A 52,610-nucleotide genomic window follows, 5' to 3' on the forward strand; every position below is an offset into this window, starting at 1 on the left:
TTATGCAATTCACCGATGGGCAATAATATGATTATTGGATGACAATAATATGATTATTAGGGGAAATAATATGATTATTAGGGGGCAATAATATGAGTATTGGGATGCAATAATATGTATATAAATTGATCAATTGTGCCTGTAGTGTATTCATTTTGGTTTTGGGAGTTTATGCAATTCATTGGAGGGCAATAATATGATTGTTGGAGGCAATAATATGATTACTGTGGGGCAATAATATGATTACTGGAGGGTAATAATATGGTTACTGGGTATTATTAGGGGGCAATAAATTCAGATGTCGGAATCCGGTCAACAATCAGGTGGCCGGATTCCGGATTCCGGTCATCGGTCGCTGGAGTCCGCGGCTGGCGTGGGTCATAGGAGCACAGTAAGGTGGAGGATGACTTTTCTCTCTTAAGTGAAAAAGAAGGAGAGGAAAAAAAATCCCAAAAATAAATAAAAAGAATAAAAAAAGAATTAATTGGGTAAAGAGGAAATAATCTCTTAGAGTGTTTTGGGTAAATAGGGTTAAAAAACTGTTAGTAGAGCAAGTAGGCAAATTTTAAGCTGAAATTGGGTAAATGATCATTTTTGAATCACTATTTGCATGGAGATGTAACGGGTGACGATAAAAATCAAAATGATGAAAGGGGATAGTTATTCATATTTTTCTATGGAATAAATATATTGACCTTGACAAAAACATACATATGGGTCAAAACCTTGACTAAACAAACATGAATGTCCGATTTCCTACATTACACAACGGCTGTCTTTAGTGTTGTGTTGGGTTGCGCTCTTAGATTTTGCTGCCAACTGCCATGGCTGCTGCGATGAAGATTGTGTTTGGACTCCTTACGTTTGTCACTGTTGGAATGATTATAGGTAACGCCCATCTCAAAGTTTCAATCTTTGCTCCTATTTATCTTCCTTTTACTACATTTGTTTTTCCCGATCGAGAACCAAACAAAGATCCTGTCTTTTCATTGAAGTGAATATTAGGATCATAATAGAATCACTTGTCCTCAGATTCACTTGTACTCAACACTATGCAGTGTCATATTTTGGGTCTGAAATGGTGGGTGATTTCTAGCTCGATGTTACCTCTGAAATGTGAAATGTGAAATTTGAAAGCAGAAAGTTGTGTTTTATATATGAAACATTGAGACTCAATTGTTAGTAAGAAAGCATCGTCATACCCAAATGCGTTTTGTAGAAGTAGAGCTTTTTATCTGAAAACCCAATATAGTGTTATGTTATGGATAAACTTGGCATTCGATGATCATTCAAATCACGAATCCTGTCCCTTGAATGGTGTTAAATTGATAATACTATTTGTTTTTCAATGAATCACCATCTTTAAATTGCAGGTGCTTTGTTCCAGTTGGCATTTATACGAAGATTGGAGGAGTCATATGGTATGTTTCTGTTGACTTCTTAGACAGAGTTATTATCTTGCAGTTGCTCTTGCCGTTTTGTGTTAAGCTCATGGTGATGACTTTGTTATACCTTTTTGACATATCTTGCCTGTATACAAAGTAGAAGAGCTATTGATGAATGGATCTGCTGTAGCTCTTAATACATATATGCTGGATCTTGCTTGCTCCTTGTTCTTTTTCTTGCAAACATTGTAATTGATCATTTTGAAAGAGAGTCTTTTCAGCTGAACGATGGGAATCCCTTTGCATTTATTTATATTGTTTATTTGCCAAACCAAAATTTCAAACTAGGCAAGCCTTTACTCTTAGAATTGGTCCCTTGGATGACAGATTATTGATGCAGTCTTAAAACAATTGAGCCATGGAATTATAAATTTAGTTTTCCAAAATGAAGATTAATAGAATTAAAGGAGATCCAGGAAAATTGAGATAATCCGGTATTCACTGGTTTTATGGGCATTCATTGAAATCAAACTAAAGCGTTCAGATTCCCACCGCATGCTTTTGAGTGAAATTACGCTTTTCCATTGATTAGTAATCCAGATTCTAGACATAAAACTACCATATGAGAGCTTGCAAGAGTATAAAATTTGTTTCTGGAGAAAGTGGGGCTTGGCCTTGACTGTTTGGAATTATACAATCTCTGTAGGAAATTCGTGCATCTTTAGCTTCTTTTGTTTTTTCTTAAAGACGAGCTTTGAATTTTGTCTTGATTCTATGGACTCGAATGTCTTATTCTGTTTGTAAATCTTCATTTTTCCACCTCCATTGCTCAGTTTCTTTGTTAATGTGCTTATTGTGTGCATATCCTATTGGAAGAATGCTTTCTTTCAACTACTGAATACCTTAGTTTCTCATGGTCCAGGGGAAAGTAGTTATATAAATATGTTTGGTTAAGTATTCGTGGGCAATCTTTCATCAGTTACGATTTTATTTATTTATTATTGTTGAGATCATCAAATTCTTATAATCTTTTTGCAATTTTTATTCTATTAGATGATTCTTCTCTTTAAATGTATCCCCTTCAGGATCTGAGTTTCCAGCTTCAAGGAGACTGGGCAGAAGTCTAAATGATGGCTATCTTAAATTCCCCAGAGGTTAGTATGGTTGTTGACAAGTTACATTGAGTGTACAGTTATAGCAGATTATTATTATTTTTTTCCCTTTCTTTGGAATTTTGCTTTAGAAAATGCTAATGTTATATTCAATCTATTGTTTCATCTGCCATATATGTTATAAGTAGGTTGTATTTGGGATAAGAAATCTAAGTATGATTATTACAATATGGATTTAAGTGAAAAGTTGTTGAGATCCCTACACCCAGTGGCTAACCAGAAGCAGGCCACTACCCACTGCAAGTCATCAACCACTTAAATCTGTCTTGTCCCTTTTCTGTAATAAATCCCTCTGAAGTTGCTCTGACCATTTAACTACTAGATCCTAAATGTGGAAAAGGGAGAGGATGTAATTTGGAAGGTTCTATGCAGTCTTTTTATGAGCATGAGCGTGCCACCTTAAGGAAAGTGAGAACGTGTATGAAACCAGACCTGTCCTAAATGGGTTCCAAATAGACTTCACTGCTGAAGGAGTTATCAAGTGTAAAGGAAATAGAATTGAGTGGTGGCCTACTTTACAAACCAACAAGTAGGTCAGAGCATGAGTATTTGTTGCCAGAGTCGTCTCACTTTTTCTAAGGACAACTCAAGATTGTTATGAGATGCAAAGGTGCCTGGCACGAGCATGACAAACAATGGTTTCATTCCCAAAGAAAAGATAGAGATGCCGCAAGATGTCCCTGCATTTTCGTTCAAGAGTAATGATCACCTTTTCCTTCACTGTCCAATGGTGTTAAGATTAAGGTATAAACTTCTTCAGGTTGCTAGAGTGAGTTGGGTGCCATCTCAGCTGGTTCTTCTTCTGCTGAGAGGTTTCTTCCTTCTGGAGGTGGAAGATAAAGTGTTGTTGGAGGAACTCGTGTTAGCCAATTTTTCGAGTGGTTTCATCACTAAGGAAAAATGTAATTTTTGAAGGCAAGGCAGCGAGGAGGTTGATTCCTTTTGGGTCAAGACTAGACTTTGAACCTTGCTTTGGGGTAATTGCCCCGTTGTGTTCACAGACTATATTCTAAAGTTGGTTAGGTGGCTGCTAGCTCTTACTTATGCTTGTTCGTACCTTGATCTTGCTATGAGTTTTTTTTCCTAATTTTATTCCAGTCTTTTCAATTAGTTCTTTAACTATCTACAGAGGATAATTTGATGCCCTTGGAAGGATATTTCTGCTGTGACGAGTCAATTTTCCAAGTGCTTTCAGCTAGAAGTCGGTAAAGGGGGAAGGGGCAAGATTTTGGTTGGGGACCAACAGTTGAACTGATCTTTTCTAAGGCTTTCAGACAATCTAGATTCCATATCAAAAATTTAAAAAGTTTAGCTATTCCAAACACTTTCCCGGTTGATTGAGGTTTAGGTTTTTGAAGAAACTTAATGGATGAAGAAGTAAAGGAGGTATCTTCATTGTTGCTGTTGTTAGAAATAGTCAGATTGGTGGGCTCTGAAGTGATTGATAGGAGATAAATGGTGGAGTCATCTTGGACTTTCTCTTGCTATTCCTTTTACAGATTAACAATTAAGGTTACCTCGGATCAAGTTTTATCTGCTGCAATATTTATCTACAAAGCTAAGTGCTACCCAAGGTCAAGGTTTCAAGCTTGTTGGTGGCACATGGGAGGGTAAACACCTGTGGTTTGCTTCAAGGAGGACAAAGTCTTCAAAGCCTCCTGTAGCTTTCAAAGACTACAATTTCTCTTTTCTTCTGCTAGATTGGAAGGCAGCTGTAGTTTGAGGGATCTGGATAATAGCTGCCTTTTTACTGTAGTTTTATTATTTATCCTATAGTCCTTCTCCATTGTGAACCTCTTGCCCACATGTGTGGTATCATTGTTTGTGATCATGTGTTACCTTCTCCATTATTATTTGCTAAATTGAATATAATATTTCTCTCCTATCCATTATTATAAAGTTCTTGAAGAGCTTGAATCAAGTAGCTGGTATTTGACAGGGTTTTTAACTCATTGTATTGTGGTTGTATGTGCAGTTGCATTTTTTCTCTTCTTATTTTGATGCTCGAATCAGATTCATTGTGTCCACTATAATTATAACCCTATATGACATGCATGAATAATAGAAGACAGAGATTTAGAGATGATAGAGCACATTGCGGTGTGTTCATTTGGTGCAGGTTGAAACATTTTTTCAATTTTGTTTCCTTCTGTTTTGAAATTTCAGGTGTTCCTCATTGGACCAATGACAAAGAAGCAGAAATTTTACGCCTTGGATATGTATGTTTTCCATTTCCATTTAGTTTTGTTTTCTAGTTCTTTAAGATAGTTACATGCCTATTTTAAAAAGAAAATAAAAAGTTAATGCCATGAATCATTTAGCGGAGAGGACAATGAAATTTGACACTTGGGTAGAGAATAGAAATTATTGATTAGGCACCTTCGGTCCACGATGATTGAAACTTCTGGACAGTTTTGAACTATGCTACTTCAACATCTTAACGTACTTCATATATAACATACCTTTTTATTATACAAACACTTCATATATATATATATATAATATATATATATATATATATATTTCTTGTTGCTTGGTTTAATTATACAGTAACCTTCTCCTGAATTGTTTGGTGTTGTCTTTCTTTAATATTTGTTGGCATGGAAACGATTGTCGCAATTTAACACAGAGATGGGTGTTAAAGATAGTTACTGAAGTAATCTTGATCTAAGATCCAAGAACATTGCTATATATGTGTGATTGTTCTATTAATCTTCCATAATTTGTACGTTAGCTAAGGTTGCCACTTTTTAAAGCTTTAAACTAGATGACATTGGGTTGATGGCTGCTTCAACATCTTAACGTACTTCATATACAACATACCTTTTTATTATACAAACACTTCATATATATATATAATATATATTTCTTGTTGCTTGGTTTAATTATACAGTAATCTTTTCCTGAATTGTTTGGTGTTGTATTTCTTTAATATTTGTGGGCATGGAAACGATTGAATTTAACACAAAGATGGGTGTTAAAGATAGTTACTGAAATAATCTTGATATAAGATCCAAGAACATCGTTATATATGTGTGATTGTCCTATTAATCTTCAGTAATTTGTATGTTAGCTAAGGTTGCCACTTTTTTAAAGCTTTAAACTAGACGACGTTGGGTTGATGGCTGCGCCATATCCCCATTGTTCAACATGGTGTATTTCTCAATGGCAGTGTGCTGCAAAACAATTGGACAGTTTGCAAATGATGCAAGTGATATATGTTACTTTACACCTAATAAAATTTGTTAAAGAGGCAACACCAAAAATCTAGAGAGATAGGAAGTCCAATAAATAATTCATAAAAGATTAGAATGAAACTCAATTCTGAAAAAGAGGATTATAAATAATTTAGCTTTAGAACACTTGTCTTGTATCCTCGGATGACTTTTTGTTTTTGGTTGAGGGAAGGAGGGATGTTATTTTAAATGGGTTTTCGCTGTACATTGCTTATAGTGAGATTTTGATTTTCTTTCTCTATACCGTCAATGTAGGTCAAGCCAGAAGTGATAAGCTGGTTACCTCGAATAATTGTGCTTCATAACTTCTTGAGCACGGAGGTATGCTGTTCGCATATCTAAAAGCATCAACTATTCTAGTGTGCATGATTATTTTTAACTCTTATTGTAATTTCTATTGGCTTCAGTGATTGGGCACTAGTTTTTTGTTTACCTGGGAATACTACTACTGATAATTGCAACAGTAAAAAAATAGCTCAAAGAGTGTCAAGTACTTAAGTTTTCAAGCTAGAATACTGGTCAGTATATTCAAAGTTTCATAAATTGATTTAGATAAATACAAATGTTGAAGTAGGAACAATGAGTTTATGTATTTGCAGTGGATTTGAATTTGGAGCTTTAGGATATCTTTCATAGGGAAGATGATAGAATTAATAAACTTCTCTAAAATACATAAATGAGAAACAGGTCAGTTTCACTAATTTAAGTTGGTCTGTACTACTAGATTTTGTAAAATGATTTATTGGCTTCCGGATTTTGGGTATTCAGTTCTAATTCAATTTAGTAGACAATTGGCCAATCTTTAACCTTGAATAGAAAAGTATGATTTGTTCTCCCTTGATAGAAACTTTTGTGTTTGTTGATTAATCTTAAGCTGCCAAATGCAAGGGTGTCAATGTTGTTTGGCAGCACATGTTAAATGAAACTTCGAGTGGAACTATTGAGGTTTTTGATTGATTCTTGAGGATCTTTAGTTTCCTAATCTAAAAAAGGAAGCTGTAGAACATAGCTTCTAAATTGAAAGGTTTACACCCATTACAGGAATGCGACTATCTTAGAGCTATTGCCTCTCCTCGCCTTGAAGTATCCACTGTAGTGGACATCAAAACAGGAAAGGTATGCACCCTCTTTTTCCCAAATTGGAGGATCTTATGTCATGCTTTGGCGGTCTTGCCTGTCCTTAGAAGTTGGGATATAATTCTGCATGATATCATGCTAATAAAGTATTTAATGCTTTCAAGTCTCTTTTTTTTTTTTTGGGTCTGAAAATACTTTGCAACTCCGTAAGTGAAATATGTTAGCTGTTCGTTAGGCTGCTTATATAAATTGTTAGTGGTCCATTTGTATCCTTATGTTTGCCTACTGTCTTGAGTGTATAAGTTTAGGTGTACATGGGGTGGTAAGGCTGCGTATACCAATTGTTAGCGGTGGAATTACTGTGGCTGTTGTTGTCTTAGTTTTGGTAGTTCTTGTTCTCTAAGTTCAGTCCATTAGTTATACACTTCTAGGTACATTCTTTCTCTTTGCAATAAAATTCTGTCTCCTATCAAAAATTTTAAAAAGATAAGAGAAAATACTCGGCTGATAGATGGGAGCCTATGCCAATTGATTGGCACTGCTGTGGAACAAGTTCTTCGATTGGCAAGATCGACACATGCCTTTGGAGGGGCCAAAAGTCATAAACCACCCAAATTTAATTCATGATAATTAAAAATCACAGCAAAAGCATGTTGATTAGCCAGTAGATTGTAAAAATGTAAAAGCATAATCTCTCTTTTTATTTCAAGTCACAGTACTTCTATCTTTCTTTTATAACTTTTTTTCCCTGTATATGGTCAGTTGCTCGAGTTAGCTCTTATTGTGGTCAATGGGTTTCTTTGATGGGCTGTTATAACTTTAAAGCTAATATGTTTTCCTTTCCAGTTAAGTGCATAATCGTTCATACTGAGTATCCATTTTTTCAGGGGATAAAGAGTAAGGTTCGTACCAGCTCTGGTATGTTCTTGAGTCCTCAAGAGAAAAAGTTCCCAATGATACAGGTAGGTGGTTTAAGTTCAATTCTTTTCTTTTCTACATTAATCAAGGCTTATTACTTATTGGATGTGAATTTACAATGTCAGATTTGTAGGCTATTTTTTAATTTATGCCCCCATCCTGGAAACTAGTGGCTCATACCTGTGTCAGTCCTCATAAGGAAAAGCAACCAGAAATGCAACTTTATCTTTTTAAATTTAGTGATATGTGTACAACCTTATCCACATGTGATTTCTGTATAACACAGTAAGATTCGTTATCTTGCAAAGGCCTTGAATCTTCTAGGAGTATTCTTTCGTCTTGAGTCATCATTAGACGGTACTTTGTTTTAGTGATACTGAGAGAATAGTCAGAGTACTTGAGACAAAATATTGGACGAGGCTACTTTGGCTGAGTGATCTTTAATAGTCTACTGTCAGCGATTGATATGTACTTGAGAAAGCTTGCATATCTGTTAAACTATTTGTTTCCTTGTATGCACATGAGTACATGTGTATGTGTGTATGGATGGAGAGGAATGAGGTAGGAGTAGAGGGATATCCTGAGCGCAATGTCCACTTTTAAGCTTTGTATCTGATGTCTACTTGTATTTCCAATCTTTATTTATTTAGTGTTAGCATAGTCCTTTGTGGTTGAAGAGCAAACCAAACTCTATCTAACTGTGCTCCTCTTTCTTTTACTCAATTAGGCAATTGAAAAACGTATTTCTGTCTATTCTCAAGTACCAATAGAAAATGGGGAACTGATTCAAGTTTTGAGGTACGTGACTTATTTGAGTATAAAGTCAATTCATGAACATGCAGAGCAATATATTCAGTACCAAGGCTAACATCTGCAGCAGCACAGGTATGAAAAGGACCAGTATTATAAACCTCATCATGACTACTTCTCTGACACTGTAAGTTTCTTTACTCCACATTATACTTGCCCCTTCACTTGCAGTCATCCTTAATTCCTTTGCCGTAAATTTGTAATATTAACTTATTAAGATTCTTTCTTTCTATGCTGACAGTTTAACTTGAAACGTGGTGGTCAGCGAGTAGCAACAATTCTGATGTATCTGAGTGACAATGTTGAGGGTGGAGAAACTTATTTTCCTATGGTACTTTCTTTTCCTAATTGGATGCTTCATTGCATGTTACTATTCTTGTTAGCCTGCTACCTAATGGCGTCATGTACCCAGAACTGAATAACGGGGACATGGTTAAGGAGGGGGAAATGGGTTGGGATGGGCAATAGGTGGAAGAAATAACTAAGGTGGTTTCCTAGGATTGGATCCCGGCCATCCATACGTATTCTTTTAACCTTTTCAGACAAAAGCGAAGTAAACTTATTTTATTTATCTAGTTATTTTCATTTCTTTTCCTTTTTGGCTGGTTATATGGACCATTTTACCAAGTCGGGCATTTCTTATCTTCATTTATTCTGAAAGCAGATATTTTTTGTCTTCTTTCTATCTTATTTAAAAAGGTTTTATCTTCCTGTCAAAACACAAGTGAGGCTTGAAAGATAGGCCCCAAGGTGCTACAGACACGGACCCTTAGGTGAATTTCAGCACAGTACTATCTCATATATAACTCGGTGATAGGAGAGCTGCCCCTCTAATCTGTGGAGAGAAAACACCATTGAGCTGAGGGGGCAATATAGGTTCTTATATTAATGTGTTTAATTTCTAATATAGCTCTAAATCAGAAACTTCTCAAATTCTAGGACTTCATATCCCATTTCTAAAATTTCAATCATTTAAAGTTCCTTGGTACTTCCAAAGTTTTCATTCCAATGACCATTAAAATTCTGAAATCTGTTTCAAGTAGGAGATTTTGTGATTCATGAAATTACATGGTGCTTATCGATGCCAAGGATTTTCCTCAGGCAGAGAGTTGAGGTTGTCAAACATGCTGTTTTGAACATAAGATAGTATTTTAATTTCTCAGTTGTAAATTCTCTTTCCATCCTCACTTGTGCATGTATTATTCGTTGAGAGTACTGCAAGTCTGTGTTTTAACTTGTGTGGGATTTTAGGCTGGCTCAGGTGAATGTAGCTGTGGTGGAAAAGTTGTAAAGGGTATGTCTGTCAAGCCAACTAAAGGAGATGCTGTCCTTTTCTGGAGCATGGTTAGTTTCCCTTTCAAGTGATGCATTAATAGTTGCATTTTTCAAAAAACCAAATGATGATTTGCCTTCTATGGTGATGACTTGATTCGTTTTTGATATTTTTTTGCTTTTTAGTGGAGTAAAGGTTGGTGTGACCACAAACATATGTGATATTTTTTTTTTCCAGGGTCTGGATGGCCAATCAGATCCAAATAGCATACATGCAGGGTGCGAGGTGCTAGCTGGGGAAAAGTGGTCAGCCACAAAATGGATGAGGCAAAGAGCTACCTCTTGATTTTTCTAGCTTGCACCTCTTAAATTATATGAATTTTGGGGCTTTTACCTGGTTCATGAAATAGATAGATACGTACAGTCAGATATCTCTAAGCCATGATGGACATCAAGTTTGGCATTCCAAATATGATGAGCATCAAGAGTAGTGTCATACCGCCTCAGTTTAGGTAGTAGTGGGATTAAACAGAACAACATACTCAATAATCATGATAGAAAGTGAAGAGTGCATATGATCACGGAGAATAGTATGGGATAAGGTGCATCTTGTAATGAAATTCTGTTGCCGAGAAAGGCAAAATGCAAATGCTTTCTTGATGGCAAAATTTAGGCCTCTTATGAAACCTTTTCTTGAAATCCTTGGTGGAACACTTGCCCTTGTTGATTTTCCTTCCAAAGACAACATTGCAAGCTTAAAGCCATATTAACAGATTCTTTATGTTGTGTTTTACTCGAAAGGAAGAGAGAACATTGTGTCATCTACAAACTGCAAATGAGAGATCTCCACCTATTTTTCTACCAACTACAGACCTTCAACTAGCTGCATCTTCTTATCAATCATCATGTTCAAGAGTTGAACTTAGCTTACAACAGGGGAAGTATTCATGCCACTAGACTAAATGGAACTATTGGAGCAGACTGAAACAAATTTTTGTTATTAAACAGATTCTGAGTTAGGTCGATCTTCCCCAATTTCAATTAATTAACGTGTGTGTGTGTGTGTGTATCATACGCCACAGAACCACAATTATTACTGAAGTACCAGTAATGCACATGGGGAAAGCCTTAAGTGTACTTCAAAATCTTATTGCTGATAGACCTAGCCACAGATATGGCACCTCATTTCCTTACTACAAGCTGACAACTCTAACCGTCAAACATTGGTACGGGGAAAGCACTGCCACTACATAAAAGTCCCGATTCAAATCCCATTTTAGGTGGCTATTCCTCAACAACTTTCATAAGCCCAAATAAGCTCGAGTAATTAGAAGCAACCAATTCCCGTGTATCCTTCTTTTTGCCCTTTCGTGGATCATTAGCATCTTGTTGTTGCTGTTCAGCCTTTTTCTGAGCTCGGACAATGGCTCGTCTTGTACGGGGCCGCATTTCCCTTACTCTCCTAGGGGGCATCACATATGGTTCAAGGGGCCGATCACCAAAGGGGTGTTCACTACCAGGAAATATCCTCAGCTTTCTATCCCTATCCTGCAATATGAAGCAGCATTCCACAATATTTTGATACAAGATACTCTGTGTTAGAACTTAACAGACAAGAAAATGGTACTGTAATGAAACTCACATCGCGCAATTTGTTCTTTGGAAGCATACGTAACACAGCTTTGCGAATGACCTCTGCAGGATCTTTGACCATCTGATCTTTTAACGTCCTCTCCTTCAGATGACCCACATACCTACAAGCCATATATGATTCGACATTGAGACCAAAGGGATATGCCTATATCTAGAAGATATTATAAAACATAAAAAATAAAAGTTCCTTTATTCATCAGTAGATAAATGAGTAAACTTGATGATTCTCAGAACTCTATTAGAACGCTAATTTGTCAATTTCAGTGTTCTTGAAGGTCTACAACTAAATGAAAATGAAAAAATAAACTTTATGGAACTGGAACTAGTAGTGACACAACAACTGAATGACTTTATATCCATTAAGCCCACCACAATAGCAGCAATATATGACAACTTTCAGTAATAAGTACTTACCCAGTATGCCAATGATAAACTTTATCAGTCAGTTTACTACCCGTGACGCAAATATCCTTCGCGTTCAGCACAATGCACATATCTCCATCATCTCGATTTGGAGTGTATGTTGGTTTATCCTTTCCTTGAATCACAGTAGATATTTGAGATGCTAGCCTTCCAAGAACCTAAAAATGGGTTCATTTTTATCATTTACTTTTAAGAATTGATATGCAGACAACTGAATATTGTTGATATGCAGACAACTGAATATTGTGATTACACCTAGTTCAGAATTTATCGTAAATGCATTAAGAAGCCAATTGCTTCAGCATCCACCTTGCACTATAATGTACTGATTCATCCTGTTACTTTTCTTCCAAAAAGGTATCAGAAATTCAAGCATCATAATTCATACTAATGTTGAAATCAAGAATGCAAAAAGGTCTTCTATTCCTAAGTTCCTAACAGCTAGATGTTACCAGAAATGTTATGAAATTCACAAACAAGAACCTGGCCTTTCGCATCAAATACTCTCCATCTCAGACCATCAAGATTAATACGTCTGAGGCCGGCAACAGCTTTCTGTACAAAAATCAAAGCACAAGCTTTTTTAAACACAAATTGTCCATTCACACACCACAAAGATTGGACTTTTTACAATACTGGGTGCAATGTGAAACTCCCAGGCTATAAATTAAAACCTACAAGAAGCAAAACCTTTGTCTTGGTACATTTCACTAAATGTGCTAGCTTTTTGGTTAATATACAAATTTATAGTTTGTCTTGCTTTAAAATCTACAAAGGATAATTTCTATGAGCACTGGTTTGGACCAGACAATCAACCACTAAAACCATGAAAATAAGATTAGTCAGTATATCAACAAGGCAACATCACCTTCATGTTACCGTTAAAAGACCTAGCTGCCTGGCTTGCCATTTCTCTCTTCTTTTTCTTCTTCCAACTTTACCTTCAGTGACTTTCAACTTCTTCAAATGCAAATCAACCAGCTGTCAAAACAGAATCAAAGGTTTAGCAAAGAAACATAAAGCTCAAGAAGATCTAGCAAATTTTATCATAAGAAAAAATAAATAAATACAAAACAAAAAATTACTTATATTATGTAATTGTTAACCAAACTTGGCTTACCAGAGAAAAGAATCAATTCCTTATTTTATGAAATTTATACCAGATTTTGTATCAGCTTCAAAATCTAACTTTATAAAAACACTCAAACTTGGGTCCCTTGGATGTACTCACAGATGCAGTAGAACATTTTGGATATAACTATAAAAAAGATTTCAGCTTCAAATACAATAAATCCAACTTCTAAAGAAACCAATAGAACCATGACAATAGATAAATTCTAATTGAGACTAGCCTGTTGTGACGGGCATCTAAGGAGGTTTATATTTGCTAGATAACATAATGATCCATTTCAAAGAAACAATAAGTCAAACAAATAATATGCATAAATTCTGTGTTAAACAAACAAGAGATAGATTGCAAATCTACTTCAAGTCTCTTCCTTTGATTCCTGTATTCTGTATTCTGGGTATTAGTATTGAAACCATAATATAATACTAATACTAATACTAATACTCTAATATGTTTTTCAAGTTGTATCCTTTTCTCCAGAGGCACGCATTAACTCTCAAAAATCAAACTCACACCACCTCAACACTCGAAATCTTCTCATAATTTTTGTCTCAACTACACAGATAAGAGTGTAAATTACTGATAAAGGTCACTACAACATTAAATATCAAAGAAACGACGATTCCTACGTACACTATTCATCAAACCAAGTTTTTAAAAAAAAAAAAAAAAACGGTAACACCATGGAAACAAACTTGAGTATTTGAGTAGTTCAATTTGTTATCCCAGTAATCTGACAAGTTGAGGAAGAAGCCTAGATGAATTGAAGTGCTATCCATCAAAAGTTGAAAAACACAAGATAGTACCGTACAAAATTCCGCAGAATCATCATTATCAATCAAGCAAAAGCAAGAACAGAAAAGAATTCCATATAGGAAAGCTAACAATTTTGATTAAAAGAGAAATGAGATATCACCTGCAAATGCGATCGGGTGGCTCAGCCTTGGCGTTCCCAGCAATTTGGATCGTGAAAAATGAACCTTTTGGTTTTTAACTCAAGGCTTAAACCCTTATGATCAAGTGATCATGGCCCTTCGGTCACTCAACTGGTTTTTTTTGGTTTTTTCTTTTCTTTTTCCTTTTTTCTTCTTCGATCATGGGCCTAAATTTTAAACAACAAACTACAAAGACCCTCCTAGTAGAAGTCCAAAACACAAAAAACTCCTCAACTTTTGGTTTTATACATCTAAGGACAAAAGTTTACACTTAAGGACATTTTGTCTTTAGCAAGTTTCACTTTCTCTCTAAGTTTTAATCTTTCCCTTCAGTAAAAAGAAAATTGACGGAGCGTAGTGGGCCCATGCTTTTGAATTTGTTTGTTTAACCATATTGCAGGTATAAATCCATCCTCTATACTCGAAGGTAAACGGTTATTTTTACCATTCATAATTTCGATTGTTGATAGACTTGAGTTGATTGCTATCTGCAAAATTACTACTAAGGAACTGCAAAAAGAGAGAGAGAAATTGAGAAAATTAAAAACCTATAGAGATAATCTTAGTAGAGATTCTCCCAATTACTGGGATATTATCTATAGACTACAGACTAGAATCTATAGAATAGAAGAGGAGATAGATAATCTCTTAGATGTTCTGGAAGAGGAACAAAAACCTCTTGATTATTTGAGCATTGGTTAGATCCGCACATCACTGGTATCAGAGCTTGTAAAATAGCTCAAAGGAGAACCCCTCCTTAATGGAGACAATGTCAGAATTGTTATTAGAGAAAATAAATTCTCTACTAAAAACTTCTGATGAGAAATATCAGAAGCTGTTACTAGAAATATCTAGATGTCAAACTCATCTAGAAAAATTACCTGCTATAATCCACCAATTGGAAAGATTGGAAAACAAACTGGATTATATCAAGGGACTTCCAAAAGCGGAAGAAAAAAAGCTGACAGTTGTCAGTAGAAAAATCAATGAACAGCAAAAAACGCTAGATTCTATGAAAAATATACTGAAGGACAAGAAAGTGCCTACAGTAAAAAAGAAAACTAATGGATTCAAACCATTAGAAAAACCAGACACAAATCGTGTTCCAAACATGATTTTTCTGGAACCATCTACTAGTCAGACTAGTATCCGGTATGAAAACCCAGAAAAAAAAAAAGAGAAATGAAGATGTTAAGCATCTTTAGAAAAAAGAAAGGAGTACAGCTCCTTAATGCTGAAGAGTTCGAATTCAACGAAATTGAACAAGAGGTAAAAAACTCCTCCATTCCAAAATTAGATTTTAAACAAATCTACAGAAAAGGAAAATTTGATCTGATGGATAGCCATCATTTTAAACTACTGGAGATTACAACCCCAGCAACAGCAGGTGGAGAGACTGATCTTCTACTGATCACTCCAGCAGAAGTAGCCAGAGCTCAAGCAAAAAAGTATCAATTTATGCATATTGGAGAAGTCCAAGTAGGCATAAATCTGCTTGCTCGTGAAAGAATAAACTGTTCAGTCCTATGTATTCTACAGGACAATAGGTTAACAGACTTCCAAGCTAGCTTGTTTGGGACACTGGAAGCATCCTTGTGCGACCAGATAGCATATTTCAACTGCTTCCCCAACTTTACCACCAGCCTGAAAGATGCAGCTCACTGTCTCCGACTGAGAGTCAAGACAGATGGCACATCAATGAAAGAAGAAATGCAAGAACTTGCAGTAGTATATAGAATATACTATAAATTGATGAGTACTACAGTAGCCCCTAAGACAAGGATAACAAATATTACAGGTCTTACTACTGGATTCCTCACCAATCAGAAGAACCATTCACAGCAAATCCATAAAGTTACTTGGAATGAAGTAACTTTTCCTCTTGAATGGAAATTATCCGGTCCAAAAAGGCAACCGGAAAGAGCAAAAGCAAAAATCTACGAGAGTAGAAAGGCTGGAGAAATTAGTCTTAATTTTGACAATCACAGAAAAAGTGATGTCTGTCCTGAGAATCTCAGGATAAACAAGAATAATCTTCTGAGAAGAAGCTACAACACTAGAGAAGCTAGTGTCAGTAGTACAAAACCCACTATTGAAGAATCAATTTCTGAAGAAGAATTGGAAGCTGATCTGAACAGACCAGTCCATATGTTCAGAACTAAGAAGCTCTATGATCTTTATGAAGAAGCTGAGAATTGCGAAAATCCTGAACGATTAGAAAAACTACTCGAAGAGATGAAAGAATACAAATCCAGAGAGACAAGAAAAGTCTTTCCTTATCAAGATATTGAAATGGAAGAAGGAGAAAGCTCTAGAACTTTCATTAGCAGAGGAAAAAAAGAAACAAAACTCCCATTTCAGAAAGCCCCCATGGGTAAAAAAGGAGAAAGAAATTCCCAAAGATTTGTCCCAGAGGATAATCTGCCTAGAGTTCCTATCACGAACTATGGAATATGGTTAAATCTAGACAAGAGTCTAGACAAAAGAAAAACCATTGACCAATGGGTAGACAGCCTGATGATGGCTTCTGCACTCACCCTTGGCAAATTTGAAGCACCAGATCTGTAGGTGTACTATGAAACTACTCTCACTGGAGTAGCAAAAAAGTATTACCTATCCTTCAAAGAAACTGCCAGAGGAAGAGACTGGCTTGAAGAAATCAAAAATTCAAAATCTCCGTATGATTTTGCAGTACCACTGTACGATCAGTTCTGTGGAGATCTTTCAAATTTGAGTGAAAAATCCAAAGAAATGGCAAAATTGAATATCTATGCTCTCAAAATCTGTGACATGAGATATTTCGAAGAATACTTGAATGAGTTTCAAGAATATTACTGTACAATTGGTGAACTAGAGAATACTGATCTAGTTAATCTGCTGCACAGAAAACTCCCTGAACCATGGAAAACAGCTGTGAGCTCAAGAAAGCATAGCTGAAAAACCAATTGAAAGATTTTCAGTTGGAGGAATTGCCGACAGAATCCGGCAATTACTAAAAGAGCAATGCAAAGCCAATCTTAGAGCTAAGATGGCCAAGAAACAACTCAAAGGAGTTGAAAATTTCTGTTATGGAATATTAGATATGCCCACAAACTTGGGATGTCATGAATCCAAATTCCACAAAAATAAGAAAGAAAAATATTACTCTAAAAGATTCAAAAAGAGTAATCAAAAAAGGGATTGGAAATTCAAGAAGAGTTCCAATTACAAGAAACAAAATGATGAAGATCCTAAAAAGAAATTCTTCAAGAAAAAGAAGAATACTCATCAGCATAAACAACCAAGCAAGAAAGCTTGCAGATGTTGGTTATGTAAAGTTGAAGGGCACTATGCCAATGAATGCCCTGAAAAGGGTAAAAGATCTACTAAAGCTCTCTTCGAAGAATATGAGCAAATAGTAGAAATAGCTAACATGAAAGGCTACGAAATAGCCTATTCTGATGATGAAGATGACGACAGGTCAGTTTATTCTGCCTGGTCTGAGGAAGAAGAGTCATCTGAGTCTGAGACAGATTCTGAAGTAGAGTACTTCAAATCAATGAATGTCTTGAGAATCAAAAATTGGGAAGAAAGCAAAACGGAAGCTTTAATGTCTTCTTATCAGGTGAACCCTGGTACATTCGTTTGTGACTACTGCTTTTGTCACGAAAAGAATGGTCTCCCCATGTTTTGTGAAGAGTCAAAAAAGACTTATCACAAAGAATGCTTCATAGCTGAAGCAAGAAGAAAAACTAAGAATGGCTTTGTCAGCCAGTTGGTTGAACAAGAATATGAAGAATATTTCTCTGAGCAAAAGGCGAAAGAGGTAGAAACTCTATTCCAAGAAGTCATGAAACCATCTTCCTCAAAACCAAAAGAAAAAATCATCGATGAAGAAATCGATGCAGAAATTGAACTAGTTGAAACACCAGAAATTATTCCAAAAGAAGAATGTAAACCATTCATTCCAAAGGAACAAACAGCTCAAGAAAATGAGCTTCAACAATCGAAGGTCGTCTCTACAAGTAGATACAACAACTACATAGAGATTGGATTGAAATTCCCTGATCATAAAAAATATCATCTACATGCCTTTGTGGATAATGGATCAGGCTTTACTGTGGCAAAAAGATTTGCAATTCTAGATGAACTCTGGAGAGAAGATAAGAATAAATCTGCTACTGGTGTTACATTTGATGGAAGCCATCTCACCATGAAAAAAGTAGCAAAAAATGTTCATATCACCATTGGTGGAGGAACATTTATCATCCAGAATGTTTGGCAATCTGAAGGCCAAGGATCTGATTTCTTGTTGGGAAATGATTTTATTCTCCAACAGAGATTCATTCAGGATGAAGAAGCGATAGGCTTCAGAAAAGGGGAACGAGTGTTCTGGGCAGACCGCCTCACACAAGCCAAAACTGTGGTAGGTCCCGGTTTCACTACTCAATATCAGAGATCGCACCAGAATAGTGGTGATCTTACCCCCTACAAACCCAAATTTGAAACCATACTTCAAATCAAGCAACAAGAAGAAGTACTTGTTGAAGAATCTGCTGAAGAAGAAGAAGAAGAAACAGAAGAAGAAACAACTAGTGAAGAAGAAGAAGCTAGTTTCATCTATGAGCATAACCTCAAGCACCTTCAGAATAAGCTTGAGTCTCAAAGAATTCCCACTCTTGAAGGAATCAAGAATCTACTCAAACAGAATATCGACGTAGATCCTCAGAAGTTTTGGGAAAAAGACCCAGTGGTCTGTGAATTGAAATTGCATGACATGAATGCTATCTGCCATGTCAAAGCCATTCCTCATTACAAAGAGGAAGATCAAAAAGAATTCAGAAAAGATATTGAAGATCTCCTGAACAAGAGATTAATTCAACCTTCCACTAGCCCTCATCATGCTCCAGCATTCTACGTGAGAAATCATGCAGAAAACCTACGAGGAAAAGCTAGAATGGTTATTGACTACAGAGATGTCAATAAAAAGACTGTCAAAGACGGTTATCAAATTGCTCAAGTAAGAGTATTGATTAACCAGCTCAGAGGAGCCAAAGTCTTTTCGAAATTCAATGCAAAGTCGGGTTTCTGGCAAGTCAAGATGCATCCTGAGAGCATACCTCTCACTGCATTTGGAACACCACAAGGCCATTACGAATGGTTAGTAATGCCTTTTGGTCTAAAGCAAGCTTCCTCAATCTTCCAAAGAAAGATGGACAACATCTTCAAGCATGTGGCGGAGTTCTGTGTCGTCTACATAGATGACATTCTGGTCTCCAAAAACAAAGAAGAACACATGAAACACCTCCATGAGGTAGTAAAGCTGATAGTTCAGCATGGAATTATCCTAGGAGAAAAGAAAATCTTATTTATCCTCGATGAAGTTGATTTCCTAGGAATAAACATCAAAAATGGAGTCATAAAACTCCAACCTCATATCCTTGAGAAGATCTGAAAATTCCCAGATAGAATTCCTGATGCTAAGAGTCTAGAGAGATTCCTTGGTGTCATAAATTATGGAAGAGACTTCATCCCTAAAATCTCGGGGTTAACAGCGATGTTATCTCCTAAGACAAGTTCCAAAAGAAAATGGAACTTCACAGAAGATGATGAAAAAATCGTGAAGCAGATAAAAAATCTCTGCCAAAACCTCCCTCCTCTTCAACAACCAGAAGAGAATGATGAAATTATCCTCCAGACAGATGCGAGCGATAATTATTGGTCCGGTGTGGTTCTGGAAAAGACGCCTGGAACTAACATTGAAAAATCTGTAAATTTTGTAGTGGCAAGTTTAGCCCTACAGAACTGAATTATCCCATAGGGGAAAAGGAAATTTTGGCTGTCAAGAAAACGATTTTAAATTCTCCAGCTTTTCTTAGAAAACCCTTTACTGTCCGCACCGATTGTGCCAGAGTAAAGAATTTCAAAAATTTCAAACTTGATAAATCTGCTGATAGAGGAAGATTAGCAAACTGGCAATTATTTCTTAACCAATATGATTATAATGTTGAATTAATTGCAGGAAACAAGAATTATCTTCCAGACGCATTGACCAGGGAAATGGCAATGTTCAGCCAAAGAGAAGACGACGAAGGTCGTAATCCCAGAAGCAGAAGGACTGGGAAAGAACATGAGCTTCAAGAAGATCCTATGGAAACCAAAGAAAAGGTTCTTAAAAGGTTTCTGCTAAGTCCTAAAGGACTAGCCTCAACTGATCAATCCCAGGGTAAAGGATTGGCTAGCCCGTCTCAAACGGCAGACGGTAAAGGCTGATCAAGACCGTTGACGGCTGCTGCTTTGCCAAAAAGCAGACCAACTCCAACTGGAGTCATAAATGTTTTTAATTATGAATTAAGAACTTTTGACACTCCTGTGTTCAGAACTGGCATGAGACTAGCTTATCACCAGAAAGCAATTCTGGATAATCTCTTATTTGCTTTTCAAGAAAGAAGCAGTGGTCTAATGTTTCCGGCACTCTTTGCACTAGCTGAAGAACTATATGAGAACGCCAGACCACAATTTGAAGAAAGTCATATACAGCAGAGTGCTGTAAGAAAAGAAAAAACTCTCTTCCTTGAAAGTCCAGAAAGTGCTAGAGTTCCTGTCATGACACTTAATGAATCAAACTGGCATGAATTCCATAGTCTGATAGGAAGACATAATCCAGAAGACCTAGTTCCTCCAACTCTCTTTATTGTTTCAGGTCCTTATGTTGGAAGATACCTGGTTAATGTTCAGAGTGAACATCCTCAAGAACACAAGCTCTGGCTTGTTGAAAATGGTTTTGTCCATAATCTGTGGACTAAAACAAATGATGATCTAAAAGGTTTGCCGCCTATCATTGTTAATACAGTCAAAAATGTAAGAAAAAATGACTGTATGCTTCGACTGAAGTTCAGATCCACTCCTCCAGAATGGATCCAAAAGGCAAACGGTGAAGTTGAATATATTCCTCCTTATCATTATGTAAGAATTATTCAAAGGAAATATCTTCAACCATCCTATGTAGGGTACAATGGCCAACCAAACTCAAGCATCTCGTGGATGAAGGCCATGACTCTAGAATATATCAAAAAGATTATCTCTGAGGATACCTAAAATACCTTCCTGGCAGCAGGAGAGAAAATTATCATCACTGCTTACGATCATCCTGACGTAGTCAGCAGTGACTTATTCCTATCTCTTACCAGAAAGGAGATAGATTCGACACTGGCATGCTTACGATTGGTGGAGAAGCTTGAAACTGACAACCACTACAAGATGTATGTTGGTACAGATGTCGAAGACAATGCAACAACAGTAAGGATGGCCCAGGCAGATAACGACTCGTTTGTCCTTGGTCACAATTTAGAAACTGACGAGAACATGTGAAGCAGCAGGTGTAGAAAACACCTAAAGTTCTTTTGTATTTTTCAAAAAAGTGACTTTTGCTTTTCAAAAAGCAGGTGAAAAACATTTCACCTAAAAGAATCTGCTTTTTCCCCGGCCGACCTCCACCAGCAGGAGCACTAAGGAAAGCAGGAAATCATGGAGTCGTTCTGTACATTTTGTTGTTTTGAATTGTAATTTGAGTTCCGCTCCCTATATAAGGAGCTTTAGCTTCTCTTAGAAGGCATTCGAAGTGAAAAACATCAGTCTGATATTCGAAAATTGAGCAGAATCAGATTCTCTCAAAAATAAGAAAGCCATAGTAGCAGCAGTAGCAGGTTTTCTATAAGTCTCTTGATGCAAGTGTGCATCTGATTCCAAGTAAGTATTTGTAATCAAGTTATGAGTAGCTAAGCAACTTCTAGCTGTTTGCCCAAGAGTGAGGCTCTGGGTTCTGTATCTGTATTTATGTTTGAATAAATAAATTCAGTTTGTGCCCAGTACCCTGTCACAAAAATATTTTGCTGTTTCTGCATTTATGTTTTGGTAACAGTAGCAGTTAGTAAGCAGTAGCAGTCTTTCTGTTTTGCTATAAAGACTGACCCTTATCATACTAAGACAGCAGTGATTCCGCCCTGGTAGTAGCCCCTTAGACAGGAAGTCGTTAGGTGAAGTTGTGGCATGTTGAAGGCTAGTCCTTAGGCTGATACTGTGTTTAGTCTGGAAAAGTAAAATATAAGCTGATACTGTGTAAAGAACAAAAAGAGGTAAAAGGAGAATAGTGTGTGTCCTTAATTGTATAAGGGAAAAGGTTGTGGACTTTGTTGTCAAAAAACTTGTTGTCTGGTAGTGCTTTGTAGTTAACCCAATTTTAAATACGCTTATCTATTTTATCAATGCACACCCTTTAATTTTTTATTTATTTTTCCATATCTTTCCTTGTTTACCCCTCCTCTCTTATCCTTCTCGTCCTCTGAGTCCTCTCTCTTCCCACGTTAATTCACTAGTGATGCCGCTCTTTTGATTAACTCTTCCTGCAAATTCTTAAGGTCCTGCTTTAGTAATGCTTTTTTCTTTGTCTCGTATGTCGATTTTGAGTTAGTATTTGGGATTGAAGTGATGAGGGATTTATACATCTTTGGTGGGAGAAAGACTGCAAGAGTGAGAATCTGAAGTTGATGATGGTATGAGGCCAAAAGTGATATTTCATTGATAAAAAATAAAAGGGTTTTTGTCCATTTACCCCATTTTTAAGGGTTTTTTTTCACATTTACCCCATTAAGTTTTTTTTTGTTTGGTTTTTGTTTACTTTTGAGACTATTTTATCCTCACCCCTTTGTTACTTAGAGAGAGAGAGACAATGGAAGATAGAGAAACCATAGGAGAATTTGCCGAAGCCCCGTCAAAAGCTGCCAGATTCCGACCAAGTTTTGCCAGAATCCCTTCATCGGCAACCGCCTTCCGAACTTTTCTAAAAAACCGCGACGGAGGTCCTCAAAGAGGTCGATAGAGATTTCATAGGTCGCCAGAAAGGTTTATTGTCTCCCATTGCTTTCCAATAAACGTCTATTGCCCTCCCTCTCCCCCCTATTGCCCCTCAATAGAACTTTTGGTCGCCGGAATGGGAACACATTTTTTCAAAAATAGAAAAATAAAACTTTGATTAAAGAAAAAAAAACTAAAAAATTATATCAATTAAAAACTTCTATTGCCCCTCAATGGACATTAATTTTTTTTCCCCTCAATGGACATTAATTTTTTTTTTTTCCTTTCCTTCCTTCTGTCCCATTACTAAAAAAAAAAAATCTGATTTGGGCACCTAGAAAATGCTCTGGCCACCCAAGTCAAGAGTTGGACCAAAAATAACCGGATCGAATCACCTCCAAAGGTCACCACCGACCTCTCTCACCTCTCTAAACCTCCAGTCCTCATCGAAGTAGCCACTGACCTTTTTCTCTTCCTCGCCGACTTCACCCTCTACATCCACCTCATCGGGTCAAATTATACGGCTCCAGCACCGAAGCTCGACGTCGATTTCTTCTGACTTGAAGCTCGACGTCAACGGCCGGCACGTTTTCCTGGTATGGCGAGTCACCTGATCTCAATACGTAGCGAGAGAGAGAGAGAGAGAGAGAGAGAGAGAGAGAGAGAGACAATGCTATAATTTATTAATTAGGCTTAAGGAAAAATGGTCATTTAGTGTTAAATTGTGTAGGTGGGAACAAAAATTTGTTGCTAAGGTAAATAGGCTTATCTTCTCTAATTTTGGTGCTTAGGGTTAAAGGCCGAAAGTAAAAACACATATGGGGGGTGCAGTTTGTTAGAATGAGGGTTTGGATTTTCACTCCCTTTAATTTTTCGTGCAAATAGGAAAGACGCGCCAAATGCAAAAAACATTGTAACTTATTTGTGACAATTTTATTTAACATGCATGCCGTTTGTCTCTACACTCTCGTATTATTGTGCTCTTATTTTAAAAGCCAAAGAAATAATTTTTGAAAATTTCTAAAGATAATCTTCCCATAAAGAAGCCTAATTTTGACGTAAGAGGAATAATAGTCTAAATGCAGTATACAAGGCTTTTGGTAAGGTGAACACCACTACCAATACCAAAAGCTATCCCAAGATGATTCTTGAAGGTATCATTTTGGCACAGCAAAGTTTTAGGGGTAGAGACAAAGACATTATCTTGGCCGCTTTTCCAAAATGTGGCACCACATGGACTAAGGCTCCCATGCTTGCTATCCAAAATCAAAACCGTTATGGTCAAGATCACTCATCCCAATCCTTTCATCCATTGCTCACAAAAAACCCTCATAATGTCGTACCTTTTCTAGAGTTACACGTTGATAAAGATAATCCAATTGCCTATCTAGACCCTCTTCTCTCACCTAGATTGCTCTCAACCTACAGTTCATACCTACCACTACCAAACTCGGTTTTGAATTATCCTAATGCTTGGATTGTGTGCAATGCAAGAAACCCTAAAGTTGTTCTTGTTTCTCTATGGGCCTTTCATCTCAAAACAAGACCACCAAATTCAAATAACAAACTTTGGCAACGTACGTGATGTTCCTATAGAAGAGCAGAAGAGGCATTTCAGTTGTTTTGTAAAGGGGTAACAGTTGGAGTACCGTTTTGAGATCATGTACTAGGTTATTGGAAAGCAAGCATTGAAAACCCAAATAAGGTGTTGTTTTTGAAGTATGAGGACATGAAAAGGGACACAAAATCCTTATGGGATTGTGTAAAAAGGTTGGCTGAATTCATGCGTCATCCATTTTCAGTAGAGGAAGAGAGACAAGGTGTTGTGCAAGAAGTAATAAACTAATGCAGTTTCGAAAATTTGAGTAATTTGGAGGTGAACAAAAGTGGGACTTTCAGTATAAGGCCTGAAGAAGCAATTAGCTACACTGTCTTCTTCCGACGAGGCCAAGTCGGTGACTCAACCAACCACCTAACACCTGAGATGCTTCAACGTCTCGATCAAATCACGGAACAAAAGTTGGAAAGTGTTGGTTTGAAGTTTTATAGTTTTTTTTTTTTTGGTGATGCTATAAAATCCAGGATAAGATCAGTTGGAGCATCTCCTAGACTATGTTTCAGAACCTCTACCAATTACCTCATGATATGATGATGGAAATGAATGCTTTTACTTTCTTGTTGTCTATTCTCCAAAATTGGCTCAGTGCAGTACAATCTTACACTGCATCTATTATCCTTTTCTGCAGCTTGTAAATAATTTTTCTTTTTTGGTACAACTGCAACTTGTAAATATTCTTCAGTCGCACAGTTGGAAAAGCACACAGCAAGAAAAGGAGAGTTGATTGTTGTTCCATTTCATACTGAAAATATGAAAATTAAGTTTCCATTCTTCCTATCCCAGAGAGAGGGAAAAGGCAAAAAGAAAAGAAAAGAAAAAAAAAACAACTTTGTCTGCAAAATGAAAGAAAGTGATCCACTGTATGCAGTAACAAAAGAATTGATAATATTTATTTGTTCAGAATGAAATCTGTCACTCCCAAAAAAGAAATTTGGAGGAATTTAGATTTGCTTATGCTCTCAGTAATGAACTGCATTGAATTGATCATACTAAAATAATATACTACGAAATTTCCTGGCAGTGAATCACAAAACCCAGGGAAGTTGAGATGGCACATGAAAATAAATATGACACAACATCCATCGGTTAAGATCAGAGGTTTATGTAAAGAACTAAATAAGGGATTGAATTCCAAATTGTTGCATCTCTCTTACTCTCCATATCGGGAAAAGAGCACCTTCAGGAAGTTCTTCGGGATCCCAAGGTTGCATGGCCCAGGCGTAATACACTGTTTGGATTGTATCCTAATGAAACGAACATGAGTTAGTACGTAAAGTTTCCAACAAGTAGGATACTGAAGAAAGAATACATGTTTTTACAGAGAAGAATGTTTCAAGATGCACCCACACAGAATCACTTAAGGTCAAACTCATTAACTAAACCCAAACTAAATCCTTTAGGACGTTATATAACTTTACTGTTCTCAATAGAGATTAAATTAAATCATCAAACATCTTCACCAACAAAGGGATAGACTGAAGATTCAGATTCATTCTGGGGCTTGCTTTTAGACATTTCACCATTACTCAAAAGTAAGAAAAAATAGCACATTTAAATGTATGAATATTAATTTTTACCTGGCTGCCTTCTGTTATTGCACCATTTTTATCACGTACACAATAGACTTGCTGTGTTTGGAACTGCAACAAGTAAGTGGAAAAGAGTCGTTACTATCAGACTATCAGTTTCTGTACAAAACTTGCAATTGAGGAAAAAATAGAAAATACCTACCGCTACAATGATTATGGGAGAGTCTCCCATCAGTTTGGTATCTCTTACTTCCACCTCAGATATATGTAGAATCTGCACTCCCAAAAGACAACCATCTATTAGTAACATGATGTATATCCATGCCAAATATAGCATGACCAGAAAAGGCTTCCCTCACTCATTTCAACCAAAAAAACAAAAAGGTAGATAAAATCTGCTCCTTAACCTTAATCAACTAAGTCAAACATGCAAAAGCTGTTAATTAGCAACCTTAATTAGCTCTACACATCATGCAAACAGCATGATATAAATGATATGGCTACCATTGTGAGTGTTTATTGCCATTTAAAATAGAATGATATGGCTACCATATCTCAGTGTCTCAAACTGGAAAGGATAAGTCCCCTCACCAAATCACACACATTGATTAATTATTATTTATAGTCTAGCTTGAGCAGAGATTTCAATGGATAACAATTTTGTAACATATGTTGAATATCAACTCCCTAAGTTAATGCCTCCAACTTCACTTCTCATTCTTTTATTGAAGGCTAGCCTTCAGACTAAAATATCATTATGTTATATGATTAACACTGAAAGACATACAACAAGCATGTGTTCTTACAATTTTGTCAACACTGAATGCAACAAATTACTAATCTCTTCAACGGAGAAGCAAACTTTCCTACCTTGTTATCAAAAAAGATGCCATGGCTTTGAAAAGCCTGACGCTCGGCTTTACACCGCTCAATCACCTCATTAGCACAGTACTTCTTCAATGTTTCAATATCTCCCTGTTGATACAATGCTTTTGTTATTCCAATTAAGGTGAGAAACTCTATCATTCTGATGAAGATTAAACCATGAGACAGTAAAATAAAAATGTGAAGTGCCACAAATCGGGCATTTCTAACCTTCATGTAAGCATTTAACACAGGTTTGACCGCATTCTGAACTTCTACCACAAAATCTGGTAAAGAGAAAGATCTAATCCATCCAAAACATTACAATGGGAAAAAGAAATTAATAAAGTAATCGAAGTATAAGATAAATATGACAAGGGAAAAGGCACTATGATCATACGGATCTCGGGCATGGATCTCCTTCATTGATGCAGCAGCATTTGTTTCTTGAAAAATAGCTTCATTGATACTGTAAAAGACAAGATGGCCAAATTAAGCACTCAAGTATTTTGCAAATACCTCTTTAAGGATAACTCAAAGTAATGAGCTTAACAAGTAAATAAGGTTTAGAAGCATACTCCTGAATTTTGTGAACTATTGGGCTATCAGTAGTTTCCCAGCGTTCCTTCATGTCATCCATAATCTGCCAATTTCGACAAGGACAAATGATGCAGTAAACCAATAGATGTAGTATGCACAAAACTATTAAGGACACTGAAAGTCAAGATCACAACAATCTAAAGCAGTTCTTCACTATTTCTCTCTTACACACAGACATGTAATTATGCCTTCTTTCCCGCTTAATACAAATGATGGTATCCATAACAGCATCGTATTACGAAAAACAGAAACAATAAATGATACAAGATAATTGTTATCTTTGCACCAAAATGAAGTAGAAACTAGAATTTAATGATGAGAAAGAACATTGAATTGCAACAATATACCTCCTCGCCTTTTATTTTAACTGGTTCACTCATCCCACTGATACGCTTGAATAGAGGATTCCCTTGCATCTATGTAAGAGAGAAAAATAAAAAAATTTCATATATGTGAAGAGGCAAATAGATAGAACTTCATCGTAATACTTCGTGTAAGCATAAAAACTAACCTTCATTCTGAAAGCCTCCCACTTTTTGCTCCAACGAGATTGTTTGGTGGGTACAATAGCAATGTCACTTGTCGCACTTCTTTTAACTTGTGGGATGGAAGAAGGGTCAAACCCTAGATGCTTTTTCTTACTTGGACTACCATTTAACTCATCCTTTACAATATCATATCCTTTTTTGGCCATGTCAACAAACTTTGCTTCCTTGAATCTATGAAAGACAGAGGAAACATTCAATGAAGACACCCTTGACCTAAATTTTCCAAATAATGTTTCTGCAGTATCACTAGACCCTGAGTGCTGGTGTTTATCTTCCGAGGACGAGGCCTTACTTCCATCTTTTTCATCAGCAGCATGATCAGCTGAAGCACCAGAAGGCCCTGAAGCCTGCTCTTTCCCAATTCCAAGAGATCCTTTAACCTAAATTGGGCAAACAAATATAGACAGAAAAATATCAGCCAATCAAGGTATCTAACAGTACATGGTAAAGGGTAAAATTTAAAACAAACAAGTGGACCTCTTCTGTGGCAGCCGAGATCTTCTCTTTTACATTTGCAGAGACCTGTCACATAATTGTCAAAGGAAAACATAATTATCAGAACAGATGCAGGATCTTATGATAATAAATTATGACCAATTGGCAAAGTGGCAATAACAACTGGTATATAGCAGAAGAATGCAGCCACACAACTGCACATAAATCTAAATTCTAACAGGAAAAACATGTTTGTCTAGAAAATTGGAGCCATTATAAGATTTATTTTTTATTCTTTATATATATAAGAAGGGCATCGCAGTTGTTACAAACACACACACAGATCCAAGAAAGTCCTATTTCCACAAACGCACACACACTCAGATTTCTATGTATATGCAGCACTGCAGATTTTAGAGTTTATGAAATGATACCTTCTTTGCTGCTTCTTCAGCCTCTGTCCAAACACCATCCACCTGCTTGTACAGCTGCTCCGTTGTCTGCTTCGTTCTGCATTCGCGATTTCGTCATCTCAGAGCCGCCATGGTTAGTGCCCACCAGCCTTGACATACAAGGCTATGTCTCAGCCTATTAACTAAAAAATTTACAATTTCTTATGGCATTAAGTATCACATAATTACCTGACTTTCAGATCTTCTTTCACCCCCTTGAGCTCTTCCACTTGCTCCTTCAGCTCCTTGACCGTCTTTTTAAATTGTGGATTCCTGCAGCCACAGAAATGATACTGAGTTTAATGTTGTAATCAGTATGCAAACATATCGTGATCACCAGATGTCACAAGCAACTATATAAAACTCCTGATCAGAAACACCGGTCTGAAGTTCGAGAAACAAACAGACAAATTCACAAACTTTTATTTCACAATCAACTGGGGGCTCTAGATATTACCAATAGCTTGTTCCAACTAGCAAACCAACACCAATCTTAACAAGTAAAAACCAATCAAAATATCAAATTTTACCCAACAAAAAAGTTCAAAACTTTTGACTGCCCAGTATATTTTACCAATCTAATTTGCCATACTATTACTGTTGAGCTCAACTACATACACCCAAATCAACATTACAAATGTAGAATAGAGAGAGAGAGAGAGAGAGAGAGAGAATGAGAAGTACTTATTGGTTTCCTCCTTGACCTGCTTCGAAAACTCATTGAAGACACTGAATCGACGATTCCCCCAATACCCAGTTTCCGAAAGCAATCGAATTCTCGTGCCTGAAACCTATCTCAGCAAAACCCAATCCACCAAAAACCACAAAAATACATGAGAATGAATCAAATTAACTTGAAAAAAAAAAAAAAAAACACCCGAAAGTTTCAATCTTTGATTGGCAACTGGTTCAGAGGACTGTATTTTTTCAGAAAAATAAAAAAAATTAGGGGCATGAAATTAGGGGCAAAGGCCAATATTTTTTCAGAAAAATAAAAAAAACGCCGTCTTGTGTTTTTTTTCTGATAAAGATGGAGGAAAGGCCTGAACTAATATCCAGTTTCCATACTTGGGGAAGAGGGAACGTGTGCCTGACGGTTTACAAATCCCCCAAAGAAGGTCTTAGCTCTTTAACAGTGTGACACCAGAGCATAGGGTTTATGGTTTCCAAAGGTTTATGAGACTTTATTTCCTAGAGCGCAAGTAGCAGTTAAAAAGAGCCCAAAAGGCCTATTATCAATGTTTTTTCTGTTAAATGCCCCACCGATTGGCCGAAGTTGTTGATATAACTTGGATATATTTGGTCACTCAAATTATGCTAGTCGATTTTAAGTTTTGTTTCAGCAGTCACACGAGTTGTAGGGTCGACTTGTATGACTGATGTTTATATAGTGTACAACAACTTTAAGTTTGTTTGATTTTTATTTTTTTTTAACTAATGAAATTTCATGGATAATAGCTCATGTCAAGAAGGTCATTACATACCCACCCGCTGACACATAACAATGGCCAGAACAAAGCTTCGTGGAGGGGCCACAGTGGTACATAGGATAGACCAACTATATTAGAACTTATCGTTCACTTATTCAACACAAGCCTATTAAACTATGATCCATAAACATAGTATATAGACTCACTGCAAACATAGATAATAGAAGTGTAATCTGCTGAATTAAGCCTCCTGGATCCCAAATAAGAAACCCTAGAGAGTTGGGCCTCAGATTAGGAATTAACTTGAGTACCCTACATGGTTTGGACATCCTTACTAATTTGGGCTTCAAAACTGATCTGAGCACCCAAACTGATTTGAGCCACCCAAGCCATGTGGGCTTCCAAAGCCACTTGGGCCTCCAAAACCATTTAGGCTCTAATACTGATCTGGGCACCGCCACTCCTGCCTCACTGCTGCTTGATACTGGCCCTCCCGCTGCAGAGCTTCTTGCCGCCATCTCCTTAACCCAGATTGCATCTCCGGCGTGACATGCAGCAACAACGCATCTTGCTAATGCTTCTGCAAATCGGAGCACCGTCGTACCAGCAGCTCGTAGTGCAACGATGCCCATCGCTCTGCTTTGGGCACTAGAAACATCCCGACGTGCACTAAGGGTTAGTGCCTCCGTTAGGATCGGGTCGAGGAAGAGGCGATCATGTTTTGCTTCCCCAACCATGAGCATGTCAGATTTAAGTCGAGCCCGACATGGACAAATCCAAAAATTCCATAGTTGCACCCATCTAGGCTTGGGTTTTCCTAGATCAGACCATCGATCAATCTTGTTCTCATCAACCATATCACTCCGGCGCTAAGTAAACATGGTGATGAAAGGCTTAGGGCTAGATGTGGTGTTCGCTGCACAAGATCGGTGTAACATCCCGTATCTTCACTTACCCGTTTACTAGTCATTTGGACGGTAAACGACGACTACTTTCACTTTTTACCCTAATTCGGTATTTTAGTGGGCCTAAAAGTTGACTTTTTGATCGGGCCAAAATTTGAGAAAACTTCCTTCATGAAAGTTGTAGAGGACGTTAAATCGAGCGCGTGCATATGTGGTGCGCTAAAATCGGAGTCCGTATGCGAAAGTTATAAGCGAAAGATTAAAGTTACTGTTTATGGTTACTGTTTACGGTAACTTTCTATAAATAGCTGAGTTACTGTGGTAGATTTCCATTTTCGGAAATCTTCCGAATTTTCTCTCTCCTCTTCCCAGATTTTCCTTCCGCTTCTACCGGTTTCTTCCACCGGCGAATTCTTCCGTTTCCGGCCACCCCATGACGGAATCCGGGCATTGGCAAGCTCGCCTCCTCCTTCTTGTCATGCCTGGGGTGGTGTTTTGCGGTGGCTCGGCCGGAGGAGCTCGGATTTGAGCCAAGAAGTCCACTGTAGCCAAACGGAGGTTTCGTCGATTTCCGGCGATTCCGGCCGTTTCCGGCCACCAAACCATTGTCGAAGGCGCGGTTTTTGCCAAGGATTGTTTTGCCCCTAGCCTTGAGCCACGATTTGCAGTGTAGAAGGAGAATCAAGGAGACCCCGATTCTAGGGTTCTTGGGTTTTCTGGGCTTGTGTTCAACGGCTAAATTGGAGCTCTTCGAGGTAAAATTGGGATGTGTTGTAGTTGAGAAAAATGATCAGTGTGTTGAGCAGGTGCTGTTGTCAAAATTTGGTGACCATTGGAGGTGGTGGCCACCGGCGCGTGAGCCCCACGCGCCGCCACTGTGGGTGGCACGTGGAGGCGTGTAGGGCAGTGCTTTGATTCCGGTTTTTAGCCCATTAAATCCTATAAATTGTGTGGAGCTTGTATGTGAGGTTTGGTAATTTTTGGAGAAGCTTGGAATTAATTATGATTTTTTGAAGTTTAGGGTTTCGATTATCGAATTACGAGAATTCGACCGTCGGATATCTCCCGGTTCTGCCTTGGAACCTTTAAATTAACGAATTAGTATTAGTGGTATAATTTGGGCTGAATCCGAGGAGAATGGGAGATATAATTTATGAGGAATTAAGTTTAGGAATCATATTAAATTGTTGAAGAATTATTCACGGAATATAATTGTGTACAGGACGACGTACCGAGCTATTGCTCGATGACGGAACTCGAATGCGTGACCGTCGGAATAGTACTGTGAGTGGACTTTTGTTTTTAACTAAATGATGCATGCATTTATTTCTTGATTATGCTCTATTTATTTATCAATTTACTTTTTCGAGCATATGGTTATTTTCGAAAATGGATTTGGATTTACGATTATTTGAAGATTTTATGGCGTACGGGGTCACGTCATTGGAATGCTTATTTCCCTCCTATTTTTTTTATTAATGAGATTTTTAGAAAGATTTTTCGAAATGGGATTTCGATGAAGTTATTGCTTATTTATTTATCGACTTTCGATTTTGGCATTGGGAATGCCTTGATGATGATTTTAGAATTGGTTTTGTTTCGGTTTACAGGGATTACGATTTATTATTATTTCTCGCCTTTTTGCTATTGATTTGGAGATACTCTTGGCGTGTGGGACACGTCGTTGGAAATTCATTTACGAGAGTTGGGGAAGTTTTATGGATTTACTTGGTTTTCGGATTTCCTTTGCCATATTTTGGGTGACTTATCATTGCTAGCATTGATTTCCGCCTTTGTGGCGCAGGTTACTGTCTCTGTGACAATAATTCTGTAGCCCGGTATCCTATCGCTACATTTAGTGGCGTAAGGGTATATTACGGGAGTTATGGGAGTATTTTAGCCTGGGAGGCTCACTCGTATGGCTATCGCCTTCCCCTACTCACTTTACTACTTAAGCTAGTGGGGCTAGGTCGATTTTCGTTTAACCAGCGGGGCTGGTCTTATTTTTCCTTGAGATCAGAGTTCCAACTCTTTCTTTTAAATCGTATGTGACTAGCGGGGCTAGTCGGTTTTCATGAGTGGAACTCCTATTGTTTTATTTTCGTTAATCCTTGCATGCATCGGGAATTCTTAAAGAAATAAATGTGGGAAAGTATAAAATCCTTTTTGTTAAAAATTGTTTATTTTTGTCCACTCACGCTAACGTATTTTATGTACTTTCCCCTGGGCCCTTCGGTTTCAAATGCCCAGTTTGCAGGCGAATTGGTTGAGGTCGGGCGTACACGGAGTTGAGGCATAGTCAACAGCATGGCTTCCGCATTTGTCTTTGAATTAGGTTTCCTCTTATACCTTTCTGTTAGAATTGCTCTGATTACCTATGGGATTTATGCTATCCGAGTTGAGATGTGTGTTTTGTGAATTGGAGACTGATGTTGATTTGGGGAGCAGGGTGGCTCCAGGAGCATAAGGATGAATTGATTGAGAAGTGTAAATGTTTTCTACAGGTTTGGGTAGCCCATTTTAGGGGAAGTTCCGCCAAATTTTTGGTAAAATTTCTTCTAAGGTGGGCCCCGCAGGGTCACTTCGAATTTCAGGGTGAAATCCGGGGTGGGTCCTGTCAATCGGCGTTGGAGGGCCATCAGCAGGTGGCTTAAAGAGGAGACCTCTCACGCCCTGACTCGAGCTAATTTTCTAATATCGAATTAAGGTGTGAATCACATCTTAATTATAGAACTAATATTTCTATAACCAAAATGTGACAAAAAAATAAATAAATCGTGAACTAAAACTAGATAACAAGATCTCAAAATTCCAGCGGAAGCATATATTACATAGTCTTTATCACATAGTACCCTAGTCCTCATTCTTTATTCCAAACAAACATAAAGGAAACACAAATTTCACAATCCATTTGACATTATATACATATCGAAACTTCTTGCTCTAGTATCTTGATTCCATACCTACAAAATCTGTTAAGGGGTGAGCTCAACCAGTGGCTCAGTAGGGACATAAAACTTTCTCATGGATAATTGACCAAAGATAATACCATCATATATTTCAATTATAACATGCATATCAAACAATGATGCAATCCAACTCCATTTATATACTTGTTAATTCATATATCAGAATACGCAAGCCTACACGTCCCATACCGTGTACTTTGCAGTTTTGCAACTGTGACTTGAATATCCAAACATATAAATTAATCTCCTTACTCAATCAAATCCCCCAAACCCCTTTTGTTAGTCATCTTGTCCAAAACAATCACCCAAATATATCGACAATTATACCGCCGATATTCTAAACCTAAATGTGCACACGGGCTCGCCTGAGCTTGATCCCTACAATGTTCAAACTCAACTACACAAAAGATAATTCCCACAATCACCAAATAACCATAATTTTCCCCCAACTCCTTTACACTTGATAAACAACAACCTCCATGAAAACATGCACTTACATCGATCAACGTAAATGTACATGTAATTCAAATATTATCAAATAAATCATTTAAAAATAATATTAATAAGAATAACATATACACGAAGTACATAAAATCAACATCCAATCATAAAAAGTTTCCCCGAGATCCCCTACCTTATTTTCGATAATCGTGGACAATACAAAATAAAATCAAGCCTCCTGGGTCGTCAAAAAATAGTGTCACCAAATCTGAATTTTCTTTCCACCAATAGAAAGAGCTCGTCAAGATGAATCCGTAGGCGAAAACGAATCCAAAATCGGACTTACGGTTCAAAAGTTATGATAAAAACAAGTTCTAGAGAGAGAAATGTAGAGAGAGAAACTCCGAAAATTGTGGGGAAAAAGCTGAAATGGGTTAGCCTATTTATAGGGTTGGGTAAACCGACATAATGGGTCAGTTTTATGATTTTGGTCCATGAATGAATAGGGCTGCACGCGGATTGGATCGGATCGGTTTTGACTCCAAACCGTCTCTATGCCAAAGTAAGCGGTTTAGACATTTTAGACAACCGGTCATTGAAAAAAATAAGCTTAATCCAATCCAATCCAATCCATTTAAAGATGGTTTGGTTCGGTCGGTAAGACGGTTTTAACCTATATAACAGTAACGTTTTGTTTACGAAAAATTCATAGTAAGATATTAAAACTCAATCTCGATAATAAAAATGTAATAATCAAAATCCAAAACTAATATTCAAAGAACAAAATCCAAAATAGTTTCAAAATGATTCACTTATTTGGGTTTTAAGCCTTTGGGTCTAGGATTCAATAGGGTAGTATATCATTTTGAGAATCAAGTTATAATTGAACATTTAGAGCTTACTTATAAAAGACTACGTACCCACAAATAAATATATATATTATGTATATAAATTTAAAAGTTTTTTCTATTATATTTAATACATACTGGTCGGTTCGGGTTTTGCGGTTTAAGTAAAAGAAAAACCAACCAAGCCAATTCATAAACGGTTTGGTTTGGTATTGAATCGTCTTTCATATTTTAACGCTAAAAAACCTTAACCAAACCATATTTACCGGTCGGTTTCGACCGGTTTGGCCGATTTGAACCGTGTTTTGCACACCCCTATGAATGAATGACACATGTCAAGGCATCTCTAACATTTTAACACATGGGTGCTATGTGTCTTGATCTGGTTGTTCTCTCCATCATTATTTGCCACATGTCAAACATTTGATATACTTACTCCCACTTGCAACACGTAGGGCTGCTGTCTTTGGTCACCAAGTAATGCATACGGACCAATAATAATGCGACATGTGCCTAAACTAATGTAATTTCTACTCAAACTTCAAAAAATTATTTTCTCAAAAAAAAAAAAAAAAAACTCCAAAAAATCATTAAAAATAGTTGGAGAGTCCGGAAAAATCACTGAAAATTGCTACGAACTCGGGAAAATGTCTACTTTATTCTTATGTAACTGAAAATAAAATTAGACCTACTAAAAAAAATTTAAAATATATTTCAAGAGCTTTAAAACTAGTAAAATTGGATAAAAAAAAATTCAATAATAACTTTCCACTTTAAAATTCAGGTAGTCACAAGACCGGTGCTGGCCGCCATCGATGGAACGCAGAGGTCCAGAGACTAGGTTTCAGTCGAGGCCCTCGCATTTTAACTTTTTAAGTTTGTTTGATGGTGCAAAGTTTTGAGGAATTTATTGTCTAAATGAAGAAAGAAAAAAAAAATCTCGAAAATTGAAGTTGAACTTAATTATGAAAATATACTCAACGAGAAAATATTTTCAAAGGTTGAACTTTGAAGCATCAACCAAATATATTAATCAGCTGACAACTTCATTATCTCAAGCAATAACAAATTCTAGAGGAAAAAAATGGTTTTTTTTTTTTTTCTCTCTCGTGAAACCCTAGTAAACCCGCCTCCTCTTGGAGCGGTCAAGGCATAGAGGCAACGCTATTCGTTGCTCTTAGATTGGTGATTGGTCTTGCGGCTACCTCACTGTTCTTCTTTTATGGCTTCTCTGCCGGCCGGTAGCTTTGAAGGTGGTTGTATGCATGCTTTCTTTATGGGGTCTAGGTGCGCGCCGTTGCGTCCCTTCGAGGGTTCCCCTAGAGAATGACGTTGTGTTTGAGTGGGACCGACAACTAGGCTTCTTGGGCAGGGGTGACCAGCGTTTGGTGGTTCTCAGTGGTGAGGATGGGTCGCTCTGGGCGATGGAGACGTCTGAGTATGGAGGCGGGGCTCGATTCGAGCTTTTCGGATTTGGTCGTGTATTGTCGGATGCTAGGTCCAAATGCTGTGGCGGTCGGTGTTAGAGAGGTTCGTGCGGCGACCAAGATTGCGGGCCAAGGTCCGGCATTCTAGATTCCATGGTTGTCTGGCGGTGGATTCGATGTTGTTGTCAATGGGCTCGGGCTAGATCTGGATCCACTATTTAGAGGACTAATCTTTGGGCCTAAGCTTTTGTTAGGATTGCCTTGGTGCTTTGGGCCTTATTTGTTAGGGTTGGTTTTGCTGAGTTTTGGCTTTGACCCAATGTCTTGATAGGGGTTTACCTCTTTTAAGAATAATTGAGGCTATAACTTGAATTATTCGGTTTTTAGTCTTAGAATTGTCTGGTCCTTTGGTTCTTAGAGCTTAATCTTAGGGTGATATTAATGTTAGGGTCTTTTGATTTCTAGGCAATGGTTCAATTCTGATGTATCCCCGGTGAGGCGGATCATTGTATTTAAAAAAAGAAAAAACATACAATAACAATATTTTTGTTGAAGGTGACTCTAAATTGCTTATTGGCAATATTAATGAGATCATTCAAACTTGGAGAATCACTGTCTTACGTCAACATATATGAAGACTGATCTTCTTGTAATCAAATTCATTTCTGTCACATGGAAGAGATGCTAATTATGTTGCTGGAGCTTACTTATCATCACTAATGCATGGAGGAATAGGTGGTGTGGTTCGGGATTCTAGTGGCCAATTCATTGCAGCTTTTGCACATTCCATTCTACATGTGGGCTCTGCGAAGCAACTGGAATTGTTGGCTATTCGAGAGGGCCTTGATCTTGCAAGGCAAATGCAGCTATCCCAGGTGATTCTTGAAACAGATTGCCTTGTTGCAGTGCAGGACATTGCCCAAAATGCTAGTTCTGATTTGGCTAGTATTGTTGATGACATTCTGGAGGTTCAGAAACTAATACCGCAGGTTCAACTCACATTTGTGCCTAGAACATGCAACCGGCTAGCACATAGGTTGGCTAGTATATATAGGCTTTGAATCTGGCCTCAAGGAGGCTTGGTTTACACAAGCTCCAGGTTGTATTATAGATCTGTTATTTTCAGACTGTACTAAACAGAGCTAAGCTCTCTCTTAATAAAAGATCCGTATTATTTAAAAAAAAAAATGTTGCTATAGTATTGCTAAGAAATGTCATAATGTTAAGTCTTATTCTTGGAACAATATTCTTATCCTTGTGTGATTTTAATGCTTTTCTCTAAAGTTAGTTGAGAGCTTGAGATGTGATTGACATCAATATGAGTCGCCTTGCTTTGGAGTGAGGAAACACATGCCAATCTACGAACCTACTCATCGCATCATATTGATGTCAAAATCGGCAAACCGAGTGAAGAGAGATGGAGGTTTACAGGCATATACGGTTTTGCAAGTCGAACCCAAAGAGAGAGAACATGGCAAGCAAATTCAATGAGGTGAAGTCCTTGGCTGACAAGTCTGGTGGTCCACCTAGGTCTTCCTACATGGCGATATTTCGATACACAATGGCAGCTTGGGATTGATCTACATGGGATTCACAGGATGTTGTTTCACCTGGTCAAACAAATATATCAATGAAAGGCTTGATCGGAGCTTCCAATCAACGCAGTGGAGAGCCTTGTTCCTATACAGTTATGTTTCAACGCTTAACCTTAGTGAATCTGACAATTGCCCCTTACTAATTGAGATACATGTAGAGAAAATAGTTTGGAGAAGAGGGCAACAAAGATTTCGATTTAAAGAGATTTGGCATGGTAACAATGACTGTAGTAGTATCATAACACAATGGCTACACCAACAACTGGCAATGCTTTGCAGCAACTAGGGCAAAAAATTAAGCAGGCTGGTTCAAGATTGATGAATTGGCATGCAACTGAGTTTGATAAGCAAAAGGTAGAGTTGAGAGTGGTTCAGGAAAAGCTATATGACATCATGGGGCAACCATACTCCCCTGAACAATATGAAGAGCAAAGGATCTTTCACCTCAAGCATAATAATCTGCTAGCACAACAAAAGCAGTATTGGAGACAGAGGTGCCGTGCAATATGGTTGAAACATAGACTGTAACTTCGCTTTTTTCCATAGAAGAGCGAGTAATAAAAAAAGCAAAAACACAATCAAAGGGTTAAGAGATCAGCAGGAAGTGTAGCAATCTGACCCGACAGAAATTCAAAGGTTACTCTTTCAGTATTTCTTACAAGTATTCTCCTCTGAAAGTAGTGACAATGCTGCCCTACATGAGGTAATTGAAGCAACACTGAAGAAAGTTACTGATGCAATGAATGCGGACCTAACCAAGCCATATTCTAATAAGGAAATTTGGAATGCTCTTTTCCAAATGCATCCATCCAAAAGTCCCGGCCCCGATGGTATGACTCCATTCTTTTATCAAAAGTATTGGCATGTTATGAGTTTTGATGTTTACAATGCTGTTAGAAACCTCCTTACAAATGGAGATATGTGGATGGAAGCCAATCACATTCATGCGTGCCTTATCCCAAAAATAAAAGACCTTAAAGATGCCATGCATTTTAGGCCTATTGCTCTTTGTAATGTGATTTGCAGAATTAGTTCCAAAGTTGTAACCAACAGACTCAAATATTGGTTGCCGAAAATCATTTCACCATTGCAGAGTGCTTATATGCCAGGAAGACTAATTTCTAACAATACCTTAATGGCCACGGAAACTGCTCATTTTATGCATCAATTGAGAACTTAAGAGATTGGTTTTTTCTCATTGAAGTTAGACATAAGCAAAGCCTATGACAGGCTAGAATGGAGTTTTTTAGAAGCCATGCTAGATAAGCTGTGTTTCTTGCCTCAATAGACTCATGTAATCATGACATGTGTTACCTCAGTTAAATATTCTCTTTTGATACATGGATAACCTTATGCTTTGATCACTCCCACCAGGGGAATAAGACAAGGTGATCCTCTATCACCTTACCTGTTTATATTGTGTGCAGAAGGCCTGTCTACATTAATCACCAAGGTTGTGAATACAAGCTGCATTACGGGTCTTCAAATGGCTCCACAAGCACCAAAGCTACACCACTTGTTCTTGATAGTTTTCTATTTGGCACTGCTAATGAGGTAGAGTTTACTCAATACAAGAAGCTTCTTGACATGTATGAGAAAGTTTCAGGGCATAAGGTAAATTACCAGAAAAGTAGTGTGATGTTTAGCAATAATATGGAGAAATCCAAGAAGTCTGCTCTAGCCAGCATCTTGGAAGTTAAATGTGTACAAGAACATGATAAGTACCTTGCTCTGCCTCTCAAAGTAGGTAAATCCAAAACCGCAATCTTTGCCTACATCAAAGAAAAGCTCTCAAAGAAGTTGATTAGTTGGAAGTCTAAGATTTTGAGCTCCGTGGGTAAGGAAACTTTGATCAAAGTTGTTGCACAAACAATGCCACTATATGCTATGAACTATTACTTACTACGAAAGGGCCTTTGTGATGATATCCACCAATTATGTGCATCTTTTTTTCTGGGGAGACAAGGTGGAAAAAAAGAAATTTCACTGGAGGAGTTTGGAAAGATTGTGCCTCACCAAAAACGAAGGAGGTATGAGTTTCAAGAACATTTATGCTTATAACCTTACAATGTTAGCGAAACAAGGTTGGAGACTCATCACCAATCCAGACTCTCTTATTGCAAAAATTTTCAAAGCCAGGTACTATCCTTATACTTCATTTTGGGATGCTGATTTGGGAGATGCTCCCTCTTTCTCTTGGAAAAGTATTTTGCAAGGGAGACCTCTCTTGGCAGGCTGACATTTCTTGGCATGTAGGATATGGTAGGAGTATTAACATGTGGAAAGACAAGTGGATTCCAAACTGTGACTTGGAATTGGTTTCCAGCCTTATTGATGAAACAACTAGGTAATGAAAGGAGAATGCTGTAAAGCAAGTTTTCCTAGATGACATTGCTGCCAAAATCTTATGCATACCTCTGGCAAGAAGACATTTGACTGATCAAATTTTCTGGAAGCTGGAAAAGCGGGGCTTTTACTCGGTCAAATCGGCGTGTTGGATAGCTCAAGAAAAAGTGCTAGGCACGGTTCTTACTTCCACCTCTCAGGGAGACCCCTTTAAACCACTTTGGAAGTGGCTATGGCAAACAAAGATCGCAGAAAAGGTCTAGATGTGCTTTTGGAGAGCCTGCAATGATCTCCTGCCAACCAAAGAAGCTTTGACAAAGAAAGGTTTGCAAGCAGACACAAGCTGCCTTCTGTGTCCGGAGAGGTTTGCAAGACCGTGAGCATGTTTTCTGCAAATGCCCTATTGCACAAATTGTTCTAACAGCTTGTCCTCTTGATCTGAGTAGAAGTCCGCTTCCCAATATCAATTTCAAGAAATGGTGTCTTGACCATGCAGTTAACTTGCAGCAAGATAAGTTTGAAAAATTAATGATGATTTTATGGACTCTATGGAAGAATAGGAATAACAAATTTTGGAAGGGCACAGTTCAGTCTCCAGCAGACTTGGTATTTGGAGCTTTATCATGGCTAGAAGAATTCCGTGCAGCAAACTAACCTGTGCACCAGAAGAGTACAAAGCACAGGAAAGTATGGAGACCGAAATGGCAACTGGAACTAAATGTTGATGGGAGCTTCATTCCTAATCAAACCAAAGGTGGAATCGGTGGTGTGCTATGTGATGAACATGGCAACTTTAAAGCAGCTTTTGCTTTGCCTGTTCAAAATATTGCAGCAGCTATGCATGTGGAGCTTCTAGCGGTGAAACAAGGCCTGCAATTTCTGCAGTCCTTCCCAAACTAGGGCATTCTGATTGAATCAGACTGCCTTGAGGCCATCAATGATATTGCAAATCCAAGGTATGACATGTTAGACTTCCCTGGAGTTTTCGCTTATATAAGGTTTGCCTTGAAAATCCAAATTGATGTGAAACTTAGTTTTGCACCAAGAACGTGTAATGCGGCAGCTCACAGGTTAGCTAGTCTAGCTTTTGATGAGAATTGTAGTGCTATTTGGTCTGTTGTACCTCCAGATTGCATTCTGGACGTGTTGAACTCAGATTGTACTAAACCTTGAGGTTGCCATCAATAAAGATAATTCTCTTATTAAAAAAAAAAAGAGAGTAAAATTTGTGCATTTTTTTGAGTAACACCGTATTATTATTTTTTACTTTCAAGGGAAGGCAGGTCTCCATTCAGTATTTATACTAGCCCCTATCAAGTTTTTCCTTTACTCTTTTGTTAGTCCATGTAAAACTTGTTCCTTGGAATCCAAGATCAACCATAACACAGTAATTTATCCAATCTATTAAGCCACCAAACTTTCCCACAAGTGAGCCTCCATAGCATTGCAAACAAGCTCATTGAAGTCCCCCATGACTAGCCGCCCAACATCCATGATTATTCTTTGTTACTTGATCTAGTTATTGGAGCTAAATCTCACTCTATTCTCAATGATCGTGGGGAGCAAAGCGTTATGACATGACTCTCGGCACAAATTAATGTTTGGGGCCACAATCTAAGAGATAAATTTTAAAAGACGATATAAGATTTAGTGTATTTAACGGTTGAAAATAAATGCATAAAAATCGCGAAATGGGAATATTAGGTGCCCGTGGTTGCCACATTTTCACGCGCCAGCTCGTCTCGTCTGTCTACCGGTCTTCCCTTCAGTCGACGGACACATAAATAGTTGAATTTTGGCTTCCTTTCTCTTCAGGAGAGCAGAGAGAAGAAGAAGAAGAAACAAACAAAACGAGTAGAAAATAGAAATACAAAACCAAAAACCACAAAAAAAAAACTCTCTCTCTTCTCTCCCTCTCTCTCTCTCTCTCTGTCTCCTCCCGATTGCTTGTTACTGGTCGGCAATGGCGTCGTCGTCGGTTTTTCTCCGTCTTCTGCTTCTGTTATCTCTCACTGCTCTATCGTTCGCCGACAATTCAAAAGACTACATCTTGGGCAAGGATTCCACCCCCAACAAACCCTCCTGCAACAACCCTTACCTAATGGTCAATTTCTCGATTCAACAAATTCGATATGTGATTCAATTGCATTGCATGAGTTTGATTTGGATTTTTGTGGGTGATTGGTTTCTCAGGTGAAGGTTAAAAGGTGGGTTAACGGCGACCAAGGCAAAACTGTTGAGGGGGTTGGTGCAAAATTTGGGGCTTTGTTGCCTTCTAAACTGGAAAAAGCTGTCAAATTTCCTGTTGTTCTCTCCAAACCCTTCAATGGCTGCTCCAAATCCTCTTCTCAGGTTTCACTTTTGATTCTCTTAAATTCAAGATTTCTTATTTTTTGATCACCTTGTGGATTGGAAAATGAGCTTTTAACTGTAGAAGCAAAATATGGCTGGTTGTATCGGAAAAAAAAAATGATTTTTTTTTTTTGAGTTTCTCAAAGTGTTTTGAGTGGATATGGTTCCTATTTGTGTTGCAGTTATCTGGAGCTATTGCCTTGTCCACACGCGGTGATTGTGACTTCTCCGTTAAGGCACAAGTTGCACAAGCCGGAGGTGCTAAGGGGTTGTTGGTGATGAATAATGAAGAAGGTTGTGAATTTTAATCTACTTACACTTGCTATAGTTTGATTAACTAGAGCTCAGGTTTTGTTTTTAAGACAATTCTAGGGAATTATGAGGTGCGAGTAAACCTTGGAATCTAGGTACATCAACAACGCTTTGCTTTCAGATAAATGTAAGTACAAAAGTTAAGACTTTTGTCCCTATTGTTTCAGACCTTGCCATGATGGGCTGTCCTGCAAACGGCACTTTGGATGTTTCAATATTTGTTGCAATGATTCAAAAGTCAGACGGAGAACATCTCAAGAAATCTGTTGAAGATGGAAATAAAGGTTAACTTTTGACATTTATATTTTGGTCAAATTCTTTACTACCTTGCATGTGGATAGTAGTGTCATTGAGACTGAATTGGAAGATGATGCACTAATGTGGGGCAAACAAGGGGATTCTGATTAGGGATCTTTTAAGGGGCACTTGACGAAAGAGAATCTCATCTGAACTGTATATAGTCTGACCTGTAGTTTTGGAAAAGGAAAATAGTGGGTTTCCTGGAGTAGTTTGATATATAGTTCAAAGGTATTTACAATTTAGGCTCTCTCTCTGAGGCTTACTGCTCCCGGGAATGGTTTGGAATATGCAGAAGTAGGAGGCAAAAATAGGAAACAAGAGGAACAAAACCTAGGAAACGTAATTAATCTAGGGTTTTGAAGGACACATAAAAAAAATAATAAAATATTGAAGGGTAATTAGGCAGCTGAAGAGTCTGCTGAAAGTTCTGATCGTTTGCTGCTTCGGTGGCCCACAATGACTGGTAGAATTTGTATGTGGAGTCTAAAGTGAGATGAGATGTTTTGGTTTCTTTAATGCCTCAAGTATTTGAGAGGTATAAGTCGTTTGGGGGAAGGAAGAGGGGATTGGGGTTGGGTTGGCAATCTTTTACTCTTTTAGAGTGGTGTAGACGGAACATGACAGGAGGATCTTTAAGGGTGCTAATGGTGAGGTTGACCACTTGTGGGAAAGAGTTTGAGATTCAGTTCACTTTGGGCATTGTCTTCTTCAGAGTTTGGAGATTGCTCTTTTCTCATTATCTTATTTGATTTTAATGCTGCCTGTGGGACAGGTATTGATATTTGGCTTCACGGCTTCACTGTTGGTGTTGGTATCTTCGTAGCTTTTATCATGCTAGTGTATTTGATTGGCATGCAGCTGTGTTTTAGTTACTTAAAAAGATAGTTAGCATCGTCCTACTGATGAGTCTGGATAATTTGCATTCTGTAGGATGCCATGTGTAGCTTAGTAATGGTTATGTTTCAACTGACATGTGATGCAGCATGCTTGAAGAATTACTGATTGTGAAAGCCCAAGGAAACACATCCTAAAGGGCGTGTACTTGGCAGATTATACTGTTTCAGCTTTAAATTCAATCTTTGCTGCACTCCAATTCTTCATATTGTTTTCTTGTTTTGTTTTTTTTTTGTTTGTTTTTTTTCCCTTCCTCGTTTATGTTTTAAGTTTTACTGATTATCTTTAAGGTTGTATGTAGAGTTGTAGACATGCATTTGCATGTTATACTTACAGGAAGGATTTGAATTCCACTGTCTGTTTGTTTGTTTTTTTTTTTTAATTTTGTTTTTTGTTTTTTTTTATTTGTGAAGATTCCTATATGTTTGCTAGTTTCATTCTAATCCTCAGTTCCCAATATTTCCTATTTGATAAATGGTTAAATCCTTGTAACTTCCTTCTTGCAGTGGAGCTTCTATTATATTCTCCCAAGCGTCCGGTGGTGGACTTTGGAGTTGCGTTTTTATGGCTGATGGCTGTTGGAACGATAAAAGTGGCCTCATATTGGAAAACGTTTACTGTTGTCGAGCAAAATGATGACCCTTACAAAGAACTAGCAGAAAAGGTTCTTACTTCTAATCCTCAATTGATTGTCTTAAAATTACTTGCTTTTCATCTTAATGCTTTTCTGATAGATATGTCTTGATTTACAATTACATCACTTGCCCTTGCCCTTGATTTTCCGATGAATACTGTGCGAAAATAGTGCGTGGGTATTGAAATTATATTTTCAACAACTATAACTAGTATACCTTTATGATTTAACAATAAAAAAAATGTACACTTTAGTTATATCCTTTCTTTTGAAATTGAGTTTGTTATATCAGTACACAATTTTAGTGGGTTTGTTATATCACTACACATTACTGAAAGTTAGCTAAACGTGTATGATTGCTAAACTGCGAGTATACTATCCTTTTTATCAGCAAACGAAACGTCCTCTGTTGGTTTCCAATTTCTCTCTGTCTCTTCCCTTCCTTTGCCCCACTGCACTTCCTGCCTACTCCCACACCCAGGCGGCCCTCACTTGCACTACAACCAAGCCCCTTCTCTCTCTCCCACGGCGCTAGGTTATGGGTTCTTTTGGATAAAGGGTACTGAGAGAGGACTTTCAGAGTTCCAGTTGAGAGTTTGAGTTTGAGTTTCAGTCTTTCTTCCTCGTTTTGATTTTCGACGACACAAAAAAAAAAAAAAAAAAATTCAGTACCCAGCGCCCAAGGCAAACGCCTAGGCCAAAGTCCGATCGGTTCCTTGCCACCTAGGCCGTTTTTTAGAACATTGGTTTTTCATATCTCTTTCCTTAACTGCCACCAGAAATGGTTACTTTTGTTTCATGCTACCTCCGTGCCCATCCTCCTTGTGGTCCCACCACCCTGAGAGGTCATGGTTCATGGTGCCTGCGAATATAACACTCTGAAGCAAAGATATGATTGGTGATGAGTGCAGTGTTGGAGGCTCCGACAAGGAACAATATGCTCCAAAATGCCTCTGACATGTGTTGGGGCTGTGTTCATTGACTTTGACTTCCCAACACGGCTGAGGACATGGCAGCAACACTTTAGTCTCCAAAAGTGATGCCTCTGACATATTATTGGAGGTTTTACAATTTGTGAAAAGCAAGTCAGGGAGTTCTGCTTTATTTATGTCTGAACCGTTTTTATTTGTTTTCAATGAATAATTCATTGAAGACTTTATGTAATGTGAGTTGCAAATACTTGCCCAAAGTCAAAAACAAAGTAGCTGGATTATATGGAAGCTAATCGCCCACTGTTTTGGAAGTGGAAGTACACATCCACTTTCTCCTATGCTGTGGCTCCACTGCGTTCCGTTTACCCACATCCCTTTAGCCATTTTAAGTCAGGCATTTATTTTTTGGCGCTTTGGTCCTTCTAATGGTTGGGCTTATTTATTCCATTGTAAATATTTTAAATATTTAAAAATTGAATTGTTTTCTGAAAAAGTTGAAACTGAAAATTCTGAAATTTTGGAGTTTGATTTGATTTTGAGATTCTGAAAAAGTTGGGCCAATTCTTATGCAATCTCACAGAAAGTCAAGCCTCGATGTTTTCTTTCTTGTTGTAGATTGAGTAAGAACTACAAACTTCAAATTCTTTTGCCGTTCTTTTTTCCCACTTGTAATTCTATTGTCTTGCTAATTGGAACTCATGATCAGACATACTCTCTAAATGCCTCATCATAACAAAAGTGGTGTTATTAGTGAAACGAGGACGTTTACCTGGGGATTGGTATCATTGAACTTGGGTGTCGAGTTAGTTTTTGGTCTGTGCGTGGGGATTTGGTCAGAGAATTCTTATCAGCATTTGCTGGACTTGTAAGCTGCTGGCAGTTTATACACTGTAGTTTTTATTTGTATTTTTTTTTTTTGTCAAATCTGTATCTTCTGCTGATTAGAGAGTTTGATATATGCTGCTATTATTGAGTAGTAGCCATCTCCCCACCAATTGCATTATTTTGTTTTTCTTAATAAATATCTTGGTTTGATTTATAAAAAAACAAAAGCTTCTTATCAAATGAAAGAAAGCTAAGTAGTTCTAAGAGTATTAGATGAATAATTGTGGATTATGAAGGTTTGAGGTCAAACAGCTTCATGGTCGGGTCATTTTCTGGTCCTTTTGGGCATCAGTTTAAGTGTATTACTACTACTACTGCTGCTGCTGCTGCTGCTGCTGCTGCTATTAGTTTCGGTATGGTGGCAGGGAATACGAAGTTCGAGCAGGCTTCGTCGGTTTGAGAAGGTGAACGACGAATCCGACTGATCGAAGGTTCAAGTACTGAGCGAATATTCAAACGTTTATTCATGTGAGAACTTCTTGTGCCTTTGCTTGACACCACCTTAGCCTTAGTCAGTAAGGGAGGGAGGTGGCTATTAGATAGGGACTCCGGAAGTTCATGGGAAGAGGTTAGTGGAGTTCGAGTAGGCTTCGTCGGTTTGAGAAGGTGAACAACGAATCCGAGTGATCGAAGGTTCAAGTACTGAGCGAATATTCAAACGTCTACTCATGTGAGAACTTCTTGCGCCTTTGGTTGACACCACCTTAGCCTTTGTTGCTGCTGCTTTTACTTTTACTTTTATTTTTATTTTTCTGTCTTGTTCTGCTTCTGATAGTTTGATGTCCATGAATCATCCTATTTGGCCAGATCACATGTTCATTGCATCTTACCTCATTTGCTATTTTCATCAATTCCAATTGAAGAGTTTACTGCATAATGTTTTCTGACTTGGGAGAAGAGTAATTATATCTTCGTTGTTGGAATAGGATTCTATGAGAACAGCGAAAGAAGATTCTGAGGACGAAACCATGGTTCTTAATGTGGCAGGTGCTGTGTGTTTTGTCATAACAGCATCCACTTTTCTGTTGCTACTATACTTTTTTATGTCTACGTGGTTTGTGTGGGTGCTGATCGTACTTTTCTGCATTGGCGGTATTCAGGTACAAAACGAAAAACTATAGTTATTTCCTTATTAAATAGACAATTGAATTGTGGGAATAAAAAACTGATTATGAACAGAGTTTGTAGCACTTCTGTTGTTCATGTCTGTGATTTGATATTTAAAATAATGAAAAAGGGTAGTTGGAATCAAACTTCATTTAACTCTACCTATATATTACTGACTGATGCATGGATATAAGACAATTAACCTAGCATAACTGGATTTGCTCTCTTTTATCAACAACTCTTTCACACTCATTTTTCTCTTAAATAAAGCTATTTCTCACCATCTTCTCTGAATGTTCACATTAGAAGTAATGTTAGTCATGTGTTTACAAAATTACAATGCTAAAAGGCCATTAGTGGAGCAAAGGTCATTTTCTTTGGAACGTACAGTCATTCATTTTGGTTGGGAAGCAGGAGAAAGAGGGTATACAAAAAACTATTAGAAGGTACACTAAGAAAAGTTATCTGATATAGTCTCATACTTGCAAGCCCTTGATAAATCTGCAGTCTAACGTGTTTCATCTCTACATCCTGTCATTTATTAGCATCATTATCTCTCTATGTTCTGTCAGTTTTGTCTCAAGCTAATTGATGCAGCTTTTGTTTTCAGGGAATGCATAATGTTATCTCAAGCCTGATTTTGAGGTACGCTGTACACAGACATTTCTTTCTAGTTATACTAAACCTATCACTGGCTTCATGGTATTAATTTCTTTTAGTCAATGTTCCTGAATATCTCTACTACTTGCTGAGCAGATCATGGAAAAGCGGTGGACGGAAGGGAATACATGTGCCTATTTTTGAAGAGGTCTCTTATCTCTCGCTTGTTATATTGCTCATCTCTGTGGCATTTGCAATTTTCTGGTGTGTAACGCGGCGGGAATCATATTCCTGGGTTGGCCAAGATGTTCTTGTAAGTTTCAAAATTTGGTATCTGTGTGCGGATGATTCTATTATGTAGTCAGAGAAATTCCATTGCTGAAATTTGAATATTTTTGAGTGCTGAATAATAGTTGGTCAAATAGAGTGGTTGGATGTCCAGATTGCTGAATAGTACTTGGTCGTTTCTTGTTTCTGTTCCGCTCTTTTCAATAGAAGTTTGTATATTATAAGAAATAAGAAAAGTAAAAATATATCCAGACTGCTGAGTCAGTCTTCTAATTTTCAGCATCTAAGAACATATGTAACGGTCATACCTGTTAATATGCTAAGTAGACGTTAAAGTGAGTTGATTTCGCTGTGGTTGTTATTGTGAGTCAAAGCTGCGTGACATATGCTACTTTCTATCTTCTCAACCTTCTTTTAAGTTTTGAATGGATGTTGTATGCTACTTCTCTCCTGAAATAATACCTCTAAGGAAAAAATTCACTCTTTCATTAAAGTACATTAGCACTGCATTATTTCTTTTTCTAAACCATTAAGGTATCCAGAGTACAATTGAAGGACTTTCCTCACAAAGTTACTCTCTCTTTAGTTGTTCTGTAATTGCCAGTCTTATCCATACCACACTACTGCAAATTTGGGGAAGAAAAGTATGCATGTTTTTGCAGTTTTAGTTTTATGATTATCATTTGTTAAATGTGGCATTTAAAGTTCTTTATGACTTATTTGTGGGTTCGTTATGTACTCATATCTTTTAAAACACCATTATTTATGTGCTAGGTTTATTATTATTTTTCTTTTGTGACTGTTATTCATGTGCAAGTTAATCTGTACATTTTTACAGGGTATCTGCTTGATGATAACAGTCTTGCAAATCGCTCAATTACCTAACATCAAGGTACCCACTCTTTTGTTATTTAAGTACCATGTGATGCGATTGTCTCATAATGTTAACATGTCTCAGGTTGCTACAGTACTACTATGTTGTGCATTTCTCTACGACATCTTTTGGGTATTCGTGTCACCCTTATTCTTTAAAGACAGCGTCATGATTGCGGTATGTTTCTCATCTCAGTTCCCCCCTTCTCTCAGTTTGTTTATCACAATTTCCAAATTAAATGCAAGCTGTTATTAGATCTTCCTGGTTTATTATCAAACCCTCAATCTGTTATCAGTCAAAGTTGTTATTGCCTGTGGAGTCCGTCTTATTTTCTGAACAGTGTGGGACAAACCCATATTCCTTGATCTTGTCTGGGTTCCCGATTGAGTTGAATGCAACTTATTTCTTGTTTTTAGTTCTGGGTTCTAATTATGTTAAGATGGAATATATATATATATATATATATATATATATTTTCGGTTTATTCAGTAGTTTTTGTTTCCCATTGTAATATTAGGTAGAAGATGTAATAATTTTCTTTTTCTTATAGGTTGCTAGAGGTGACAATGCTGGTGGTGAAGCCCTACCAATGCTTTTGAGAATCCCTAAATTTTTTGACCCCTGGGGTGGTCAGAATATGATTGGCTTTGGGGACATTCTTTTTCCGGGTTTGCTTATTTTATTTACTTTCAGGTATTGTTTTCTGTAATATAGTCAATTTTTTCTTAGAAAATAGGAAATAAGAAAACATATTTCTAAGTTTACCTTTTTTTTATATTCATAAAGTCCCTGGGTGAACGTGTTTCTGTCCATTTTAGACAAGATTTTAATGATTGTTACAAACATTTAAATGGTTATCAAACTCGAAATGGCAATTTACATGCCAACCTTTTTTACAAATTCTACTTTTGGAAAAGCAGTTGTTCATATCTATCGACCAGGGACCATATGAAAAAGTGTGAATAATGTGCTATCTGAAACGTGTATAATCTTGCTATGAAATGCATGATAATCATACTATTCATTTTCTGCTCGAGTGTTTTGAATATAGCTCTCCTAATTCTAATTTTGCTGGGTTTGGCTGTCTCAGATTTGACAAAGAAAACAAGAAGAGTATGATCAATGGGTATTTTCTATGGTTGCTAATTGGCTATGGAATGGGTGAGTGCCCTCCCAACCTCCAATTGGTTTTCATTTGTAACATGATATATTTCCCTTCCAATGACGTGAACTACGATACTTATGCTTTTCCTGTTATTAATACCTTTCATGTTGTCTAACCTCTCTTAAAACATACTCTTTTAGAAATTTTGCTTAGAGTATATGGATATCATAACATTGGACCCCCTCTATTGTTGTCTGCTGGATGATGATGTCCTTTATGTGTGGTTCAAGCATGCAGTATTCCTGTGTAACATGTCTTTTCCTCTTTCGGACTTTGGCCGTTATAATACCAACAAGTGCTCATACATTGATTAATCTATTTTTTCATCAAACTAGAAGTGTGCATTACGATCCCATAAATTCTAAGGGCACAAGTAGTTCTTTTCTCATGGAGTATTTAGGAATCTTTTCTTATGATTTTGGTAGTGTATTAGTGTCATTTTTATTGAGTACTTGACTGCGTTTTTTAAAACAATATTCCTCGTCTTGTTGGTGGCATTAATGGGGCGGTAATTCCTGTTCCAGGGCTTTTTTTTACGTACTTGGGCTTGTACCTCATGAATGGCAATGGTCAGCCTGCACTCCTCTATCTTGTTCCATGCACACTAGGTAATATCTTCCATATCCAATCCTTTTTTCTTTTCTTTTTATCGTTTTTTGCTTTTCATTTTGTACATTTTGGCTGGTACGGTTTTAAATGTTTGACCTTTTATCTTCTATTCCTGATATTCTATCAGGTGTTACAGTGATTTTGGGTTTGATAAGAGGTGAGCTGAAAGAACTTTGGAGTTATGGCACCGTGCCATATCCAACTCTGGGTGATTCTGGACAAGACAATAGATCAGTGAGAGTTTGAGTGCCCAATTGTACATAAAAAGGATCTCCACAAAGCTATGGTGTAAAAATGTTAATTTATATCATCTGTAAAGATTCCTACTTACATGGTCTAAAGAATACCAGTGTGAGCTTATACCATTTGCACTATTCATTTACTCGTCATGTGTATTACCGAGATGCGCTTTGAATTCAATGAAGCACCCAGTATTCCCAATAAACTTTGGATCCAATTTTTGGCTGTATAATCCTTGCTTTTTAATCCAAACCATCTAATTAGAAACCCAAGGGTGAATGTCTAATGTTGACTTTCATTAGAAACCAAACCAAGTATTGTCAAGACAAGCCGAGGACCTGAGTTCAGATGTGCCTCTGCATGTGTTATATTATACTACTAATTGGTCCTTACATGGTTATAGATGCATCAGTCAATGACAGGATTTGTTTATCTGAAGTGAACATTAAGGTATTGCATTCTCCATGTCTCATGATCTAATTGGTTAAACCTGTTAGAGTCTCCTAATGACTACATTTTATTCAAATGACGCTAGTTGGTTGGCTTAAACCTCAGGTAAGTCTCACTCA

General features: G+C 37.4%; 4 protein-coding genes across 4 annotated transcripts; 2 read left to right on the forward strand and 2 right to left on the reverse strand.

Moving 5' to 3' along the window:
* The first annotated feature begins 703 nt into the window (after window positions 1-703).
* On the forward strand, window positions 704-10,556 carry LOC112198459 (prolyl 4-hydroxylase 1). The gene is made up of 12 exons (XM_024339585.2): window positions 704-888; window positions 1,374-1,421; window positions 2,471-2,539; window positions 4,724-4,776; window positions 6,049-6,114; window positions 6,835-6,909; window positions 7,758-7,832; window positions 8,516-8,586; window positions 8,674-8,725; window positions 8,840-8,929; window positions 9,850-9,942; window positions 10,109-10,556. The coding sequence occupies exons 1-12, from the start codon at window positions 825-827 to the stop codon at window positions 10,214-10,216; spliced, it is 864 nt and encodes a 287-aa protein (XP_024195353.1). The 5' UTR covers window positions 704-824; the 3' UTR covers window positions 10,217-10,556.
* A 381-nt stretch (window positions 10,557-10,937) lies between these two features.
* On the reverse strand, window positions 10,938-14,172 carry LOC112198461 (50S ribosomal protein L13). Its single transcript, XM_024339586.2, has 6 exons — window positions 13,992-14,172; window positions 12,815-12,927; window positions 12,430-12,501; window positions 11,938-12,104; window positions 11,513-11,624; window positions 10,938-11,418 (listed from the first exon to the last, which is right to left on the reverse strand). Exons 2-6 carry the CDS (start codon window positions 12,854-12,856, stop codon window positions 11,155-11,157), a joined length of 657 nt encoding a protein of 218 aa, XP_024195354.1. The 5' UTR covers window positions 12,857-12,927; window positions 13,992-14,172; the 3' UTR covers window positions 10,938-11,154.
* Window positions 14,173-25,323: 11,151 nt separating this feature from the next.
* Window positions 25,324-31,175, reverse strand: LOC112199139 (mitochondrial import inner membrane translocase subunit TIM44-2). The gene is made up of 15 exons (XM_024340190.2): window positions 30,762-31,175; window positions 29,957-29,986; window positions 29,573-29,679; window positions 29,078-29,161; window positions 28,871-28,946; window positions 28,479-28,523; window positions 27,965-28,381; window positions 27,801-27,869; window positions 27,432-27,496; window positions 27,254-27,322; window positions 27,085-27,157; window positions 26,860-26,964; window positions 26,192-26,263; window positions 26,038-26,100; window positions 25,324-25,704 (listed from the first exon to the last, which is right to left on the reverse strand). The coding sequence occupies exons 1-15, from the start codon at window positions 31,173-31,175 to the stop codon at window positions 25,573-25,575; spliced, it is 1,821 nt and encodes a 606-aa protein (XP_024195958.1). The 3' UTR covers window positions 25,324-25,572.
* An 11,490-nt stretch (window positions 31,176-42,665) lies between these two features.
* On the forward strand, window positions 42,666-52,255 carry LOC112197513 (signal peptide peptidase-like 5). Its single transcript, XM_024338229.2, has 14 exons — window positions 42,666-42,953; window positions 43,043-43,201; window positions 43,384-43,495; window positions 43,681-43,797; window positions 45,214-45,371; window positions 48,085-48,258; window positions 48,876-48,910; window positions 49,022-49,178; window positions 49,992-50,045; window positions 50,112-50,204; window positions 50,578-50,720; window positions 51,118-51,188; window positions 51,717-51,800; window positions 51,929-52,255. The coding sequence occupies exons 1-14, from the start codon at window positions 42,813-42,815 to the stop codon at window positions 52,045-52,047; spliced, it is 1,617 nt and encodes a 538-aa protein (XP_024193997.1). The 5' UTR covers window positions 42,666-42,812; the 3' UTR covers window positions 52,048-52,255.
* The last annotated feature ends 355 nt before the right edge of the window (window positions 52,256-52,610 follow it).

The sequence above is a fragment of the Rosa chinensis genome, chromosome 4 (genome assembly GCF_002994745.2).
Source record: "Rosa chinensis cultivar Old Blush chromosome 4, RchiOBHm-V2, whole genome shotgun sequence".
Taxonomy (NCBI): domain Eukaryota; kingdom Viridiplantae; phylum Streptophyta; class Magnoliopsida; order Rosales; family Rosaceae; genus Rosa; species Rosa chinensis.

Excerpts from the sequence above, each read along its gene's own strand:
- LOC112199139 (XM_024340190.2), bottom strand. The coding sequence starts at position 31,175 with ATGGTTGATGAGAACAAGATTGATCGATGGTCTGATCTAGGAAAACCC. Across the intron at positions 27,497-27,800 it reads TTAAAATAAAAGGCGAGGAG|ATTATGGATGACATGAAGGA; the intron begins GTATATTGTTGC and ends CGAAATTGGCAG. Across the intron at positions 27,158-27,253 it reads GAGATCCATGCCCGAGATCC|ATCTTTCTCTTTACCAGATT; the intron begins GTATGATCATAG and ends TGGATGGATTAG.
- LOC112198461 (XM_024339586.2), bottom strand. The coding sequence starts at position 12,856 with ATGGCAAGCCAGGCAGCTAGGTCTTTTAACGGTAACATGAAG. Across the intron at positions 12,105-12,429 it reads TATTTGATGCGAAAGGCCAG|GTTCTTGGAAGGCTAGCATC; the intron begins GTTCTTGTTTGT and ends ACCCATTTTTAG. Across the intron at positions 11,419-11,512 it reads CAAAGAACAAATTGCGCGAT|GATAGGGATAGAAAGCTGAG; the intron begins GTGAGTTTCATT and ends TTCATATTGCAG.
- LOC112197513 (XM_024338229.2), top strand. The coding sequence starts at position 42,813 with ATGGCGTCGTCGTCGGTTTTTCTCCGTCTTCTGCTTCTGTTATCTCTC. Across the intron at positions 45,372-48,084 it reads ACAAAGAACTAGCAGAAAAG|GATTCTATGAGAACAGCGAA; the intron begins GTTCTTACTTCT and ends TTGTTGGAATAG. Across the intron at positions 50,721-51,117 it reads CTTATTTTATTTACTTTCAG|ATTTGACAAAGAAAACAAGA; the intron begins GTATTGTTTTCT and ends TGGCTGTCTCAG.
- LOC112198459 (XM_024339585.2), top strand. The coding sequence starts at position 825 with ATGGCTGCTGCGATGAAGATTGTGTTTGGACTCCTTACGTTTGTCACT. Across the intron at positions 2,540-4,723 it reads CTATCTTAAATTCCCCAGAG|GTGTTCCTCATTGGACCAAT; the intron begins GTTAGTATGGTT and ends TTGAAATTTCAG. Across the intron at positions 6,115-6,834 it reads ATAACTTCTTGAGCACGGAG|GAATGCGACTATCTTAGAGC; the intron begins GTATGCTGTTCG and ends CACCCATTACAG.